Consider the following 72,089-nt stretch of genomic DNA (forward strand, 5'->3'; position numbering starts at 1 on the left):
ACTCCAAGCACCTGCTTGCTGAGCTGGTGCCTGGAGCCGGCTCTGCTCAAAAGTTGTCTCTTTCAACAACAGAAGTTGATCCAATAAAAGATATTATTTCACTCTCCTCTCATCACTCGATCTGTCATTCTTAATCATTTAGGACAGGGAATTCAGGCTAACTCAATCCAACTTGTTTTTGAACAGTTTCTTTCTTAACCAGAGAGATAAAATTGGATTTCAGGTCAAGGCTCAGACTGTACCATGTACTCTTTAAGGCAAAGACTGTCTTTTCCACTGTGTTTGGAAAGTCTCTAGCACGTTTTGGGTGCTACTGTCATAAACAGACAGTTAAGAGTTAATTCCTCTTTTACCTGTAAAGGGTAAGAAGTTCACATGACCTAGCTAACACCTGATCGGAGGAACCAATGGTGGGACAAGATGTTTTCAAAGAGGGAGGAGGGAAATCAGTCTTTATCTGTTCAAAAGAGTTTGTGCCGGAGTGAAGGATCCAGGAATCAGCCATCTAAGATTTCTTAAAAGTAGTAAGAGTTTAGAGAAGGAATGTATTAGATTATGTTTATTTTCTTTTGTGACTTTGTTTTGCATAAGAGGGAGAATCAAATTGGGTGTCTTTGTGTAACTTAAGGTTTTTGCTCAGAGGGACATCCTCTGTGTTTTGAATCTGTTGTCTGTGAGAGTAGCTTGCATGCTAATCTCACAGAGGTATTCCTTTCACCCTTTTCCTTTAATTAAAAGTCTTCTTTTAAAGAACCTGATTGATTTTTCCTTGTTTTAAAATCCAAGGGTTTTTTGGATCTGGGCTCACCAGGAATTGGTGGGAGGTGAATCAGTCTCGATCCTGCCAGGAAAAGGGGGATAAAGACTGGGGAAATAATTTGGGGGAAGGCACAGTTTCAAGTGGCTCTCGCCTAAGATTTGGAACATGCTTGGTGGTGGCAGCTTACTGTTAACCTAAGCTGGTAAATAAGCTTAGGGGTTATCTCATGCAGGTCCCCACATCTGTGCCCTAAAGTTCAGAGTGGGGGATGACACCTTGACAGCAACTAAAATAAATACATGAAAAACAGAAGAAGAAGAAGAAGAGTCTACTTTTGAGCATGATCAGCATTAAATTTATTGCATGCTGTTTATAGACTGCCGTGTGAATTGGAGGAATATCTTTCCACAGGTCATGAGTTTGGTGAATGGCTGAAGACTTGTTCCATAGTCTTTATTACGTGCTCTTATGTGGTCGGAGTACTACACCATAGATCATCCAGCTTCTGCCATGCATGCATCAGATTCACTACTTATTGGGGAAAGCAGATGCCTCCCTGACAACAGACATTTCATTATGTCCTGGAGGATACTGTTGCAACCTAGGAACGGAACATGTGAAGCTATTTCATAAGTGATAGATGTAGTATCTGAGGGAAAATAATAGTATTTTGCACTTGAATATTGCCACCCATCCCAAAAAATCCATATTACAAATATTAACTATTTTAGCCTCACCAATGGTGCAAGTAAGCCAGTACGGTCAGGTGCACTGTACCATTAAGACATTTATTGCTGGTATGCTGTACCTGAAAGACACATTTTCAAGAATGGATAATAAATACTCTTTTTTTAAAATTAGTTGTTGTCATGGACTAGTTTTGTGTAATGTGCCAAGTATCACAGATGTCCCAGTATGCGCTTTGTGCAGTGTTTTAGGGCAGCTGTGCGAGACTAGTCCCGCAGACTAGTTCCTCTTGTTATCTTCATAAAGATATCGGGAAGAGTAAGTTGGCCCATTTATCTAATTGTGGGAGTGTCCCTTGCTAAAATAAGTCCCTTGTACGTGTTGTGTATTGGGTTGTGCTGATATCAGTTAGGGTGAGTTGCTATGAGGATAGGTCGTAACTGACTGGGGGGTTGGGTCAGCGGTTACCATGTGAGATTAGAGTATTTAGGTGTGGGGCAGAGGCTTCAGCCACATTTTAAGTTTAGTTTTGGAGTTGGGACTGAGGGTGAGTGAGAGAGCAGACGGCAGAATATGTCGGTGCTGCAGCCCTTCCCCCCTACTGTGAGGCTATATAATTTGTGTGTCGTACAATAAAAACTTATTCTCTGCATTGGGTTTCCATGCTCCTGTGTCTTTGCCCCAGCCAGAAAACCCCTTTCTTTATCTTTCCTTTCACTTTTGCTTGAATTGTTTTTTTGAATATCCTTTTATTATTTCAAACATGTTCTGATGAAAACAAAAATGATGCAAAATAGTGCTCTTGAGAGGGAATGCCCTTTTAAATTTTGATGTCTTTTAAGCCATTCCTTTTTTCTCTTTATCTGATTTGCAATTTTTATTTTCTTTAGTTTATTTAGCAGTCTATGGCAAGCAACATTTTGATATGGCATGGTGATTATTTTGTTTTTCATGAACTGCCTTATAGGCTATACAAAGCATTGCCATAATCTTGGCTAAGTTATGGCAATAAATCTAACTTGTCTACTACCCTTGGAGGGGACGACGATATCATCCGTTAACAATAATTCTTGCTGCCAGTATAGTTTTTGAATTGCAAGAGTGCCTTTTCCTGATGTATTAAAAATGAAAATCTAATCGCAGCCTATATATAAGTATATTCTTTATAAGTTTATAGAAAACTCTGGTTGCTATGTTTACACAACTTTTTTACAGACATACAGTTTATCAAATCAAATCCATTATTTAGGTATGTCGTGTATGCCTTTAAAAGGAGCAAGTGAGACACAGCCTGCACTATCTGTGTCATCTGTGTGTGTGTGTGTGTAAGTTATACTTGATTTAGCATCTTAATTGTCATGGTAAAGCATCTACACTGCTGTTGCATGGAATGAAAATAAAAAATCTGGGCAATGAGTGAAGATGGTCAAATTGAGAAACCAAACTTAGCTAGCTAGTTAGGGGTTTTTTAAGTGGTCAATAAGGGTCGATCACAATGTCAATGCAACAAACATTAATAAAATGTTCAAACATAAAGCAGAGGATGGATGTGGAGAAAGTACAGCCTCTAAAAGAACAATGAATCAGTCATTGACACACACAAAGCCACAGAAAGGCCAAATCTATAGCCTGAGGGGGGTGAGAGGTCTGCTGAATTGAGCAATATTGTTAAAAGAAGGTTATTGTCATCATAATATTTGCTGGAGGGGGCGACTTTTTTCCAGGGATGCTATTCATTCTCTGCTCTAAAACATGATATACCTAGTACTGAGGTACCTAGCTGAATGCAATATTCCAGAGATAGTGTTGCCAGAGCTGTTAGAGATCAATAAAAATACTTTGTAGTAATATACTCTGTGGTTGTATTTCTTTATTCAGACTTTTACATACTGACCAAACTCACATTAGCTCTTTCTAGCATATATATAGATTAACTCCTTACTTAAAGTCAGCCTGGTTAACGTTGTTACGTTGCTGATCAATTAGGGAACATGCTCATTTAAAGTTGTGCAATGCTCCCTTATAATGTTGTTTGGCAGCCGCTTGTTTTGTCCACTGCTTGCAGAAAGAGCAGCCCTTGGAACTAGCTGGTGGGGGCTTTGAACTAGAGTGGACAGCAGCTCCCCTATCAGCTCCCCGCTCCCTTAAGTTCCCTGTGCAGCAGCTGCCCAGCAGGCTAGCAATTGCCAGCAGTCCCTCTCCCCATTGCCATGTGCTGCTCCTGCCCTCTGTCTTGGAGCTGCTCCCAGGAGCCCCTTGCTTGCTTTGCGGGGAGAGGGGCAGGGAAGAGGCGGGCTAATAACAGGGGGTCTCACTCTCCCCTGCTCCTGCCAACCACTTACCCCATCTTCCATAGAGTGGGCAGGGAAGGGGGTGAACATGACAGGGCTCGGGAGGGAGCTTGCAGGCAGCAGCTAATGTCTCAACTTCCTGATCTAAAAAGGCAATGTACTTAGAGGGGGGTCAGCGTGCTTAAAGGGGCAATGCACATCTATGATAACTGGGATTTGGGAGCATAAGGAATGCTCACTGTGATGCCACATTCTGAAGTTTCACCACTTAGCACAGCTCTTGGAGATTTCAGTGGGTAGTGGGGAAACTCACTACAGTCTCTGTATTGTCTTTCACAGCAACTCTATTCCCACACCAGGTCTAAAGCAACCCCTAGACCTGCTCATCAGACATCAGTTCTAAGAATCACTGAAGAGAAATAAGGACTCTCAATTGAGTCTAAACAGCTCTAGCACTTGAGAGAAAAGAATCAAATGGTGCCTCAGACTATTTCAGCATAGTTCACACCGCCATATAGAGATGCCTACCCTCCTCTCCTCTCATTTTCACTGAGATTTGGCATCCCTACCCCTTGCTTAGCAAGTGGGGTTTAGTTTAGGTTGACTCCCTCAATCAGAACAGACTACATACTGTTCTGCTGCCCTCTACTTAAACAGTAAGAATAAAAACATTCCATTACAAAGTGATTTATAGCCCCAAACCAGCTAAAACTGATCACTTTGGCAAAGCCCCTCCATCTGCTGAATACCTAGGCAGAGCAGGTATGTCTATGCACAGTCTGCTCCTGAAGTCTTTTCCCCCAGTTCATCACTAGATGTCAGGGGAGAGCTCGTTCAGACCCTGCTTACACAAGTTTGGGCCTACCAGCTTCTTAGAGCAAATAAATGCACCAGCTGCCTAACCTAGTGTTATAATTTCCCAAGCTCATTGTTCTTCACAACCTAAGCTTTGCTTGCAGTGTTGTTGTAGCCATGTTGATCCCAGGATATGAGAGAGACAAGATAGGTGAGGTAACATCTTTTATTGGAATAGCTTCGGTTTGTGGAAGGTATCACTCCATATCTGATCTTTCAATACTTCTTCCCAAAGGAAAATTGCATAACACCTTCAAAAGGTGAGGGTGAGGTTCATCTCTCTGCTGGACATCAAAAGCCCCAGACTTAACTGGAACACTGCTTTTACAACTCATTAGAACAATTTGTCACACACCACACTGCCATCTACCCTTAATTGCCACTTCAAACCCTTTATGCATAACAATCTAATCCCATATTGCCTACTTTATTTCAAGTGACTGCCTTCAACATGTGTTATCTCTATTGCATAACAATTTGTCCCAACTTGCTTGCAGATACTTTGCTTCCTTCCCCAGATCTGAAGGAGAGCTCTGTGTACCTCAAAAACTTGTATCTTGCACTGACAGAAGTTTATCTCATAAAAGATATTACTTCATTTTCTTTGTCAATCTCACCTTTGACATAGACAATGCCAAGTCAACATCTGTTGACACAAAGCCATAGCCTCTCTCTGAACTGACCGAGAAGATCATTGTTCAAACTATGGCAAATTCAGCATGTAGGCTATGTGCTAAATTGCCAATAGTGAAAAATCAACTCAGAGTCCATCAGGACAAAAAGTTCTTGCAGGATTACACCACTACAATGAAAGAAGAATGGAAACTTCTTTTCTTCTGCCATAGTAGCTACAAAAGTCACAATAGAAGCTGCTAATCAATCTGGACTGCATCATCCACACTATTTTGTTCCATTTTGGGATCACATGAGGAGACAATGAGGGATTTCATTGCTTGGATACTGCATCTTGGGTTCTAAGGGTTTGTCTACACTGGCAAGTTTCTGCGCCATAAGTTATATCACTTTTATTAAAATGCTGGAATTAAACCGCTGTTTAGTGTCCAAACTGTGCTTCTTATGACCCTGGAGCGCATCTACTTTACAGCTCTTGGAACAGCAAAGACAGCTGTGCATTGTGGTAGCTATCCACTGTGCAACTGACCACAAGGTGCAATGCCTCATGGGGCAGGCACAGCATCACATTGATGAGTTTGCCTCGATGGCAATGAAGGGAGGCGCCGCTCCCCTGGAGTCCTGAGATTTATGAGGCTGGACTTGTGCAATTTAAATGTGATGTCCAGTTCCCTGTGATTCCTCTTAAAACAGGGAATAAGACTTTTGAACTGTTAATGGATACCCGTGCTACTCATTCAGCTATTCCCGAGGGAGCGGCCCCAAAAGGAAACATTGAAAAATGTGTGATAGGAGTTACTGGAGAGACAGAACGCTGTTTTATGACCAGCAAATGCATGGCCACTCTAGGCCCTTTAAATATTCAGCATTCCTTTTTGCTTATGAATGGACCAGTAAACTTGCTTGGGCGAGATTTGCTGTGTAAATTGCATGCTCAAATTTTTTGTAATTCGGATGGCATCATTCTAAGGTTCCCATTGGAAAAGGCATATTTGTTAGCAGGGCTGGAATTTCAAAGATCTGGTAAAAACCTCCCTGTGCGAGTGCAAAATGAAGTTAACCCTATAGTGAGAGGAGGAAAACATGCAGTGGGACTAGTAAAGTCAGCTCCCTTTTCAAATCTAACTGTGAAAAGTGACAAGCCTCCGCCTGCCCAGAGACTATACCCTTTGAAACCTGAAGCTCTTCAGGGGCTAGGGTCTCTCATACAGGATTTAAAGGAGAAGGGAATTCTGGTGCCATGCGTCTCTCCTTGCAATACCCCTATTCAAGCCTCAGCCTGGGCCAGATGGAAAACCAGTGTATCGAATGGTTCAGGACTTAAGACTGATTAATTAATATGTGATCCCGGAACACCCTGTAGTACCAAACCCTAGCACTATACTGGCAATGGTGCTGACAGACGCAAAATGGTTTACTTGTCTGGATATGGCAAATGCTTTTTTCTCTGTACCAGTTGCCCCAGATAAACAGTACCTTTTTGCATTCATCTGGGGAATACCAGGTGCAGCTGGGCAAAGGGGAGGAAAACAGGAAATTCCACCCCCAGGGCAACTCACGTGGACTAGAATGCCCCAAGGGTATATGGAAGCACCAGGAGTGTTTGCTAGAATTTTAGCAGAAGATTTAAAAGATGTCCAGTTACCCCGTGGCTCTACTTTGGTAACTTATGTTGATGATATCTTAGTGGCATCAAAAACACAGGAAGATAATGAAATTGATTCCATCTATCTACTTAATCAGTTGGCAATGAAGGGATACAAAGTCAGCCCTACAAAACTGCAATGGACAAAACAAGAGGTGAAATATTTGGATTATACTTTAGGGCCTGGAGAGTAAAAGCAATTTTAGATATTCCTTTTCCCACAACAAAACGAGGAATGAGAGGCTTTATTGGAATGATTGGATTTTGTCGTTTATGGATAGTGGCTGTAGGGGAATTATTAAAGCCGTTACATGAGTTAACTAAAGAAGGGGCAGAGGAACCTTTACATCCAAATGCTGAGCAGTTGCGAGCCTTTAGAGCACTCAAGGAGTCCCTTGTTCAGGCCCCTGCACTAGAACTTCCTAATTATAACAAACCCTTTGATTTGTATGTACATGAATCTAAAGGAGTGGCATCTGGAGTGTTGACACAATTATTTGGAGGCTCTGCTTGACCTATTGCCTATTTGTCAGGACAATTAGACCCGGTAGCTCAAGGCCATCCAGGCTGTCTAAGAAATGTTGCAGCAGCTGCTCTCATTGTGGAAAAAAGCTCAAGAAATAGTATTAGGACACAGCCTTACAGTGCATATGCCTCATGCTGTGGCCAGCCTGTTAAATTCACAACAGCATAAGCATCTGAGTAACCAACGATTGTCAAAATATGAAATTGCTCTCCTAATGACTCATGGGGTAACCCTCAAACAATGTACCACATTAAACCCAGCTTCTTTGTTGCCCCAGGAGGGAAGTAGTGGATATGTGCATGATTGTTTGCAGGTTTTGGACTTAATTTCCATCCCTCGCCCTGACCTTACTGATGTTCCCCTCCAAGACCCTGAAATGGAGTTGTTTGTGGATGGATCTGCCTTTGTCTGTGAGGGAATTAGATACTCTGGATATGCAGTTATTGATAGCAAGACTGTATTAATAGAGAAAGCTCTTTCACCCGGGGTGAGTGCCCAAGCAGCAGAGTTGAAAGCCCTGACTGCAGCTGGCCTCTATGCTAAAGGGAAAAAGGTCAATATTTATACGGATTCAAAATATGCTTTTGGGGTGTGTCACGCCACAGGTGCAATTTGGAAGGAACAAAGGCAAATGGACTGCTACCCCTTTGGGCAACCTGAGGCTAAAACTCAAGAAGAAATATACTGGTGTCCATTCTCCAACGAATGGTAGCAAATAGTCGCCTGTGGATTTGGTGGACTCATTTGTGTATTGTTTGTTGTTTTTCTTTTGTGCTGTTGTATTAACTAGGGGATATGAACAAATGCCTTTATTCGCTTTGCTCATGAAATGAAAGCCCGTATGCCAGCACTGAATAACATTTCGTGTTGGGTATGCTCCTTAATGCCAGTAGATAGTCACCGAGGTCTTCCCATGATCCCCATATCTCTTAGCCCTATGAATATGACATGGACTCCTTCATGGAAGGACTCCTCAGGCTTGCAAAACCTAACCTGGGCAGATTCAGGAATCCAGATTAATAGATCCTTATAGTGTGGAAGTGGCCTGGTGAGTGGTGTTTCCTGGGTTCAGGAAATGTGCCTGTAGGAGTTAGCAATTGTAAAGCCTATTTTAATGGAACCCATTTTGGTGAAAGACGGGTACCTGATTGTACTTTAGTATAAGGTTTACCCCGACCTGGAAAGTCCTGGTATGTTTTCCCTGCTAACATTTGCAGCTTTTTAATCGGTTGGTATTGGATAAACCTCATGTGTTTACCAAAATACGTTGCATTATAGCACCAGATCTATTGCACACTAATTGCACCGCATTGCTGGAGTATTCAAAGATCATTTACATACTCTGCATAAAAAAACATTCTTTTAATTCTTCAGGTACTGAGTACTCTGTGTGTCAGTGTACTGATAATGCTACTAATAGTTTTCGTGGTCTCTCTGCCTGGACTGGATGGTATTACAAACCCCAATATACTGCATCTTTTATATCGAATCCCTCATTTGGAGTCTATTGGGTGTGTGGAGAAAAGGCTTATTTGAGCTTGCCTGACTCCTGGAAGGGGTCATGCTATTTGGTCTGGTTAGAACCCCCTGTCCTATATTGAGATCACCTTACTTCTGGACGTTTAAACAGATGTTTGAGGAATAAGTCTAAAACAGTAAGTTAAAAAGAAAAATACTGATGAAACAAGATTATTTAGCACATTTCTACATTAGCTAAATAGCTACAAGAATAAGGGTACATCTACACTACAGGATTATTCCGATTTTGCATAAACTGATTTTGTAAAACAGATTGTATAAAGTCGAGTGCACGCAGCCACACAAAGCACAATAATTCGGCAGTATGCATCCATGTACCGAGGCTAGCGTTGATTTCTGGAGCGTTGCACTGTGGGTAGCTATCCTGTAGCTATCCCATAGTTCCCGCAGTCTCTCCTGCCCATTGGAATTCTGGGTTGAGATCCCAATGCATGATGGTGCAAAAACAGTGTCGCGGGTGATTCTGGGTAAATGTCATCACTCATTCCTTCCTCCGTGAAAGCAACGGCAGACAATCATTTCGCGCCCTTTTTCCGTGGATTGCCCTGGCCTATTTTGCCTCTTGTCACTGTCACCGTATGTGTACTGGATGCTACTGATAGAGGCGGTACTGCAGTGCTACACAGCAGCATTCATTTGTCTTTGCAAGATAGCAGAGATGATTACCAGTCGTTCTATACCGTCTGCTGTGCCATTGTAAATTGGCGATGAGATGATGGTTATCAGTCGTTCTGTACCATCTGCTGCTGCCATGGGTGCTCCTGGCTGGCCTCACTGGGTTGGCCGGGGGCGCAAAGACAAAAATGGGAATGACTCCCTGGGTCATTCCCTCCTTTATGTTTTATCTAAAAATAGAGTCAGCCCTGTCTAGAATATGGGGCAAGTGTACTAGAGAGCCAGTGCATCAGAGAACCAGAGAGCACAGCCACTCCATGTCAGATCCCACAGAAATGAAGAGCTACATGCCATTCTAGGGGGTGCCCCTGCAACAACCCCACCCGTTGCTTCCCTTCTCCCCCAACCCTCCTGGGCTACCATGGCAGTGTCCCCCCATTTGTGTGATGAAGTAATAAAGAATGCAGGAATAAGAAACACTGAGTTTTTAGTGAGATAAAATGAGGGGGAGGCAGCCTCCAGCTACTATGATAGTCCAGGAAGGACATTAAAAGGTGAGGGGGAGAGGAGCCCAGCCTCCCGCTGCTATGATAGTCCAGGCAATACAGTATCTTTTCTTTAGACATGAAAGTGTGGGGCTGATGGAGCTCAGCCCCCAGTTGCTATGATGAGGACGGTTACCAGCCGTTCTGTACCATCTGCCAGGAATAACCGAGAGTCATTCCTATTTTTACCCAGGCACCCCTGGCCGACCTCACCTGAGGCCAGCCAGGAGCACTCACGGGATGATGACGAGGATGGCTATCAATCCTTTTGTACTGTACCGTCTGCCACCAGGGAGGGGAGGAGAAAGGATGCTGCTGTTCAGTGTCGCAGCACCGCGTCTACCAGCAGCATGCAGTAGACATAGGGTGACACTGAAAAAAATCAAGAAACGATTTTTTTCCCTTTTCTTTCACAGAGGGGGAGGGGAGGTAAATTGATGAGATATACCCTGAACCACCCTGGACAATGTGTTTGACCCTACAGGCATTGGGAGCTCAGCCAAGAATGCAAATACTTTTCAGAGACGGCAGGGACTGTGGGATAGCTGGAGTCCTCAGTCCCCCCTCCCTCCCTCCATGAGCATCCATTTGATTCTTTGGCTTTCCATTACACTTGTGTCATGGTATAATTCCCCACTCTGAACCTTACCGTCCAAAAGATGGGGTACCAGCATGAATTCCTCTAAGCTTAATTACCAGCTTAGAACCTGTAGCGCTGCCACCAACCAGGAATTCCAGTGCCTGGTACACTCTGGTCCCCCCAAAAACCTTGCCCTGGGACCCCCAAGACCCAGACCCTCTGGATCTTAACACAAGGAAAGTAAACCCTTTCCCTCACCATTGCCTGTCTCAGGCTTCCCCTCCCTGGGTTACCCTGGAAGATTACTGTGATTCAAACTCCTTGAATCTTAAAACAGAGAGGAAAATGCACCTTCCCCCTTCCTTTTCTCTTCCCCTCCCAGATTCTCCCTGAGAGAGACAGTAATCCTAACACAGAGAGAAATTAGCCTCTCTCTCCCCCTTCCCTCCTTTCTCCCCACCAATTCCCTGGTGAATCCAGACCACGTCCCCTGGGGTCTCACACCAGAATAAAAAAGAAACAATCAGGTTCTTAAACAAGAAAAACTTAATTAAAGAAAGAACAAAGGTAAAAATTATCTTTGTAAATTTAAGACGGAATAGGTACAGGGTCTTTCAGCTATAGACACTGGAAACACCCTCCCAGCCTAAGTATACAAGTACAAATTAAAGTCTTTTCAGCAAAATACCAATTTGAACTCCTTCTAGCCAAATATACATTTGAACTCCTCCCAGCCAAATACACATTTGCAAATAAAGAAAACAACCATAAGCCTAACTCGCTTTATCTACCTAGTACTCACTATTCTGACCTTATAAGAGCCTGTGTCGGAGAGATTGGAGAGAAACCTGGTTGCACATCTGATCCCTCTGAGCCCCCAGAGTGAACAACAACCAAAAACTAACAGCACACACAAAACTTCCCTCTCTCAAGATTTGAAAGTATCCTGTCCTCTGATTGGTCCTCTGGTCAGGTGACAGCCAGGCTCACTGTTCTTGTTAACCCTTTCCAGGCAAAAGAGATATGAAGCACTTTTGTTCTATTAACTCTTACTTATCTGTTTATGACAGCTTGTCACACAGCACTGTGCTGTGGACTCTGTATCATAGCCTGGAGATTTTTTTCAAATGCTTTAGCACTTCCTCTTCTGTAACGGAGCTCAGATAGAACAGATTTGTCTCCCCATACAGAGATCAGATCCAGTATCTCCCGTACGGCCCATGCTGGAGCTCTTTTTGGATTTGGGACTGCATCGCCACCCGTGCTGATCAGAGCTCCACACTGGGCAAACAGGAAATGCAATTCAAAAGTTTGCGGGGCTTTTTCTGTCTACCTGGCCAGTGCATTCAAGTTCAGATTGCTTTCGAGAGCGGTCACAATGGTGCACTGTGGGATACTGCCCGGAGGCCAATACTGTCGATTTGTGGCCACATTAACCCTATTTCAACACCGATTTCAGCGCTACTCCTCTAGTCGGGGAGGAGTACAGAAACCGGTTTAAAGAGCCCTTTATATTGATATTAAGGGCCTCATTGTGTGGACAGGTGCAGGGTTAAATCGGTTTAACGCTGCTAAATTCAGTTTAAATGAGTAGTGTAGACCAGGCCCCAGAGTAATGACACCAAAGTGATGAAAAAGAAGGAGGAGGAAATAACTGTATTGGGGGAAAGAGGGACGCACCTAGACTACATTGGCTATTATAAAATGGATTTTATATCATTTTGTTAGGTACTCTGATAACACAGTGATGAGAATGATAAAATAAAAATGATTAGAGAGAGAGAGGAGAATGAGATAGATAATATCTATCTAATCAAATGTAAAAGAACAAGATGGCCACAAATAATGTGGGAGATCTACGGGAGTGTATAATTCAATACTGGGAATATTGGGTTATATTAGGTGAATAAAACTACAAAATTAGGGACAATTCCTAATAAGTGTGAGATGCACAAAAGGTATCAAAAAGTGCCACATAGACTAAGCTAAATCAGATAGGCAGACTCAGGATTTGGTAGGAACTTTTTTCCTGACTTTTCCAGATGGATCAGCAACCCTTCCTCCCTGAGATAACGGGTGAAAATGGCTTCTGATAATCCAGGTTAATTCTCCTGATAGATTCAACCAATGAAGGACACAGGAGAAATACTATGTGACTCCAGAAAGTAACCTATCTCAAGAAACCCAGCAAAAAGTATACCATGAACATAAGCCTGTTAGAGATTGTAGTTATCCACGAACACAAATCAAACTGGAATGATCCACTGTTAGTTCACAGATTAGTTCAAATTTGAACTCAATGGAACAGTTTGAAAAACTGTAATCTACACCAAGACAGTTCAGTCAACACAACATCTACAGTTAGGAGGTTTTTTTGTGTGGGGGGGCTTGAGGAGCAGCTGCATGAAATCTGGGGTACAGAATGACTGAAGATTACTTGGAGAGCATGAAACTGTGGGGTAAGTTAGGACATAAAATAAAATGGAAAGGCTGGGAGGGAAATGGGGAAGGGGGGAGGAATAATCCAATAGGCATTGGTGGAATGTGTTAATTCTTTTTCTCTCAGTGCAAAAATTACTTATGCCAATCAACCTAAGAAATTCAGCCACTTGCGCAGACGCTCAGGGGCACTCTGTGAGCATGCTCAGAAGAGCCTGCCAGACAGAATCCAAAATCATCTCATTGCAGATTATGGTAATCAGGAAAAGCAGAACATGGACTCTATGCTGTGGAGGAGGTAGATCACACAACTCTTAATAAATTCTGTGGCTGCCAAAGAGGGTCTATTTTTAAAACCTTATCTTCTAAATTGTAGACATGCAGCTGTGGAGCCTATTTTTGCATAATAAGGACCTTAAAGATAGCAACCAGAGCAGAACTTACAATGGCTATTTTTAAAAAGTAACTCCCCCCTCCCCGATCTAATATGTGTTTAAAAAACGAACAAAAAAAGTTACTTGAAACCTTTGTAAGCTGATTTTCACAGCATATTTCATCAAACAGTTTGCATGAGCTAGAGCTGTCTGTCAAAGGGACTTTACTCATGTGAGAAAGCAATATTCATGATGAGTGAGGAATTTAGAATAGACCTAAGGTTGCAATGTATTTATCATGATGTAGATGTATATGAACCACAACTACTCTACATATTGCACAGAAATCTTTATTCGGCAACATACACAATATGAAAAAAATTTGGTCCGGTCTAATAGCCTGATCCAAAGCCCATTGAAGTTAGTGGGAATCTTTCTATTCAATAGGCATTGAATCAGGTCCTGTGCAACAGACTGTTTATTATCTTAATTCTCATCAAGGCATTTGGACCTCTTGATTCTTCCATATTACAGCTTTGTGAGCACAAGGGCTAGATCCTTTTCCATTTAGGGCCATTGTGCAAATGAAAAGCTTTATTAGAATGAAGCAATAAGAGAATCTACAGGAAAGAAAAATTGTAACTAATCAAATAATATAATAAAAGTCAATAGCCAAATCAAAGGCATAGACAAAATCAAATGTTGTTTCATGGTTAAAATAAGCAAAAATGAAATGTAGTTTTCTTTTGATACAGTAATAGTTCCGTTGTACCTTCTTACTGGAAAAGATAAGAACTTCTCAATATGACAAAGTGCTTTTAACTTTGTTCTGCCAGGATTTTTCAGCTGAATGAAAAGATAACTTCAGAGCACTTTAAAAGGCAGAGTGGTCAAGTGGAGCAAGCACTGGATTAAAAGTCCAGAGAGTGGGGTTATGTTCTTGGCTCTGTCACTGACCTGCTATGTGACCTTGGGCAAATCATTTTCCCTCTCTGCACCTCACTTCCCCTTCCTGGTCTTTGTCTGCCTTCTCATATTATGTTTGTAACAGCAGCTAGCACAATGAGCTCCAGGGCTTGGTTCGAGCCCTTAAGTGTTACTGTAATACCCATCGTCAGGAATATTCCCTGTAATTTATTTTCGTTTGTTGGTAAATGCTGTTGGCATGAGAAAATCGAGATGGCTTTATTGTTGCTGATTGTCAAATGTTATGGATTTTAAATGTTGTCAGGCTGCCCAGAGCATTCTGCGCATGCCCTCACAATTCATTTTCATTCATTATAAAATAAACAAATCTTGATTTTATTAGCTATACCCCTTTTAACTAATTTGAAGTTACGAATCTGCTCCTGCCTTCCAGGTAGGAACACTGTGTGAATATTATTTCTTGGAGGTTTTTATACATTAGTGTGGATTTTCCCTTTTCTGATCTGGAATTCTGAATGCACTTCTGGCAACTTTAATGTTATAAGGTCTGTATGGGTAGTTTAGACTGTCTAGACATTCTTGGCACTGAACTGAAGATTCATCACATGATTAAATAATTCTGTTCAAGACAATGTAAACTTAAATCTGGTTGGAGTCTAAGACCTTTGAGGTTGGCTGACCTGGAGAGGAGAATCTCCCCAGGAATTAGGTGAGGGTAGAAGATACGTATTCCTCTACCTTTTGGTTGGAGACTGATGTTGTTAATTTTGCATGAATATAGTTTAGACTATATTGTATTACCTTATAATATTGCTATTGTGCAAAGAATGTATTATGTAGTTTACAAGACCAAACTGCTGAGTGATTTCCTTTAATTCCCACAACTTTCATGGAGAGGTTGGAGGGGTCACCATTACTTGAAACTATAGCATAGTTCAAAGACACATTTTGACTGTTTCTCCTGAACAAGCTTATTAAAAGAAGAAAAGGGTCCTGCTCTTTTATTTTAAAGCAGCCATTTTTTCTGCCTTTCTGTATGTTACCCCATATATGGATTATGTGTTAGCCATAACAATAACAGAGAGAATCATCCCTCCTAGATTATCACCAAACAATATGAAAATGTGCATTGAGACTCAAAAACTTGGATTTCATTTACAATTAATAAAATGTAAACATGCAGACATCAGCATAATTCAGAGCATGTCACTTTTAAAACAATTAGCACTTTGCAGAAATCTTTAGTTCTCTAGAACCCATCTTGCATTAGTGACTTACAAACGCATCTGTAGATAAGAAGTAATTGGCTTGGTTTGCAGCAAGGGAGACTTAGTTTAGATATCAGAAAAAAATGTCTGGGTAGTTAAGCACTGGAATAGGTTACATAGGTACAAGGGTAGTTAAGCACTGGAAAAGGTTACCTAGAGAAGTTGTGGAATCCCCCTTACTGGTGGTTTTTAAGAACAGGTTAGACAAAAACCTGTCCAGGATGATGGAGATATACTTATTCCTTCCTCAGCACAGGAGGATGGACTAGATGACCTCTTGAGGTCCCTTCCAGCCCTACATTTCTATTATTTCTATGATTTCATGATTTCTCAGGTTTTGTAATCTATTCAGGGGGTTCTTAGACAATTATCTGATAATACTAAGGGAATTTTTCAGACAATGACATAGGCCCAAACTGTTCCTTCTGCAATCATGGGTAGGACTCTGCCAGGTAGTGCAGAAGCAGGAGGTATCACTATTTCTGCTTCCCCAAGACCCCATAGTAACTCTTTCATTTGGTTAGGAATCTTTGCTGTGGGGGGTCAGGTAGGTGCTCTTTGCTCACTGAATTGTGAAACAAACCGGCAGGGATTCCCTACCTAAATGCCAGATTCTATTAGCCTTGTAGTCTATTACCTTGTTCCACAAGTAGTCTCATTCAATGTTAGATACTCATCCTCTTCCACCTCCACACCCCATACAGAAATGGGTAACTTTTCACATCTGAGGTGAAAGCAAAACTCAAAAATCGTAATGCACTCAAGCCAGAGTTCCAGGGCCACTAACTAGTTTTAAGATGGAGCTTGATACGTTTATGAATGGGACCATATAACTGGGTTGCCTGTGATAGCAAGGGACTGAACTCAGAGGCCCCACAGTTCCTGGTAGATTCAATTTCCTGTTTCTCCTCAGTCCTGTGGAAGACCCAGCTCATGTCTCACCCCACAGGAACAAATTTGATAGAAACACCATGACTGGAACCTGACAGAGTTCCCAGCTCCTTACCCCTTTTTCCACAGGGAGGTTATGACCAGGGCCATATATTTTAAATAATATTCTCCTATTCCTCCCCTTCTCCCCATTCATTTTATACGTACCAATTTTCTGTTGAAATGAAAACAAGAAGAAGGATTAGATTAGGAAAGGAAGGATAGGTAATATCTGAAGAGTGGGTGTATGTGGTAGCTGAGTTACCTGGCTATCTGTATAATTATACTTGATACTGGGGATTTACAATACTTACTGGGAAGTTTATAAAGGCTACAGGTAATAAATCAATGACAAAATGTCAAAGTCCTTTCCAGTAGGTGCTGTTATAATTCACTTAGTGCCTTGCCTATTAGATCAGCTCAGATCACACAGATGGAATGTTTGTGTTATTTAATTAACCTCAGTATTTTATATTTGGAAAGCAGAATTTTTTCCTTGTTTAAATGGATTTATTTTTCATAGTACAGTGCGTAGACTCTTGTGTCACCAAAGCAAAAAAAAAAAAAAAAGGTCATTCTTAATCATTAAAAAAGTGTACGGGAAAACTGACTCAAAGAATAAAAAGCTACTACAAGATTTAGTTAGTTTTGCTCAGGAGTACAGAGCTGTGGGGATCATACTGAAGGCTAATCGAGATAAAGAGCAGCAGTGGTGCAGTAGGTAATTTGTATTCAGAATTTTAAGCTGGTTGAGTAATACAGGAGACAAAGAGCTCTGAATCTTTTTAAAAAAACCTCAAAAAACAAAGATAATTGTTCCCCTACAAGAAAAAAAATTGAGTGGGGGGAAGGAGAATGGAAGGAACAGTTTGGGCAAACTCTATTAAAACCAAAATCCATAAAAAATACAGCAGCATTATTTATTTCTGACTCTACTGAATTGGAGGAACTGTGCCATTCCTTATTGCAATATAATTAGACTCACACTTAGGCCTGGGTTTACACTACAAGTTTATGTTGAATTTAGCAGCGTTAAATCGAATTAACCATGCACCCGTCAACACAACGAAGCCATTTATTTCGACATAAAGGGCTCTTAAAATTGATTTCTGTACTCCTCCCCAACAGGGGGATTAGCACTGAAATTGATATCACCAGTTCGAATTAGGGTTAATGTGTACGCAATTTGATGGTATTGGCCTCCGGGAGCTATCCCACAGTGCACCATTGTGATTGCTCTGGATAGCACTTTCAACTCAGATGCACTGGCCAGATGAACAGGAAAAGCCCCGTGAACTTTTGAATCTCATTTCCATTTTGGCTGGTTGAGCTCATCAGCACAGGTAACCATGCAGTCCGAGAACTGAAAAAAAGCTCCAGCATGGATCGAATGGGAGGTACTGGATCTGATCTCTGTACAGGGAGACAATTCCGTGCTATCAGAACTATGTTCCAAAAGACGAAATGCCCATACATTTGAAAAAATCTCCAAGGGCATGATGGAGAGAGGCTACAACGGGGATTCACTACAGTGCCACATGAAAGTTAAGGAGCTCAGACAAGCTTACCAGAAAACCAAATAATCAAACGGATGCTCCAGGGCAGAGCCGCAGACATGTCGTTTCTATGCTGAGCTGCAGGCAATTCTAGGGGTGCTGCCACCACTACCCCACCCCTGACTGTGGATTCTGAGGAGGGGGTATTCTCAGCCACGCCTGAGGATTTTGCATACGGGGAAGATGAGGAGGAGGAAGAGCTTGAGAGAGCACACAGCACACTGTTCTCCCCAACAGCCAGGATCTTTTTCTCATCCTGACTGAAATACCCTCCCAACCCTCTCAAGGTGGTATCCCGGACCATGAAGCCGTAGAAGGGACCTCTGGTGAGCGTACCTTTGTATATATAATACATGGTTTAAAAGCAAGCTTTTTTTAATTGTTAATTTGCCCTGAGGATTTGGGATGCATTTGCGGCTAGTACAGCTACTGGAAAAGTCTGTTAATGTGTCTGGGGATGGAGTGGAAATCCTCCAGGGACATCTCCATGAAGCTCTCCTGGAGGTACTCTAAAAGCCTTTGCAGAATGTTTCTGGGCAGCGCAGCCTTATTCCATCCTCCATGGTAGCACACTTGACCAAGCCATGCTAGTAGCAAGTAATCTGGTATCATTGCATGACAAAGCCTGGCAGCTATGGTCCCGGTGTTTGCTGGCAGTCAAGCAACATCCATTCTTTATCTCGCTGTGTTATCCTCAGGAGAGTGATATCGTTCATGGTAATCTGGTTGAAATGCGGGAATTTAATTAAAGAGACATTCAGAGGTGGCCGTTCCTACTGGGCTGTTTGCCTGTGGCTGGAAAGAAATCCTCCCCAGTTAGCCAAGTGGTGGAGGTGGAGGCATTGGCACTGAGCTGTTCACGTTTGGCTAGCAGGGATATTCCCTGATACCAGCCACTCAGTGGGGGAAGGGTTAAAGCGATCATCCCAGAGAATTGGATGGGGGGGGGTTAGTTTGGTTTCTGCTGCTGCACGTTAACACGAAAACCACAGAACTCAACAGGCTTTGCTTGGTATGGGGAAGGAAGGAGCTGCTTTTATGAAGGTTGCAGAAGCCGAAAGACTATGGCTTACCATGGCCGCCTGCAAGCCGAATTCTGTTGCCCGGCCCTGCATCTGTGATCTCTAACACCAAAGCCGCAGACACTCAATATAATATGCAAAATGCGCCTTTGTACTGAAATCACATGTGCTATGTAACGTGAATAGTGTTGTTCACCATGAAAGAATATACCCATTGTTCTGTAAAATGTATCTTTTTAAATACTTCTCTCCCATTTTTCCCCTCCAGCAGCTGCAAATTTTTCACGCCTCAGATAAGGCAGCGAAAAAACCGCACGTTCTATGAAATGTTCTCTGAGATCATGCAGTCGACCCGCAATGAAAGAGCTCATCTGAATGTGTAGAAGGACACAGTGTCACAGTACAGGAAAGCGGCGAATAAACATGAGGACAAGAGAGATGAACGTGAGGACAGGAGGGATGATCGAGATGAGAGGTGGTGTTAGGAAGATCAGAGGATGCAAGATGCTACGCTGGGGCTACTGCAGAATCAAACAGACATGCTCTGGTGTCTGATGGAGCTTCAGGAACGGCAGTAGGATCATAGAGTGCCCCTGCAGTCCCTGTTTAACCGCCCTCCTCCCTCCCCAAGTTCCATAGCTGCCTCCTCATCCAGACTCAAAAGAATGCAGGGGGAGGCTCCATGCACCCTACCACTCCTCCCCAGTGGACAGCCCAAGGAACAGAAGGCTGTCATTCAACAAGTTTTGAAGTGGACTTTTCCTTTCCTCCTCCCACACCCCACTTGGGCTACCTTGTCTCCCTATTTTTTATAATTAATAAAGAATACATGGTTTTTAAATGATAGTGACTTTACTGCCGTTGCAAGCAAGCAAGCTGTGATCGAAGGGGGGAGGGTGGGTGGCTTACAGGGAATGAGTCAACCAAGGGGGCGGGTTTTCATCAAGGAGAAACAAATAGAACTGTCACACCATAGCCTGGCCAGTCATGAAACTGGTTTTCAAAGCTTCTCTGATGTACAGAGCTACAGGGCTGATGTGCTCTTCTAATTGCCCTGGTGTCTGACTGCGCGTAATCAGAGGCCAGGCGATTTGCCTCAACCTCCCACCCCATCATAAACGTCTCCCCCTTACTCTCACGGAGATTGTGGAGCACAGAGCAAGCAGCAATAGCAATGGGGATATTGGTTTTGCTGAGGTCTGAGCAAGTCAGTAAAGTGTGCCAGCGACCCTTTAAATGTCCAAATACACATTCTGCACTTGCTCAGCCTATAGTTCAACAGCTCCTGAATAATGTCCAGGCTGCCTGTGTATGGCTTCATGAACCATGGCATTAAGGGGTAGTCTGGGTCCCCCAGGATAACTATTGGCATTTCAACATCCCCAACTGTTATTTTCTGGTCTGGGAAGTAAATCCCTTGCTGCAGCCATTGAAACAAACTAGTGTTCCTGAAGACGCGAGTGTCATGAACCCTGTCCCTGCCTGCAGGTATATGGGATCTTGGGGAGCAATTACCACACAGGTGGGGTGCCAATCAATTTCTTTATTAAAGGAAAAAGGAAGTGGTGGGAATTTAACAATGAAATACGATGGTATGGGGTGTATAGGGTGTTTACAATAGACAATGATGGGGGGGTTTCTTTTTATTGAACAGTGTAGGGAGTTCTAACAGTGGGGTATAGTAAGTGGGGTTCAGCACAATGGGATACAGTACAGTCAATAAGCGTATCAAAAAGAAATGCAAAACAAAATGGTAGCTTCTATATAAAATGGTCAACAATCTTAGATAGAATGTATTAAGTGGTTAGTGGCCTTATACACAATGTAACACAATGATATCAATGCAAATACAAAGTATATCAGAAAAGTGGAAGCAACCAATGGGGTGTTATAATTACAAGTAAAATGTGAATCACAGTGCAATGATACAATATGGGTGATAAGTGAAATTATGCAATGTAACGGTATAAAAGAAAATTAATGAGTTAATTTGTGAGGCTAGGATAGCAGATAATCTGTCAAGGAACAGGAGGGGGGAGGGGAGTGAATGATTAGTGGCAACTGACGAGAGGAGAGTGCAGCTGGAAGCAGCGAGAGACTCTGAAGCCCTGCAGGGTAAGGACAATGGAGCAGCGTGATGGTGATCTTCGGTAGGGGAGGGGCAGCGGAAAAGTGTAAAGAAGGGCTAGAGAGAGGTTTAAGAAACAAGCAGACACCAAAAACAAAGGAAAAAAAGCGGCAAAGGGTTTGGGAAGTTTCACAGGGGGAGAAGCAGCAAGGGGTTTGGGAAGTTCGGAGGGAGTGCAGATGCGGGGGAAAAAACAGCAAAGGGTTATAACAGGGAGACACGAAGGATCACACGGAGGGGGAAATTGGAGCGGGGAAAAAACAGACACGGGAAAGTTCAGGGAGAGATCGGGACAGCGGGAAGACGAATTTAAGCAGCAAAAACCTTATCTATCTTAACCAACGACTAGGCAAAACAACAAATATCACAATTCTAAGCAAAACTATAACAAGCAACTATAGGGAGCAACAAAACAGTAAACTATAACAAGGCAGTTGAAACTTACAAGCTCTACAATCTTAACAAACTATGACTTATTAAACTAAAAAAACAAAACCTATCGTGCACCTTATGCTATGGGGAAGTCACAGAGGGCAGAGTGGTATGTGCCCAGGATCCAGCTCTCAAGGAAGCCAAGGGATGGTGGCTGCAGCAATGAATACAGCTGAAAGCAGGGAGCCCCGAGGCAAAGCCCACAGGAGCAGAGCTTAGCAGCGGCACAAACTTATTGTTAGCAGCAAAGAGCCACGGAGTTTAAGAGAGGTTTTAAGACACAGACCAAGGTTTAGCTTGAGTCTGTGTGCTGGGGAAACAGAGCTAGCAGCTAAAATAATAAAATAAAAGTAGGAAAGTTTCACAGAGGGATTCTTACTAGTCCCGAAGGCAGCAGCAAAGGCAGAAGCAGCAGCAACATCAGAAGAGGCAAGGAGGGCTCGGTACAGTCTCAATAATCAGGAGATCTCTCAGGTAGCAATTCGTTCTTCATGGGGGGGGGGGTTAAAAAACCGGAGGTATGCTCAAAAATAAAACGAGAGCGGAGAAAGGACCCCCCAAAACCCCTGGCTGATCAGACCAGGCAGCAATGCAGGAACCTTTCTGATGTTTGTTTCAAAAATGTCTGTTTTTAAAGGCAAACTCAGGCAGTTTCCCGCCAGTAATCCTAATAGGCTCCCTCTGTCACAGGGGAGGAGGCACAGGGAAAAACTGCAGGTGAGCACAGAAACATGTCTGGGCAAAGTCCTGTGCAATAGGTGACTCAAAAGCACATGAGGCCTATGACTCATGCCCAGGATCTTAAAAACACAATAGGTCTTGCAGCTCTGGACATTGCCTTCCCTACACCAAGCCCAGGTTCAACAAGGTGATAACAGGACTAACCCTTTGAACAGGGCAGTGGTCCCATTTAGCATGCAGCACAAGTGGCCATCCCTTTGAGAAGGGCAATGGCTCTTGTTAAACAACTTAAAGGGCCCTCCCTTTGAGAAGGACAGTGGCCCTGGTAAACAACTTAACAGCCAGGGAAGGGCGGCCACAGGAGAAGAACAAAAACAAAATGGAGTATGGGGACAGCTGTAAGAAACAAAATGGAATAGGGGGATAGCTGTAACAGACAAACCCTTCCCGGCCATCCCACGTTGATCATGATGAAACGTCCCCTGTGATCCACCAGTGCTTGCAGCACCATTGAAAATTACCCCTTGCGGTTTAAGTACTGGCTGCCCTGGGGGTCCGATGCCAAGATAGGGATATGGGTTCCATTTATTGCCCCATCACAGTTAGGGAATCCCACTGCAGCAAAGCCATCCACTATGACCTGCACATTTCCCAGGGTCACAACCTTTCGTAGCAGCAGCTCAGTGATTGCTTGGCTACTTGCATCACAGCAGCCCCCACAGTAGATTTGCCCACTCCAAATTGATTCCTGACTGACTGGTAGCTGTCTGGCGTTGCAAGCTTCCAGAGGGCTATTGCCACTCGCTTCTCAACTGTGAGGGCTACTCTCATCTTGGTATTCTGGTGCTTCAGGGCAGGAATAAGCAAGTCACTAAGTTCCATGAAAGTGCCCTTGCGCATGCGAAAGTTTCGCAGCCATTGGAAATCATCCCACACCTACAACCCTATGCAATCCCACTAGTCTGTGCTTGTTTCCTGGGCCCAGAATCGGCATTCCCTCGCCTGGTTTTTCAGGTTCTGGTTCTGCATAAACTTCACGATAATGTGTGAGGTGTTTACAATGTTCATGACTACTGCATTGAGATGAGAGGGCTCCATGCTTGCCGTGGTATGGCATCTGCACTGAAAAAAGGCGTGAAACAATTGTCTGCTGTTGCTGTGATGAAGGGGGAGCGACTGACGACATGACTTACAGAGAGTTATAATCAACAAAGTGGGTGGCTTTACATCAAGGAGAAACACAAACAACTGTCACACAGAATGGCCACCTCAAGGGCTGAACTCAAAACCCTGGGTTTAGCAGGCCGTTCATTTCACGGACGGAGGGAGAGGGGAGCAAATGAATACAAAACAAACCAGGTCAATTTCTTGTTTTGATCCATCTATCTTTTACATCTTAGGCTGGCAGCAGGTGGTGCAGTATGACTGCTAACCATCATCATCTCCTGGGTGCTCGGCAGAAGATGCTGCATTACAACTGCTAGCAATCATCATCTCCTGGCTGCTCGCCAGAAGACGGGAATGACCTGACTGAGTCATTCCCATGTCTGCCCAGGTGCCCTGACCAACCTCACTGAGGTCGGCTAAAAGAGCACCCAGGAGTATGATGATGATGACTACCAGGCATACTGCACTGTCTGCTGCCAAAAGGCAATGAGCTGCTGCTGTGTAGCAATGCAGTCCCACGTCTGCCAGCACCCCGGAGATGTATGGCGACAGTCAGCTGAGTGGGCTCCATGCTTGCCATGGTATGGTGTCTGCACAGGTAACCCAGGAAAAAAGGCTTGAAATGATTGTCTTCCGTTGCTTTCACGGAGGGAGGGAGAGGGGGGCCTGATGACATGTACCCAGAACCACCCATGACAATGTTTTTTGCCCCATCAAGCATTGGGATCTCAACCCAGAATTCCAGTGGGTGGGAGAGACTGCGGGAACTATGGGATAGCTACCCATAGTGCAATGCTCTGAAAGTCGACGCTAGCCTCAGTACTATAGACATACACAGCCGAATTAATATTCTTAATGTGGACGCATGCACTCGACTTTATACAATCTGTTGCCAAAAATCAAATTCTGTAAAATCAGAGTAATTTCGTAGTGTAGACATACCTTTAGGTCTGACTCCAAATCTTGAAAACTAAATCAGATTTCTTTGTAATAAGAGAAGATGATGAGGCCAGAAGTGAGCATAAAGCTGCTACTACAACAATGGCAGACGTAGCAAGATTTCATAGATTTTAGGGCCAGAGGAAACAATTATGATCATCTAGTCCACCTTCCTACATAGCATAGTAAAGAAATATTTTTCCCAGGATGATAGCATTCTGCCTTACTGCAGGACTTTACTTGGCAGGAAGGAAAGACTAATTTGAATCATGGGGTCAGATCCAGTCTGGGGGTTTTGGCAACTGACGGGTAAGCTTCAGGGAACATAGTGCAAGACAGTTATCGTTTGCTTGTAGCTTGTCAAATAATGAGGCATCAGTGTTTGGAGGCAAATCTAACAATATTGTAACCAATGTAATAATAGAATTTACTTAGTGACATTGATATATGATACTGAAAGGGACTCCAATACTACCTGTCAACAGTAGCACACAAGGACAATGACTCATATCCAGAGGGAAAACATGCAAACAATTTAACATGTCTCTGTGGGGAGGGGCGGGGGGCAGAAATAATGGACATTGCCAATTGCCCTTCGGTCTTCTCAGCTATTGTTTTTGTGGCTGAAGTTACACAGTGACTTTAGATTGCTGCTGTTAAAACATAAATAAAATAGGGTATAGCTTGTGAATACAGCACAAGTGACATCTGAACATCTAACTGTATTAAAGTTATGTACAAGAGCCTGAAAAGGACCCAAATTTCCCACTGTCTCTGCCTTTTAATTTTGGTTTCAGTTGCCTAAATTGTCTTCATGATCACCATCAGTACATATGGGTATACAGGAGCTACAGGAGTGTAGCTCTCATGCAGAAGGGCCATGTTTTAAAAGGTTCCATCAGTTGTTAATATGTACTCCTATGCCCTTCCCCCATCCATTTATACTTTCCGTTTCATAGAAATAATGGGCTTGATCCAGTATCTTTCAAGTCAGTGAGAGTCTTTCGATTGACTTCAACAGGTCCCAGATCAGACCAATAGAAAGCAATAGAGCAAGATTAGATTGAGCCAGTTTGCCTTCCTGGACACTATGGCTAATCTCCCAGCACAGGTTTGGTTCAGCTTGCCTTCCTCTTGCCAGTGCATTTCAGAACACTCATAAGTATTATTTTTATTGACCTAGTCATGCTGTAGGTCCTCTCTCTAAAACACTTCTGGTTTAATTGTCTGGGCCAAACCCCTGAGGTTCCTCTTCTATCTCTGTTCTGGTCTTACTCAGGTAAAGTTCAATTTCTTGGGCTTCATTGGGAACTTAGTATAGACCTTTGGATTTGGTCCTAGAGCAGGAGTGAAACGATGGTTGTGCATTGCAGTCCTGTGAGAATGTGGGGAGTTTCTCACTGGGGAATTCCTTTCTTTTCAGAGAATGTGGTTTAGCTTCAGGCCCAGATTTTCAAACACCTCCAAACAATATTTTCTTTCTGTGTTTCTCCTCTGATGTAGAGACTAGAAATTATAATACCCAGATTCCCTGGGGCTCAGTGATTAACAGGCAGGAAAATGTCATGACCAATCAGTAGAACTGATAGGGAAGAGGATAGACTCGGAGGCTTTAGTCCCTTCCACAAAGATTGCACTGGCATCAAGTAACTGAAAAACAGAGAGACAACCATAGCACAGTTTAATTTTGTCCTTTTCATGTCTAGTTTATTAGGGATTTTTATTTATTAATTGATTTTTCTAGTAATTTGCTTCTTTCTTGTGAGCTTTTGTGGTACAGAGATTGCAAAATATGTTTTTTCTTTACAGAATATGAAAATTTACCCAAAACAACACATAAGAAAATTAAAATTAATGCATGAAACAAAAACAAGAAAAACAAACAACATTCCCTGTGTGCTACCCTCCCCCCTCCTTAACCTCCTCCTCCTGCCAATTTTTCAATGGGCAAAGAAAAAACTTCTCAGGTAATATTTCCCTCAATTTTACTCCACTAGCAACACACACAGACACACACACACACAACATTTAGGTTTGTTTGCCTTCAGTGTTGATTATCTGGACCTATTGGAGTTTTTAAGTCATCATTAGCATAGTTAAACCTTAATTTTATAAAAAAACAAAAAATAACACTGAGAAATACATAAACTCACTAGACCTGATTCTGATCTCCCACCAGTATAAATTTCAAGTAACTCATTTCTTCATTGTTAGAGAGTTACTCCAGATTTATATTATCGTGGTGGACCTTTCAGAGCTGTGGTCACTGTGGTGTGTTTACTTGATCTAAAACATCTGGATAAAGAGTAGAAACATCTGTAGAAACAGTGTCATCTAGAGTTGGCTAAAGACTGAATCTAAGAATGAAATGGGGCTGGATGTAACTTGCTAACAAGGACTACAACAATTATTTTGTTACTTTATTTCCTTGTTCACATCTAACAAAAACCATTTGAACTAAATTAAAAAGTATGAATGGCTGGCTGGAATTTGGGAGGTATAACATAACCATCTGGCATGCTACAGAGGCAAAGCAGACCCAACTGAGTCCATTCTCTGCCCGAATGTGGGATCGCTGTCAGCCAGGGGCATTCCCTGAGGGCTCCTTACACCTTCCCTGTGGCCCTTTTGTGTAACACCGACAGACCCTGGTCACTGGTGGGCAGGATCTAATTGGGGATCTCTGCAGCTTAGTGCATGAGCCAAAAGACAACTGGCTGTTAGCTAGGGCTGTAGAGCAGACTCATTAACTCTCTCTCTCTTTCTAAGTGGTCTCAGTGCTACTAGATGGGATAGAACACCACACCCAGGAGGTGTGTGGGTTACATACTTCCCCTAGCTGATAAAGCCAGTCCCGAGCTTCAGAGACTTCCCAGTTGAAATCCTGGATAAGCCCCCACTTGTGACACCAACAGACCCCGGTTGTCGGTGGGCAGGATCGAATCTGGGATCTCTGGAGTTTAGTGCATGAGCCTCTACCACATGAGCTAAAAGCCAACTGGTTGTTAACTCAGGCTGTAGAGTAAACTCATTAATCTCTCTCTCTGGCGGTCTTGATGCCACCAGATGGGACACAACACCACACCCAGACGGTGTGTGGGTTACATTTGCACCAACTCAGTTCATATCTTCATATCATTTGATTTCTTTCTCTGTTTATTTTTAAGGTAAAGTGCATATATTAAAGATGCCAGACTCATAGCACTGGAAACTGACCTCTTTCTCCATTTACGCACAGAAGAAGTACTGTAGAGGTAGCAGGGCTGTGCATTTTCTAACAAAACTGCACTAGCAGGCCTCAATCCTATTCTGGAGAGGCCCACCTTCTCATGGGTTGAAAGGCCAGTTTAATTTCAAGGGGAGGTGAAGAATGCAAGAAGAATCCTTTATCCTGAGCATCTCACACAAGGGCCTATCAAAAATCAAAATCCATACAGTTGAGGGCAAGCAGGGACATAGGCCTGGAAGGAACCTCAAGTTCAGTTCCCCTACTATCACAGGCACCCCATTATATAATCCAGTTAATAAATATATCAAGCTCCATCTTAAAACTAGTTAGGTTGTTTGCTTCCAGCACTCTTATTGAAATGCTGCTCCAGAACCTACCTCCTCTGATGATTAGAAGCCTTCTAATTTCCAGACTAAATTTACTCCTGCCAGATTTATACTCATTTATTTTTGGGTCAACATTGCCTTTAGCTTGAATGGCTCTTCTCCCTTTGGTGTTTCCCCCCTCCTGGTGTATTTATACAAAACAATATCTCTTCTCAGCCTTCATTTTGCTTGGCTATACAAGCCAGACTCATTTAGGGTATGTCTACATGGCAGCTAGGAGGGTGCACAGACATAGCTGAGCTAGTTCTGCTCATCGAGTGTGCTAAAAAGAGCAGTGTGGCCATGGTGACATGGGCAGCAGCTTGCTTGCTGCTCAAATACATACTCAGAAGGGTGTACTTGGGCCACTTGCCAAAGCTGCCACCACCACACTGCTATTTTTAGCACTCTCGCTCAAGCAGAGCTAGCCTGTGTCTGCTGCCCACTCTGGGAATCCCTCTCCCTGCTGCTGTATAGATATACCCTTAGGATCTCCATGCCGCTGATTATCCCAGTAGCCTTCTCTGTACCTATTCCAGTTTGAATTCATCTTTCCTGATGAAAGATGTTCCCTCCAGGTGTTTCTGGAGTTACACACGGATCCAACCTGAGAGGGTGGGGCCAGTAGCTCCACAAATTCCTCCTAGGGATGGTGCAGCTCTATGTTGCTCACAGTGTGGACCGTTGCCTTTAATGGCACAGTTAGAGCTATAGAAAGGGCATGAAACTTATCGTGTGATTTAACAAGAAATCATTGATTTAACATTGCTCTGATACTATAGATCTTCCTACATTGGGGAAGTAAAGGGAAGGTTCCAAAAGCTGCTATGATCCCTAGTAAATTGAATTGAAAAAAAAATCATTGGATGTACGAGAGAGGTGAAATTGTACTGTGTGTTTTATTAATGTGATCGTTTTAAGAAGAAGATTTCTGGCTTTATTTTAAGCATTTGAATAGAAATGATCTTAGAACAGAATGATATTAAAGGCAGCCAGACCTAGCCTATGTGTAGGCAGAGTATCCTGACCAAACATATTTCAAAGCGTTTCTTTAAAAAGAAAAAAAAAAAGCTTTCAAGTTTTAATGACAATTTAAGAGGATCTGAGGATTGGATTGCAGCCATTCTGCTGCAGCTGACCTCATTGGAACTGTTTATGTGAATAAGGTGAGCAGGATTAGGCCACATAATAGAAGGGCCTCTGGCCCTATTTTTATTGCCAAATATATTTAAATTGATGTTGCACGTGAACTCTGCCTTGCTTCTGATACAAAGTATAATAGATGCTATCCAAATCCATAGAACCTTTTCTTTGTCATATTTGTATTTGTACTGCACCCTGTTTGCTGCATACCTATACTCCACAAGGAATGGAAATAGATTTTATGACACAACACTGGTTGTAACCTGACTGTCAGTCTTCTGAGATTGCTAGATGGCTTGCACACTTTGCTACACTCAGTATTCCCCAAGACTAGAGGGCAGCCTTGCAAAATACACCCAACTAGCAAAGTCAGAGGGCACTGGAGAGCATGTGCTTCAGGGCTGAGGAACCCAGAACACAGTGAACAGGAATACTGACCAGCCTTGGACAAGCCAGCTAGCACTGGGAAGTCTCAGTGAAAACTGGGGTGCATAACCTATCTTCAGCTTACGAGGTGCTTTGTGTAACCACTTTGCTAAATGGGGTTGCTCTGAAGAGTATTAAAGACTCATCAGAGTGGCATGCCTCAGTTTTATTACATAATGGAACTAAAGAACCTTTAGGGATTTTCATTATCCAAAGTCTATGACACTCAGCTGTTCTGAGATCAGACTGTGCTGCTCATGCGAGTACAATTAAAGTAGTTTGTTTTTTCTGGCAGTCTTCTTATACATTACAGGGTTGGTTATATAAATAGAATTGGGTGGGCATCTACAGCCGTACATTTCTGCAGTAGTGTTGCTACGTTCTAGAAACCTTAAAGGATAATTATACAAGCAATTATAAGAAAGCGCCTTTTCTAATCACACAGTTGAGATGTGATATGGGCAGCCTCTGGGATCTCAGTGAAATATTAGGTTGCCCATCCAATTCTATTTATATAACCAACCCTGTAATGTATAAAGGAGTTCAACTATTGTCTAATCTTGTAATTGTATTATTTAATTGCATTCAACATTTGGAAATAGCTTGTATTAGAAGTTACTAAACAATATAAAGCTTCATTCTACTTTGAGAGGATTTTTTCTTATTTGCCTCTAAGAACAGTTAGAATAAAAAATTGGGGAGCAATGACTCACAAGAGTAGCCTGATTGACTTCAATGGAACTACTCTCAGGAGTAACTACTCACCATTGTGACTAAGGGATTCATGCTCTCTCTCTCATATAGAAACACACATACAAAAATCATATATTTATATAAAAATGTGTGTATGCTTATATGTGTTTATAAACACAAGCAATGCACACACATTTTTTATTTACATGATTTTGTGTGGTGGATTTTAATATGGTTAGCAGTAGTTTGTGCTTAAAATTTGTCTGACTGCAAAGATCCTCTGATAAGTTGAGTCTGCTAAAGACTACATTGATTTCCACACTCTATTTCTGTAGTCTCTTCGAATTACTTTTAGATGGATAGTGGCAATATTATGAGCTAATTGTGTGATGGATTCAGTGGCCTAGAGTCTGAATCATGAAATTCTGCTAGGAGACACTGTTCTGAGGTCTTCAGATTTTTCACATGGGTGATCTAACACTACTGTTGAAATGAAATTGCTGCATGTTCATTTGTAAAGTGCTACGAAGATGGAGAGTGCCGCAAATGTTAATTATTTTTAATATGTTTGTACTTTTCATATAGCTCAAACTGTTGTAGTTGAAGTTCCTAAGAATAAAACTAGGAGAATCCCTCCAAGCTCTGGTATCATGCCCTTTAAGTCTTTTAATGATGCTTTCTCTCTTAAATTGTCTCTGTGTGAATGAACACATAATTGCATTGTTAAGTATGGAGATTACTGAAATATATTTCAATTTCTGCTATCTGACGTTTTTATGACTGTTAGGCATTTCTCATGCAGCAAGCTCTGTGTAGAGTGTGTACATGTGCCTTGCAAATAGGAAGTGAAAAAATCAGAAATCCATTATTACCTTTGCTATGAACAGAAAGCAGAATACTGAATTTTTCTGACAATGTGTGGACTTTTCATTTTTTCTGTAAACAAGTTAATTATAGTGAGACGGTCCAGAACTCCCTGTAACTGTGACATCAAATAAAATATTCTGAATGAACTTAATTTTCTTCTGCTTAGAACTAAATGTTCCTACTTTCCTAAAAAGCTAACTCTAGAGCTGGTCAGGAAATTTGATGAAGCTATTTTTGATGGAAAATGTTGATTAATTGAAACTAAAGCTTTCTGTGGGATAGAGTCAGTTTTGGCAAATTTTTCATTTCAATTTTTTTTTGGAAGTTATGGAACATTTTGATTTGACCTGATCTGAATTGTTTTAGCTTTTCAGTTTGCAAATATTTGCAAGAGTTTGATTTCTTTTCTTGATTTGGAATGAGAAAAATTTTCAAAATCTTAAGTTGTTGCAGGATGAGAAAAATGTTTCCCATCCAGGTCTAACTCCCAATTTCCAATTATCAGGCTTTTTTATTTTTAATACAAAGTCCATTCCAACTACCTACAAAATGCCCACTGTGAAATGACCAGTACCTGATATTTACAAAGCGGTTAACAGAGGGAACAGGGTTTAGAGAAGAGGAAGTATGTTGCTATGCTAGCCAGTCCTATTTTGTTTTAGTGAAAGTTTATTATTATTTTTTGGACCTGACTTTGATGTACAGTGTTGTAAATTAGGAGTAGCTCCACTAAGTCACTGAAATTTTTGCCTTAGATGCTATATTGGGGTCAGATTCTGCCATCCTGACTAGTGTTTGGTATTACTTTACTCCACAGATAGGTCTAGTGAAGAAAATGGGACTACCTCTGGTTAAGGTAATATGCAATTTGAGTTAAAAGTGGCAAAACTTGAGCAATGTTTTCAAAGGGGACTAGTGGTTTTGGGTACCAAACATGAGACAACTTCAGAAGGGCCTGATTTTGAGAAAGTATTGAGCTCTGAGCCTCTGGAAATCATGCCCCATTAAGGAGTTCTAAATTGGAGATCTAAAAATGAAGGCACCCCAAATCACTAGTCACTTTTTAAAATCTTGGCCATAAGTAGTACACCCATGGTTGGACAGTTCTTTAAGAAGAGTTTGTTAGATGACCAAAAAGCCACCATTCCACAATCATGAAATAGGACAACTTTGGCTAAAATCCCATTCTGTTTCAGCGGCAAAGTGAAAGCTGCAATACGAAATACAAAAGCAACATATAATAAATGGGAAAAGAAGGGAATAGATAGTAATATATATAAATTAGAAGTTATGAAGTGCAGAAAATTGATAAAGGAAGCTAAAAACATCAGGGAAAAATCCATGCCTGGCAGAGCTTAGGACATTAAATATGAGCTTTTTAAGTATATTAGAAACAAAAAAAGCAACAGCATTGGACCATTACCAGACAGAAATGGTAAAATCAGTAATAATGATGAAGAAAAGGCAGAGACGTTCAATAAATATTTCTGCGTTGTATTTGGAAAGAAGAACAATGATGGATGATGTACTTGTATCACATGAGGATCATTAAGTATTTTCCAGTCCATTAGTAGCTGAGGGGGATGTTACTCAACAAATAATCAGTATCAACATTTTTAAATCAGGATACTAGTATGGCTTGTGCCTAAGGGTTTTAAACTAGTTGCTGAAGAGGTCTCTGTCTTGCTGATGTTAATTTTTAATAAGTATTGGAATACTAGGGAAATTTCTGAAGACTGGAGAAGTGCTAATATTGTGCCAATATTCAAAGAGGGTAAACAGGATGACAGAGGTCAATTAGTCTGCTATCAATCCTGGGGAAAATAATGAAAAGACTCACACAGGATTCAGCTTATAAAGAATTAAAAAGTAGGAATATAATTAATATATGTCAACATGGTTATATGGAAAATAGATCTTGTCAGACAAACCTCATTTCATTTTTTATGAGATTGCAACTTTGGTTGATAAACATGACAGCATACATTTAATATACTTATAATTTTGTGAAGCAACTGACTTAGTACTCCATGACATTCTGATAAAAATTTAGCATTATATAATATCAATAAAGCACATATTAAATGGATTAAGCACTGGTTAATTGGGAGATCTTAAAAAATAGTTGTCAATAGAGAATAATCATTGAACAGGGATATCCCTGCTGGGGTTTTGCCGAAATCTATATTAGGCCAGACACAATTAAATATGTTCATCAATGATCTGGAAGTAAATATAAAATCACTGCTGATAAAATTTGCAGATGTCAAAAAGATTGGCAGAATGGTAAATGATGAGGAGAAGGCAACCATACAGAGCAATCCGGATTGCTTGGTAAACTGAGCCCATTCAAACAAAATGTGTTTTAATACTGCCAAATGCAAAGTCAGAGATCTAGGAACAAGAAATGTGGGTCAAACCTACAGAATGGAGGGTTCTATCCTAGTAAGCAGTGAATCTGAAAAAGATTAAAGTGTCATAGTAGACAAACATCTCAATATGATCTCCCAATGTGATGCTGTGGCAAAAAGGCTAATGTGACCTTTGGATGTATAAACAAGAGATTTGTGAATAGGCATAGGGAACTAATTTTACCTCTGTATACAGCATCTGTGATACCTATAGTGGAACACTGTGTCCAGTTCTGGTGTTCTCATTTTTAATAGAGATGCAGAAGAGAGCCATAAAAAGGATTAAAAGACTGGAGAAAACTCCTTAAAATGAGAGATTTAAAGTGCTCCATACATTTAGTTTATCAAAAAGATTGAGAGGTGACTTGATTACAAGGTATAAGTTCCTTCATGGGGAAAAACTACTGGGCACTAAAGGGCTCTTTAATGTAGTGAAGAAAGAGATATCAAGAAACAATAACTGAAAGCTGAAAACAGACAAATGCAAATGAGAAATTTGGCACACATTTTTAACCAAGGGTGATTAGTCATTGGAACCAACCAGCAAAGGAAGTGGTGGATTCTTCATTTCTTGATGTCTTCAGATGAAGACTGGATGCCATTCTGAAAGATATGCTTTAGCCAAAGGCAATTTATACTTTAGTCAAATGCAAGTCATTGGGCTCAAAACAGGTCTAATGGGGTGAAATTTAGCTGCCTATGATATACAGGAGGTCAGATTAGATGACACAATGGTCTCTTCTCGCCTTAAACTTTATGAAACTATGAAGGTTCATCAGCTGCATAATCTATTGAATCTATGGATCAGTGATGCCATACAGAACCTGCTCAATATGAACTAAGATCACCCTCCTTGTTGTTGGGACTAACATTTTCAGAAGTGGACTTTAGTGTTGGGACCCAACTTCAGCCATTTAGTTCCTGCTAATGGTGCTAAATATCTACAATTCCAGTTTTGTTCATGACAGTTGTGAGTACTTAGGACACTTGAAAATTTGGTTTTATGACCATGCCTATGGAGGTGAAATAGAAGAGGTTACTGCTGTGATAAATGAAAGACCTCCTTACATTTTTCTAGAGAAGTATAATCCTTTATAAAACTGATATCCATTCTAAAATCATTCTGAACATGCAATAATCCACTTGATATGACAAGGAATGCCTTAGGTCACAATGAAACACCATTTTATTACACTTGGACACTGCAGAATAAGGAAAAACCATAATTAAAAAGCCAATAAAAAGTGAGGACAAGATGATTATATTTTATTTAAAACTTGAATGCAGAAGCAATTGCTCTGAGAATTCAATGATTCTTAACTTTACAAGCAGAGACATTGTATATATCTGATGTTCAGAGGCTGAATAATGAATGGATATACAGAAAGTTTTTGGACTCTACAAATGCGACAGCTAAATGAAATATTCAGATAAAAATACATCTTGGTTCTTTAATTCAATGTCTGCTGATAAAGACAGACTTTCAACAGGCTAAGTCCCTTATTAGATTGTATTGCATGATTTTGCATGCATTTTTTTAAAAAGTTTGCAGTATAGGGGCAAATCCTGTCTTTCTGAAAGTAAGAAAGGGGGGGTATTGTAATCCTCTAATACCCTGTAATCCTGTCATATAATTTTACATAGGATATTCTAAACATTTAAGAATGCATAAAGCTATTGTGGTAAAAGGAGATGAAAGATTATTGAGACTTGTATCGGTGGTAGATCAGGAGAGGAACTGAAAGATAAGAGGAGACTGTATGATTAAAGAAAGGACAAGAAAATTGAATGGGATGTGCAGCATAAATGGGAACTTAGTGACATGGGCTAAATCAGAGACCAGAGATTATTTTGGCAACACTCTTTTGGTTGGACTGGAATGGAGCATGGCTGGTGTCAAGAAGTTATCAAGTTCATTGTTAGACTAGCCAATAGAGGTTTTAAGCACATATTTTTGTAAGATTTGCAAAGCACATTGACATATATATTAATAGAGGAAAGTAACGTATCATCTAAGGAACCAGATTCACAAACTCTGTTTTAAGTATAATACATTACCCTACCAAAGGGCTCAGTGTTTGATGCAATTTTTTATCCTGGATAGATTTTATGTTATAAAAAGTATTCAAGCGTGAAACTAGTTTTATAGCATTTGGTAACTGTTGTTAACATTGGCCATCTTATCCTGAATCCCTGATTGTGACTGATATGTTTATAGACTTCTTTTCTTCTGACAGACAATTAATGTGATTTTCCAATAGTCCATTTACACATCCATCAAAAACCTTATCATTACCGTATGCCAAAAAGCAAGACAGTAAATTGCAGAAAAGAGTAATTATAAAACAACCTGGGGAATTAAATGTAGAGAGACTGTGATAAAGTATGATTTTACTGAATCACCAGCCAAAAGGAGACCTTTTTTTTTTACTATAAGACTCCAGAGATCACAGCAGAAATAACTCATCAGAACACTATACAATGTGTATTGCTTGAAAAAGAAAACTTTTATTATATCTAGCCCATCTCCCACAGGTTACTATTCTGTTTTCAACTTAGTATTTGATATTGGTTTGATTCTGTCCATTATTCAGAATAGGCCAGATCCTGAGCTGGTATAAACACATTCAGTTCCACCAGCTAAGGTTATGTCCCAGCATATAAATTCACGGAAGGCTACATGTCTCTGACACTCTTCCTAGATGTCTAGCCATCAGCTCATACTCATCATGGCTAAAACAGAGCTCTTAGTCTTCACCCACCCCTAAACTCTTCCCATTACTTCCATTCTGTGGACAACACCACCATCCTCTCTGTCATTCAAGCCTATACCCTGGGCATGATTTTCAGCTAGGACCTCTCTCTAGGTCCTCAGATCCAGGCTATGGCTAAATCTTGCCAATTTTTCCTGCATAACATCTTTAAAAAAAAATCTCTAGCCATGCATAGCTAAAACTCTCATCATCTTGCATTTCAATGAGTGCAACATCCTTATCTCTGGTCTCGACAAACACAATCTTGCCCTGACTCGTGTCCATTCAGAATGCTGCTGCAAAGGTCATATTCTTCAAGTGATTGCTCATATCCATTCCAGTTAGGTGTGTGCGCCGCGCGTGCACATTCGTCGGAAAACTTTTACCCTAGCAACTCAGTGGGCCGGCAGGTCGCCCCCTAGAGTGGTGCCGTCATGGTGCTCGATATATACCCCTGCCGGCCCACCCACTCCTCAGTTCCTTCTTACCGCCCGTGTTGGTCATTGGAACAGTGGAGAGTGGCTTAGCTGACCTCCACTTCCCTAGCTACTCATAGTTCTCGTATATAGTTATGCAGTTATAATCCTTTTATATATATATTTGTATAGTTATATGTTTTTCTTTGCTAGCACAGTTAGTTTAGTAATAGTTAGCAGGGTTCAGGTAGTAGCCCCTTTCCTGCACCCGGTGCCGGAGCCCATGCACGGCTCACCGGGGTTTTAAAATGGGCTCGGCCTGCCAGAAGCCGATGCCGAAGGGAGATCCACACGACTCCTGTTTGAAGTGCCTGAGGGAATCACACTTGACAGCTAAGTGCCCCATTTGCAAGGCTTTTAAGCCGAGAACAAAAAGGAGCGGGACTTTCACTTACCCGTCCACCTTTGGCACCGAGCGATGATCAAGCGGCTGGCAGAAGCGCCTCCTCGGCACCGGACCCCGCCGGTACTACCAAGGCCTTTCGGCACCGGCCGTCGTCGGCACCGAAGTCGACTCGGCACTGTTCCCTTCCTCTGAGGTCAAGAAAGCCTACAATTCCTGCTGGTGCCTGACGGCTCCCCGGCACGTGCCGTGGTTGAGCCCCCTGCTCCTGCTGCTTCCGTGCCACCTGCATCGCAGCCAGAGAGCTCATCTAAGTCGGATTGCCCGGCACCGACACCTGCAGAGGCACCGATGACATCGGCAACGTCGATTCCAGTCCCCCAAGGCCATTGAATCCAGTGCCTGACAGCTCCCCGGCACGCGCCGTGGTAGAGCTTACTGCTCCCGCTGCTTCTGTGCCAACTGCACCACAGCCAGAGAGCTCGTCTAAGTCGGATCGCCCGGCACCGACACCTGCTGAGGCACCGACGACGTCGGCACCATCGATCCCGGTCCCACAAGGGCCGTCGAATCCGGTGCCTGACAGCTCCCCAGTATGCACTGTGGTTGAGCCTGCTGTTCCCTCCACGCTGGAGACATTACCAACGGCGAGGGATCTCATTGCCATGACAGAGTCGATGCTGCCTGACCCCGGCACCGCCGGTGCGGATAATACAGTCTCTTCATATGACCGTCCTCTGTCAGCACAGCAGAGCGGCACCGTTCATGATCACGGTCCCGCAGACGCTCCAGGTCCCGTCGGCACACCCGACACCACTTGCAGTCCCGGTGCTGTTTTCCTCATCGGTACTGCTGCTATCGGCACCGTTCCGACTCTCGGCACCGCAACGGGTACCGTGACTCCTGTAGCCTCTCCCCGAGCCTCGAGATCTCGGTCGACCTCCCATCACCGTTCTGGTGGCAGGTCTGGATCTCGTTCCAGGTACCGGTACGCCTCCCGGTGCCGGTCCCCGGTGCCAAGTTGGGCAAGGTCCTATAGAGTCAGAGACTCTGCCCTTGCCTTTTTTTAGTACCTCCATGGCCATCCAGACACGCATCTGTGTCATCCCACATGCGCAGATCTTATGCTCAGGACCACGATTCTGATACTCCCCCCGAAAACCTGAGGTGGAGGACGTCCCAGAGGTAGAGGACCCGGTATGGTGCCCTCTAAGGTGTACGACTACTTGTCTGTCTGCTCTCCTCTCTGCTCACTAGTCTTTCAGTCTGTTAAGGAGAGGTATTGGTATGGCCAGCGGGCACCAGCCCCGAAACCGAAGGAGGCTTGGCGAATGAACCTACTTGGCCGCCAGGTGTACTCTGCAGAGGCCCTGCAGCTCTGGGTAGCAAAGCAACAAGCCTTGCTTAGCTGCTATAATTATAGCACCTGGGTGAAGGTAGTTTAGTTTATGGAGCTTCTCCCTCAAAACTCCCGCCAAGAGTTCGCTGCCATCTTGGAGGACGGGGGAAAAAGGTACCCAGAACGTCCCTCCAGGCCTCGTTGGACGCAGCAGACTCAGCAGCCAGGACTCTGGCCTTTGGTGTCGCCATGAGGTGCATCTCATGGGTTCAGGTTTCAAACCTCCGGCTGGAGCTGCAGTATGCCATTCAGGACTTACCCTTTGTTGGTAAAGGCCTCTTCGCAGCAAAGACAGCCCCAGGCTGCGAAGCCTGATGGACAATAGGGTCCTAATGCGTTCTCTCAGCATGCATATGCCAGCGACCAAACGCAGGCCTTTCTGTCCCCAGCCGCCATACTCTGTGCCTAGCCAGAGACAGGACTTTGGCAAACGGCGAGGCCAAGGTGGTCGCAGACAAACGTCAGGACCCCTAAAGAGCCAAAGTCAAGGTCCCTCGCAATTACCACTGGGACCAAAGACGAACCTTCCAAGGTGCGCCTGAGGGCGGTGTACCAGTCACAGGCCGGGATCCCAATCCCGCTTTCTCCTGGCGTGGCCCCAGTTAATTTCAGATCGCTGGGTCCTGCGCACGGTGGAGCATGGGTACCACCTCTAATTTGTTCCAACCCTGTCCCCCTTCAGGGACCCCTCTCATGAGCAATTCCTCGTACAAGAGGTGCAGATGCCGACGGACGAAAGGGGCAAGGGGGTTTACTCCCGTTATGCCCTAGTCCCCCACTCGAACGGAGGTCTCAGACCTTCCTAGTCCTGCGCGGACTCAACCAGTTTAGGATAAGGTTGAAGTTCCGCATGGTATCCCTGGGAACCATTATCCCATCCTTGCCTCCTGGGGACTGCTATGCCGCCCTCGATATGAAGGACGCGTACTTTCACAACGCCATCTTCCCTCCGCACAGGAGATACCTCCGCTTTCTAGCCAACTGTCAGTACTTCTGGTTTACGGTCCTACTGTTTGGCCTTTCTGCAGCCCCACAGGTATTGACCAAGTATATGGCCATAGTCGCCGCCTACCTTCGCTGATGTCGGATATGTGTTTTTCCATATCTAGACGATTCGCTCATCCGAGGAGACTCCGAGACACAAACCACTCAGCATGTGGGCATCGTAACGGTCTTATTCACAGGTCTAGGCCTGATGATTACTATAGAGCAATCCACTCTGGTTCCCACACAGAGGTTGGACTTCCTAGGGGCTATCCTGGTCTCCGACCTAGCCGGAGCCTGCTTATCACAGCCGCGGTTTTAGGCGATGGCAACAATCATCCGAGGTCTGCATACTTTCCCAACGACCTCGGCTCGCACTTGTCTCAGTCTCCTGGGTCCATGGCTGCCCACAAGTTTGTAACCAAACACGCCAAGCTCCGCCTCCGTCCTCTCCAAGTCTGGCTCACCTCAGCGTACCGCCCGGACAGGGAGCCAATGGTCATGGTAATCACCGTTCCCTCGAGCACCTTAGGCTCCCTAGAGTGGTGGCTAACTCCCTCCCTGGTGTGGGCAGGGATGCGGTTCCATCCGCCCCAGCCCTCACTGCCCCTGATGACGGACGCATCATCTCTCTGCTCGAGTGCTCATGGTCACCTCCGAGCTTAAGGCCTTTGGTCTTCTCGGGAGCTGGCATTCCACATCAATGCCCCCAAAATGAGAGTAGTCCGCCTGGCATGCCAGGGGTTCCAGCGGCAGCTGCGAGGCCGTGGTATCTCGGTGTTTACAGCCAACACAATGGCCAGGTGCTTCATAAATAACCAGGGAGGGACATGGTCCTCCCCCCTTTTGTCAGGAGGCCATCCATTTCTGGGACTTTTGCATGGCCCACTCGATGGAGCTGGTGACGTCCTTTCTCCCAGGCGTTCGGAACGCCTTGGCGCTTTGACTCAGCAGGTCTTTCCTGTCTTACGAGTGGTCACTCTGCCCCATGTGAGGCGTTCTGCTTTCCAGAAGTGGAGATTTTTCCTCACATAGACCTGTTCGCTCACCGTGAGAGCAGAAAATGCCAGATGTTCTGCCCCTTCCAAGGTCTCTCCTCGGGATCGATCTTGGACGCATTCCTGATGCCATGGAAAGGCCAACTCCTTTATGCCTTCCCACTGTTCCCACTGGTTCATTAGGTCCTACTCAAACTCCGCAGGGGCAGAGCGCGCATCATCATGCTCACTCCAGCGTGGTCCAGGCAGCACTGATATACCACGTTGCTCGGCCTGTCAATAACCAACCCAATTACCCTGCCACCCCACCCAGACCACGACAGGCTTCGTCACCCAGACCTGCAGCCTCTTCGCCTCACGGTGTGGCTGCTGCGTAACTGAGCCGGGGTGGCAGGAAGCCTTCCACCTGGTCAACGTACCTGGCCAGTGGAAGCATTTCTTCTACAGGTGCAATACGCTCGATCTTGCTCCTACTGAGGTCTCGATCCCCTCTATTTGGCCTGCCTCTGGCCTCCAGCGGCAGGACCTGGCGGTATCATCGCTGAGGGTACACTTGGCAGCCATCTCTACCTTCCAGCCAGGCTAAGGTGGACGTTCCGTGTTCTCACACTCTATGGGTTTGAGGTCCCTCAAGGGCTTGGAGCGCTTGCACCCTTAGGTGCGCCGCCCAGCCCCAACCTGGGACCTCAACCTAGTTTTAACCAGACTTATGTCTCCTCCATTCGAGCCGTTCTCAACTGGCCCTCTGCTATACCTGTCTTGGACGACAACTTTCCTCATAGCTGTTACATCGGCCAGACGAGTCTCCGAGCTCAGAGCTCTTACGGTGGTTCCGCCGTACACTAGGTTTCACAAAAACAAGGTGCAGTTATGACCACACCTGGCTTTCCTCCCTAAGGTGGTTTCGGCCTTTCATGTTACCCACAGCTCAACGCAATGGGTGCAACAGTTGCACTCCCTGGACATCTGTAGAGTGCTCGCATTTATATTGCGCTGACAGAACCATTTCGTAAGGTGCCCCAGCTCTGTCACGGTAGCAGACCAAAGGGAAGGCTTGCTTGTTTTCCTCTCAGAGGATCTCATCTTGGGTGATGGCGTACATCCGCACTTATTATGATTTGGCTCCTATTTCCCCAAACCACATCACCGTGCATTCTACCAGGGCTCAGGCTTCATCTGCCGCCTTGTTGGCTCGTGTTCCTACCCATGAGATCTGTCGCGCAGCTCCATTGGTCCTCGGTCCATTCCTTTGCTTCGCAGTATGCCCTGGTTCAACAGTCAAGAGATGCTGTAGCCTCTGGCTCAGCAGTTTTCATTCTGCCACATTTCACTCCGACCCCACCGCCTACGTAAGGCTTGGGATTCACCTAACTGGAATGGATATGAGCAATCACTCGAAGAAGAAAAGACGGTTACTCACCTTTGTAACTGTTGTTCTTCGAGATGTGTTGCTCATATCCATTCCACACCTGCCCTCCTTCCCCACTGTCGGAGTAGCCGGCAAGAAGGAACTGAGGAGTGGGTGGGCCGGCAGGGGTATATATCGAGCACCATCACGGCGCCACTCTAGGGGGCGACCTGCCGGCCCACTGAGTTGCTAGGGTAAAAGTTTTCTGACGAATGTGCACGCGCGGCGCACACACCTAACTGGAATGGATATGAGCAACACATCTCGAAGAACAACAGTTACAAAGGTGAGTAACCGTCTTTTCCTAGCCCATCACTTTGATTATGCTGCATCCATCCAATGACTCCCTCTTCTCTATCACACCAAGAATAAGCTGCTTGGCTTCACTTTCAAGACCCTTTACTGCCTATCCCTGCCGTACCTATCATCTCTCATTCACTATCAAGATGTTAACTCCCACTTCTGATTGGCACATGATGCCAATCTCCATTGCTTACTTGTCAATTTTTCAAGCAAGCACCTTTATGCCTTTTCCCAACCTACCCCTCCTCTCACACTTTGAGGAGCTTCCCATAAACATCTGCAAAACTATATCATTATTCACCTTCCAAACACTCCTGTGCCATTATGCTGACAAAAAATTGACAATGATTAGGCTGCTGGTGTGCAGAGACTAGCATATGATCAATGCTGTCCTCACTGTTTCCTTGTATTCCCTGTCTGTCTGTCTCTTGTTTTATATTAGACAGTAAGTGCTTTGGGGGCAGGGACTGTCTTTTTGTTGTTTGTAGAACACCGAGTGCAAGGGGGTCCTGGTCCATGGGTTGGGATCCTAGGTGCTATAATAATACAAATAAATGAATAATAATAATAATAATACATGGAGCCTTGTGGCTGAGCCCTATGTACACAGCAGTAGGTAGCCTGGAGAAGTCATCAGAAGGAACTGTTCTCAGAGAGGTACAACTATTTCTTCCATGCTCCACAGGGAGAATACTTTGTTATAGCCATTTTCAAGGCACAGCATGCTCCCAGCAGTGTGCCCAGCCAGCTATAATTGCTAGAACATGTAGGGAAGAGTCATGGTTTTTTATGGGGTCAGCAGCCTCTGCTGTCCTTCCTATCCTGGATCCAGTCAGAGGAGGGCTAATGTGACTGTGGTGGGAATGGAGGGACAGAGTTTATTCCACCTTACTTGTATGCTTGGAAGCATTAGACCTAGCCACAATCAATCCCAAAGTGCTTTTTCCAGAACATGTTTAGTTCTCGTTACTATGTAATGCAATAAAGACAATTACCTTGAAGCCTCCTTTAGTGGTTTACTCTTGGGGGAGAAGATGTAGTCTCTGGTTTTTCATGCCTCCAAAAGTGATTTATATACGAAGACACCATTGTGTTACCTCCCATAGAAATTCCAGGCTATCCTTTCCTGTTGTGAGGAAGTGACTTTACAAAATCGGAATCTGAGTGACGTTAGCAGAATCTTCTAGCATATTTCCACACAAACAATGTCACTTCATGTCTTACTGAGTAAATTAATGATACAAAGGAACTTACAATTAAAGCCGAGACAATAATTGTTTTTTTTTCACTTTGGGGGGCCTTTGCAATAAACCAAAAGTAAAATATTAAAGAAGATCATTATGCAAATTTCTAGCTATCATTGCCTCTATTTAAAAGTATATCCAGTCCTTCATGGAATAGGAATCCTGATCCTAACTCCTCCTCCAGAATATTAAAGCTGCTTACTTGACAGGAAATAATCCAAACAATCTGTTTCTCAGGTCACACAGCCATGGCAATTCCACAATTTAGTTAGGAATAAGTGTTTTGAAACAGACAAGTGTTGCACCATGTACTAAATGTTGCAAGACAGATTCACCGTGATCTTCAGATCCACACTGAGGGGTTGGCATTAAAAAAATTAAATGACAATTTTCCCCATATTTCACCTGCACCTGCAGGGCATGAGAAACATGAAATTAACAGCTAACCCCTCACACTGCATCTACTTAGCACAGGCAAACAGCAGCACTTCCCCACTATTAAGGTCAAATGGCATCTTCAGTGATTTAGATGCAAATGTGTAACTGGCCTTTGCTCAAAATAAGGCTAGTGACAAAGTAATGAGACACTGAATCTGGACCATACATTCTGCATTAGCTGCTCTGCTTAACAGTAAAACTAGACAACAATTGCAAAATAGTCAACAAAATTCTTCCACCCCACCCTATGTAAATGTCTGCCTAGGTAGGATTAGCGTTTAGACTTATAACACTTTAAAATCCAGGATAAAGGTGGATGATTGAAGGTTATTTTGAAGTGAAAGATAATGCCTCTGGATTCTGAACTTTGGAAGAATAGAGACAAAAAAAGTCCGATTCTGACTGGAGATTGATAAATAAAGCAGAAGGAAAGCTATATCTACTTCAGTGCAACAGGTATAGTTTTTAAAAACATGATGAGATTTCTTCTTACTGAGTTTTTGTTAACAATAACAAAGTAGTTGCAATTATATTTCGTAAGAATTCATCTCTATCAAACTATATTTACAAAAATTTTCTTGAAAGGGATTCAAGCTTTTAACAAAAATATCATTTCTATTTTATTTAAATGACTGTCATTTACCTTCCTGAAAGTATGATGATGACATGACATCACTATGTACAGATTTGTATTTGTTGTTACATACTTAGCATCTAGTCCTGCTGTCATTGCTCAGACAAAATGCCCATTCAAGCCAATAAGGAGCATTGATCAAGCTGCTTACCAATTTATAATACCTCAAATAAAGAAATATAAACCCAAAACCCCAAATACCACCAACAAATGAGAAATCAATGGAAAAAACTGAGTCAATGTGATGTTATGGTTGAGAAAGCTAATGATCAAATGTAACAGAAATTTAAAATATAAATGTAAAACTCAGTCCTGTTTTACTTATACTAGAACCTCAGAGTTATGAACACCAGAGTTATGAACTGGCTGGTTAACTACCCACCATATTTGGAACAGGAAGTACACGATCAGGCAGCAAGAGACACACCAAAAAAAAAAATCATCACACAACTACAGTACAGTACTGTGTTATACATAAATTCCTAACAGAATGAAGGGAAATTTTTTTTAAATAAAGATTTGATAAGGTAAGGAAACTGTTTCTGTGCTTGTTTCATTTAAATTAAGATGGTTAAAAACAGCATTTTTCTTCTGCATAGTAAAGTTTCAAAGCTATATTAAGTCAATGTTCAGGTGTAAACTTTTAAAGGAACAACCATAAAGTTTTGTTTAGAGTTATGAACAACCTCCATTCCTGAAGTGTTTGCAACTCTGAGGTTCTCCTGTACATAAGAGCTAGGTATTATGATTATAGAGCCTTTCTTCTATATTGCTCAGCACCTTTTATACTCATTTAAACCTGTGCAAAGTGAGTTTCAGATGCTACCATGCTGCTTTGGTAGCGTTTTACATCCTACTTTCTGGCGATGTGACCACATAAATTGCAAAGCTGTGGAAAATCAAGCTTATATTTAAGTATGCAGGATTATAGAATAACATACATATATATTAAAATACTGCAGCTTCACTAGGAGACAACTTAAGGTTGAAAATGTAGCTTAGACTTCCCTAATTTTTGTTTCTTTAAAAAATTTCAACAGTAATATTGTGTAAACACAAGAGGCACATTTTTATAGAAAACTATATTTGATATTTCATTTAGAACTTCTCTATCAGAGCTTGTGTGCTGCAACATTGCTCCATATTTGAACAAGTGTATTTTGAAATTCATAATCTACTAGTACCTAGCACATGGAGTGACATTGCAATAAGTTTTGTATGACATGCCTGGAATATTAAGCAGTGGCAGAATAGTTAACAGATAGTGAACTAACTACAGACACACACTGTCAGAATCACTGGGGGCCATCTGAGGTAGGAGCAGATGCAGACTGGAACAGGGCTGGCTAATGTGGAAACAGGCATGAGCTAAAGACATAGATGACTGGCGCCTCCCTCTACATGGGGCCACAATCTGAAGAGGACGACAAGTGACCACCCCATGTCTGCCCAGCCCAGTGATCCCCAATCCCACCCCACCCTGTGCCCAGCCCAGGGCAACCATGCTTTCCCCGCCCCATGTTACCTGCGGGGTGGAGGGGCTCTCCTTCTCTCCCAGTGCTTTCCCCCCTCTCCTCCCCAGCACATTCAGCTGCTCTCCCTGGCAGCCGGGTAGGGAATGGGATGGAGCTTCTTCTGCCTGAGAGATCCTGGCTGGGAGGCAGCAGTAGTCCACTCCCCCCGCCCATGTTTCTGGCTCGCTCAGCTCCTGTTACCGACAGCCAAGCCCATAGGTGCTGGAACTAAGAGTGCTGGAGGCTGCTGCAGCACCACCTGGATTGAAGTGGTTTCCAAGATATACAGGGTCTACAGTTAGGTTCCAATGGCTCTCAGCATCCTCACAAATTGTTCCAGCACCGCTGATCCCAGGCAGGCTGTTGCTGCATGCCAGCCAGGTTTTCTCAGGCAAAGCGGCTCTGTCCCGCTCCCTGCCCGGCTGCCAGGGAGAGTGGCCGAACGTGCCAGGAGAGAGGCGCAGGAAGAGAAGGACAGAGCTCCTCTCCTTTTCCACGCCCAGCAGGCCAATCTTGGGGGGCACTTGACCCTGCATACCACCCCATGCATCGCCTCTGGCTAGAGCACGAGTAGAGGCAGTCTGCCAGAATACTAGGCAATGGAAACATTTTCAGCCATGTAGCAACTCTGAGCAGCCTAGAAAGATTGCTTCCCTTAGAAGCCTATATGTCTGCCTTGGACTCACCTGGGTGGGTCCTTACCTATGGATGGCTGAACACTGGTTGAATGGCATGGGGCCTATCACAAGACCTGCAGGTAATTGCCTCTTATGATTGACTCAGCGGTGACTCATCAGGCTTAAACAGGCTCAGACTTAGAGATAACAGACTGAGAGGCAACTCAGAGATGACTCATCACATACACGTTTATGTGATGAAATTGTAGAACAGAAACAAATGAAAAAAGTCAAGAAGGAAAGAGCTTATTGTTTCTGCTGTATTGCAATTTCCTTCGTTAAGCACTTAATTATTTAGTGGCACCCAGCAAAGCAGAAGAGAAGTTTTATTTTAAAATACATTGGAAAATAGTCAACAGAGTTTGAGAGACATTCATATGTTGCTTTAGTTGCAAGACATTTTCACCTTTATGGGAAGCTGTATGTTTGGGATTTTCACATCTGTCTCTCCTGGATTCTCAAAAAAATGAGGATTAAAGAAAGTTAAATGCAGTGAATATTGCTTCCTTTCCCACACACTAAAATTTGTGTTATTTAAATAAATGTATGTGTTTTAATCCTATCTCAATTACCAACAATACCTATGTAACCCTTCTGCCCCTCTGAGTTGGCAGCAACAAGGGCCGGGTTCAGTATCCAGGGGTTCCGTTTCAGTAACACAATGCATAACCAGCTCGAGCCCCCACCCAGTGACCTGGGACACTCACATACCACACTCCCCTGGACGCCTCTAGGAGGCAATACTTCCCCTCTCACAAGCACGGAGTCTGAGTGTAACAAAATCTTTTTAATAAAGGGAGGAATCAATGCGGCATCTCATTGGAGAAACACCACAAACCGGGTTATAACACAAACCATAAACAAAAACCCACCTCCAAGTACGTTTGGCACTGTCCTTTTTCCCCTTAGGGTTTTAAGTCCAATCACCCCAAAGTCCAACAACCCAAAAGTCTCTGGTCAATGCCACCCCAGAGTTCGAGAGTTTATCTGTAGAGGTCCCTCCCCCCAGCCTGGATAGAAAGGGGCACCTTACGTGGTCCGGGGCCAACTGCCCTGCCTCTCCGTGGGTTCTGCTTCTGCCTTCTCCACGAACTGCTCCGCTTTACCAGCTGCTTCACTCTGCTCCTCCAGTCGTCCTCAGGAACTGTTCCGCTCCACCAGCTGCTCTGCTCCATGAGCTGCTCTGCTCCAGCTGCTCTGCTCCATGAGCTGCTCTGCAAACTGCTCGGCTCTGCTCTGCTCGCTCTGTGGGCCGCTCCACCCGTCCCACAGCTACTCCGCTCTGCCAGCCGCTCTGCTGCCACCAGCTGTCCCATGATCCGCTCCAGCCGCAACTGCTCCACTCCACCAGCTGCTCTGTTCCACAGTATATCTTCAGGCTCCCCGACGAGTTAGCACAGTACTCAGTGCTCTCAGCTCAGTTATTTCAGCTCTTTAGTGATTTCAACTCTTAGTGATCTCAGCTCTTAGTGGGGGAGCCCCACTGCTAGTGCACCATTAGCCCAAAGTGAATTCAGCTCAGTAACCTGTATTTAGATTCTTGAGGGAATAAAAATCAACTCTGACATTCCACAGTGGAGAGAGGAGGGGGTGGAACTGGTGCTTCTGGCTCCACAAGGAGACTGCGCCACCAGGCACACATACCTGTCCCCAACCTCTCTCAATTCACTGGGTTTGGAACCCATGTCCCTTGTCTAGCAAGTACCCCCCAACTGAGGGTGAGTCATTTGTCACCAAGCAGTCCCACAGCTCAGCAGTCTGGGATAGGGTAGGCGTGCCTATGCAAATACACTCTCTGAAATTCTTTCCACCAGATGTCAGGGTAGAGCTTATCCTGACTCTGCTTACACCTATTTAACTTTGGACAGATTTTAACTGTAGGTTGAGCCAGGTAGTTATACATCTAAATAGGGTCAACCGTGTCCATAAATAATTGGAAATGAGGCTAGACTGGGGATGGAGTGAAAATCAGGCCCTTTTAATTATAGTTCACATCCAAAGTGTGATGCAGATGCCAAGTGTTTGATAATACTTGAATACTACAGTGATGAGCACAGTTTTAAGAACAAATACAATAGACTAGAAGGAAAAAGTCTTTTCCGGAATTCATATGCAAGGCATTAAAACAGTTAACATTTTATAGACAGTAATAGTAGTTTACTTAAGCTATTGCATAGACGCCACGTCTATATACACTGCATGTACTTGTTCTGCTTTGTTTGCCACCAGTCTTCTGTCTCCTCTCTTAGAGGTTCCTTCACACATGTATCTAAGATCAAATATCAGAGGGTAGCCGTGTTAGTCTGGATCTGTAAAAGCAGCAAAGAATCCTGTGGCACCTTATAGACTAACAGACGTTTTGGAGCATGAGCTTTCGTGGGTGAATACCCACTTCCTCAGATGCATGTCAACTGAGACATGCATCTGAGGAAGTGGGTATTCACCCACGAAAGCTCATGCTCCAAAACGTCTGTTAGTCTATAAGGTGCCACAGGATTCTTTGCTGCTTTTAAGATCAAATAGTTGAGGAATGAGTTCTGTGTAAGATTAGAACTTAATAGAATTTCATGCCTCACTCCTTGGAAATGCTTCAATAGTAACCTGAACATTAAGAAGTTTGGCTTTAAACACTCCTTTAGATTAGTAGGACAGAGATGACAAAATGGAGGAAAGATGTGAGTAGGTAGAATTGGAGGGACAGAAGATGGAGGAGGACATGGAGAGACGAGAGGATCCAGGTATCCTTTCTCATCCAGTTCTTCCCCTCATCCTCCCACACTTCTCTTTCTTTCCTTATAGTCCTGTGTCCCATCTCATTCTTCTATTCTCTCCCTGACCCTTCCTTCCCCCTTCATTGTCTACTCTCACTGTGATGTGTATAGACAGTTCCTGGGTAGGTGGTTCCATTTCTTTAAATGAATGGATGATTCTTGTTACTGAAATCTCAAGGAGGAGATTGAAGAGGAACACTGCATGTCAAGCTTTAAATCATTGTCAGTGACTCATATATCTGTCATTTAGCACAAAACTTTTTCTTACTCGGGCCTGACTCCATTTTTTCTATTCTGAAAGTGCATATAGCTGGACAATACCACCTTTGCCTCCACTAGTGCCAACATGGTTACCTCAAACTCTCTTACATAGATAATGATCTCTAAAAATGATACCTAGCATGCAGTTAAAGAAAGGAAGGCAGGTGAGAGTTCATATTGCTCCATTTTTCATTGTTGTGGTGGTCTGGCTTTATTTGTATTTGATATCTGCTGTCACACGTGACAACTTTTCGTTAAATTGAACTAACACCTGCTGAATACATCATTATAATCATTCCAAACTGTCAGCTTCACTTGCATTTATTTTGAGTTGCAATAATTGGTGTCTGAAATCCTGAATCTGTGACGTCTCATGGTTTGTTGAATGCTGTGGGCCCGATCCGGTGAGGTGTTGCCCACCCTCAACTCCTATTGCAGCCCATGGAGTTGAAGGTGCTCAGCCCTACACAGAATTGGGGCCTAGATCATATCAGTAGAGAAGTTTTCTCATGTCACTACTGTACGTTTATTCTGAACTACAGTCAGAAACCAAACAATTGATATTTTGCTCTTGGAAATACGAAATGTGGAATCTTTTTTATGGCAAAAAAGAAAAGCCAGTTGGGCTGATGAAAATCAAAGTAGCATGTCACAATGGAGAGGGACGGAGCAAAGTCATCACATAAAACCTATAAGTAAACATTCTTAAAACTTCTTAAAACACTTTATTCTCAAGTTCCCAATGGAATATTTTCTCCAATATCAGGTGAGTAAATTTGTTACAGACCCTTTGCAATATGCAGTGGAAGTGTTCTCACATAATCAGCGTTTTCACATATATCAGATGCATATCTCCTGAGTGACCATGAAAAAAGAAGTCTTCTCACAGAGACTAACTTCATTCTTTAACAGGATTACTGGCCTAGTAGATGGAGGGAAGCAGGAGATGTGATATATCTTGATTTTAGTAAGGCTTTTGACACAGTCCCACATGACACCATTCTCACAAGTGAACTAGGGAAATGTGTTCTAGATAAATTACTATAAGGTGGGAGCACAGCTGGTTGAAAGACTGTACTATAAGAGTAGTTATCAATGGTCTGCTGTCACACTAGTGGGGTCCCACAGGGGTCAGTCCTAGGTCTGGTACTATTCAGTATTTTTTTAATGATTTGATAATGGAGTGGCAATAAAATACTGATATGTTGATAAAATTTGCACAGGACACCAAGCTGGAGAAGGCTTACAAGAACTTTGGAGGAGAGGATTAGAATTTAAAATGACATGGTCAAATTAGAGAATTTGTCTGAAATCAATACTATATAACTTAATAAAGGCAAATGCAAAGTACTACCCTTAGGAGTTAAAAATCAAATACACAAGTGAAAAATGGAGAATAACTGGCTTGGTGATAGTACTGTTGAAAAGGATCTGGGGGTTATAGCAGATCACAAATTGAGTGTGAGTCAACAATTTGATGCAGTTGTGAGAAAGACTAATATTCTGGGGTGTATTAACAGGCGTGTCATATGTAAGATACAGGAGGTAATTGTCCCACCCTACTCAGCACTGATGAGGCCTTAGCTGGAGTTCTGTGTCCCATGCTGGACCCCCCACTTTCAGAAAGATGTGGACAAATTGGAGAGAGTCCGGAGGAAAGCAACAAAACTGATAAAGGGTTTAGAAAACCTGACTTTTGAGCAAAAATAAAAAACCAGGCATGTTCAGTCTTGAGAAAAGATGACTGAGGGGAGATCTGATGACAGTCCTCAGATATATTAAGGATTGTTATATAGAGGACACTGATCAATTTTTCTTCATGTCCACTGAAGAAAGGATAAGAAGTAGTGGTTTCATCTCTAGCAAGGGAGACTTGGGTTAGATATTAGGAAAAACGTCTTTGCTATAAGTGTACTTAAGATCTGGAATAAGCTTCCAAGGGAGTTATGAAATCCCCATCATTGGAGACTTTTAAGAACAGCTTGGACAAACATCCTGCCTCATTATGGGGAGCTGGATTTTAAGACCTCCCGAGGTCTCCTCCTGCCATACATTTCTATAATTCTGTGCTCATTTTTCCCATCAGTGGCCATTGTAGGCTCACTGGTCAGAATGGGAACTGATTCACATTGGAAGTGATGCAGAGCCATATCTCTCCATAGAGATTCATCACAATGTTTCCTGAAACTTATTGATGATGAGGGTCAGCCTGCTCGCTGTCCCTCTTCTGAGAAAGGCTCCTGGTATCTCAGCCCTTCTACAGGACTCAGGTATAATCTAATCCTGTAAAACTGAGAATAAGAAAAATACTATCAGATTTTAATAGCTTGAAGCATCACTTTAAGTCTTACAATGGAGCATTTTTAAATGGAATAGTTGAATCTCTGTACAGTAACTTTTGGAAGCACAGCTTTCTAGTGTGTAAAAACTGGGGCTTAATGCTCATGCTTTATTAGTGCTAGGTTCTCTCATTTAATGAAATTTATAATAGGCAATAATTCATTGGCTCTTGTTTGTGTTATTTTGAAGTTATACTGTTAGAAGTGCCCCTCTATGGAGGAAGACTTCCATGGTACCTTTGACCTTCATTCAGACTAGCAGTGCCTACTCTATGTTTATTACATCACTAATATTCTCAAACCATGAAACATGCCCTTGTCAAAACTACAGGTGTCAGTTGCACAACTGTCTAATCTAATCAGATCTATGGCTAGTCAACTATACTCATCAGAATTGTGCACATGAATTCTTGTGACCAGGTTTGCCTCTGCAGCACCCCATCATGGCACATTGGGGTAACACACCCAGTCACAGGGTCTCCACTAATTGGCCATTGTTTCTCACACAGTTCAATGTTCCAGTGCTTTGGCCGTCTGGCCAAGGCACCATTCAATCCCACCACTTCCAAGGTGTTAAAGTCCCAAAGGTCAGGAAAAACTACAAGTGAAAACAGGGGCATCCAACAAACCTTCAGCAGGACCCTGCCCTTCTATTCAGGGCCTGTCTTCAAATAACCAGTATGTTGGTCAGTCTCCCTGGGTCTGGTCATCCTTTCCATTGGGAAGCTCATCCAACTAGCAAGCTAGCTCAGTCTCTGGGATGCAGTCATATTTTTCTCACATCAGGAGAAACGGAGCTCTGCTTTCCTGCCTACTCAACTCTAAACAGAGCTAGGTCTCCACTTTCCATACCTGACTTCTGCTGCAGGTGTAGCAGGGAGATTTAATCGGGGGTCACAGACTCTCATTAACCTCCTCCTTGCCAATGTGGGACCTGATTATCCCATCACAATTCCAATGTGTATGAACCAGTGGTGTTTGGATGCATAGGGGTTGTGTTTCTGCTTTCTCAAAAAGAATAGGAGTACTTGTGGCACCTTAGAGACTAACAAATTTTTTTCAGCATAAGCTTTCGTGGGCTACAGCTCACTTCTTTGGATGCATAGAATGGAACACACAGACAGAAGATATTTATACATACAGAGAACATGAAAAGGCAGAAGTATGCATACCAACTGGAAGAGTCCAATCAAATCAGACCTGAAGGTGGCAATTTTGCAACAAAAAAACTTCAAAAAGAGATTCCAAAGAGAGACTGCTGAACTCTAATTAATATGCAAATTAGATTCAATTAACTTAGGTTTAAACAGAGACTGGGAATGGCTGAGTCATTACACTAATTGAATCTATTTCCCCATGTTAAGTTCTCCTCACACCTTCTTTGGGTCTCATAGACTCATAGACTCATAGACTCTAGGACTGGAAGGGACCTCGAGAGGTCATCGAGTCCAGTCCCCTGCCCTCATGGCAGGACCAAATACTGTCTAGACCATCCCCAATAGACATTTATCTAACCTACTCTTAAATATCTCCAGCGATGGAGATTCCACAACTTCCCTAGGCAATCTATTCCAGTGTTTGACTACCCTGACAGTTAGGAACTTTTTCCTAATGTCCAGCCTAAATCTCCCTTGCTGCAGTTTAAGCCCATTGCTTCTTGTTCTATCATTGGAGGCTAAGGTGAACAAGTTTTCTCCCTCCTCCTGATGACACCCTTTTAGATACCTGAAAACTGCTATCATGTCCCCTCTCAGTCTTCTCTTTTCCAAACTAAACAAACCCAATTCCTTCAGCCTTCCTTCATAGGTCATGTTCTCAAGACCTTTAATCATTCTTGTTGCTCTTCTCTGGACCCTCTCCAATTTCTCCACATCTTTCTTGAAATGCGGTGCCCAGAACTGGACACAATACTCCAGTTGAGGCCTAACCAGTGCAGAGTAAAGCGGAAGAATGACTTCTCGTGTCTTGTTTACAACACACCTGTTAATGCATCCCAGAATCATGTTTGCTTTTTTTGCAACAGTATCACACTGTTCACTCATATTGAGCTTGTGGTCCACTATGACCCCTAGATCTCTTTCTGCCATACTCCTTCCTAGACAGTCTCTTCCCATTCTGTATGTGTGAAACTGATTGTTCCTTCCTAAGTGGAGCACTTTGCATTTATCTTTATTGAACTTCATCCTGTTTACCTCAGACCATTTCTCCAATTTGTCCAGATCGTTTTGAATTTTGACCCTGTCCTCCAGAGCAGTTGCAATCCCTCCCAGTTTGGTATCGTCCGCAAACTTAATAAGCGTACTTTCTACGCCAACATCTAAATCGTTGATGAAGATATTGAACAGAACCGGTCCCAAAACAGACCCCTGCGGAACCCCACTTGTTATACCTTTCCAGCAGGATTGGGAGCCATTAACAACTACTCTCTGAGTACGGTTATCCAGCCAGTTATGCACCCACCTTATAGTAGCCCCATCTAAATTGTACTTTCCTAGCTTATCTATAAGAATATCATGCGAAACTGTATCAAATGCCTTACTAAAGTCTAGGTATATCACATCCACCGCTTCTCCCTTATCCACAAGGCTCGTTATCCTATCAAAGAACGCTATCAGATTAGTTTGACACGATTTGTTCTTTACAAATCCATGCTGGCTATTCCCTATCACCTTACCACCTTCCAAGTGTTTGCAGATGATTTCTTTGATTACCTGCTCCATTATCTTCCCTGGCACAGAAGTTAAACTAACTGGTCTGTAGTTTCCCGGGTTGTTTTTATTTCCTTTTTTATAGATGGGCACTATATTTGCCCCCTTCCAGTCTTCTGGAATCTCCCCCGTCTCCCATGATTTCCCAAAGATAATAGCTAGAGGCTCAGATACCTCTTCCATTAACTCCTTGAGTATTCTAGGATGCATTCCATCAGGCCCTGGTGACTTGCAGGCATCTAACTTTTCTAAGTGATTTTTTACTTGCTCTTTCCTTATTTTCTCTTCTAAACCTACCCTCTTCCTGTAAGCATTCACTATACTAGACATTCCTTCAGACTTCTCAGTGAAGACCGAAACAAAGAAGTCATTAAGCATCTCTGCCATTTCCAAGTATCCCGTTACTGTTACCCCCTCCTCATTGAGCAGTGGGCCTACCCTGTCCTTAGTCTTCCTCTTGCTTCTAATGTATTGATAAAAAGTCTTCTTGTTTCCCTTTATTCCCATAGCTAGTTTGAGTTCATTTTGTGCCTTTGCTTTTCTAATCTTGCCTCTGCATTCCTGTGTTATTTGCCTATATTCATCCTTCGTGATCTGACCTAGTTTCCATTTTTTATATGACGCCTTTTTATTTTGTAGGTCACGCAAGATCTCAAGGGTAAGCCAAGGTGGTCTTTTGCCACATTTTCTATCTTTCCTAACCATCAGAATAACTTGCTTTTGCGCCCTTAATAGCGTCCCTTTGAAAAACTGCCAACTTTTCTCAGTTGTTTTTCCCCTCAGTCTTAATTCCCATGGGACCTTGCCTATCAGCTCTCTGAGCTTACCAAAATCCGCCTTCCTGAAATCCATTGTCTCTATTCTGCTGTACTCCCTTCTACCTTTCCTTAGAATTGCAAATTCTATGATTTCATGATCACTTTCACCCAAGCTTCCTTCTACTTTTAAATTCTCAACAAGTTCCTCCCTATTGGTTAAAATCAAGTCTAGAACAGCTTCCCCCCTAGTAGCTTTTTCAACTTTCTGAAATAAAAAGTTGTCTGCAATGCAGTCCAGGAACTTATTGGATAGTCTGTGCCCCGCGGTGTTATTTTCCCAACATATATCTGGATAGTTGAAGTCCCCCATCACCACCAAATCTTGGGCTTTGGATGATTTTGTTAGTTGTTTGAAAAAAGCCTCATCCACCTCTTCCGCCTGATTAGGTGGCCTGTAGTAGATTCCCAGCACGACATCACCTGTGTTTTTTACCCCTTTTAGCCTAACCCAGAGACTCTCCACCCTTCCGTCTCCTATGTCCATCTCCACCTCAGTCCAATTATCATCTCAATTATCACTCCAAAGGTTTTTTTTTCTCCTGCTGACGATAGCTCATCTGAATTGATTAGACTCTTCCAGTTGGTATGGCTACTTCCACCTTTTCATGTTCTCTGTATGTATAAATATCTCCTGTCTGTGTGTTCCATTGTATGAATCCAAAGAAATGAGCTGTAGCCCATGAAAGCTTATGCTGAAATAAATTTGTTAGTCTCTAAGGTGCCACAAGTACTCCTGTTCTTTTTGCAGATACAGGCTAACACAGCTGCTACTTCAAAACCTTTCTGCTTTCTGTTTTTCTAAGATTGGTGGCTGCCAGGTATCAAATTTTGAATTAGTAGCAGGATCAGTGCAGCAAGAAAGATGTGATATATTTCACAGAAGAAGTACCTGGTCCCATAGTACCTAAGAATGATAAAGTTGAAGAGCACATATAGAAGAGGTGATCTCCATGTTAGCCTGAGGTTATTTAGCAAAATCAAAATTCAGGGCTACTTATACAGACTTTTCAGAGAACACCCTGTTCCTCCAGAAGTATCTTTACCGCACATTTCTTTTCCTCCAGCCTCCTATCTGATTGTCCTGGAAAGCTGTTGTATTGCATTATTCCTGAAGTCTAAACCCACCCCACTCCTCAGTTAAAGTTCACAATTGTGCTATATGAGAAGGCTACTGAAATTTAACTTGAAAACATATATGAAAAATACATATATATTGTAGTCTTTTTCACAGCAGATCTGTGAGGTATAATGTTACCAATATATAACTGTGGCTGGGCCAGACAGTTCTGCCATAACAGCTGATGGTCACTGTGTTAGTGGTCTAGATCAGGGGTGGCTAAACCACAGCTCAGAAGCTGCATGCAGCTTTTTTCCAGTTAAAGTGCAGCTTGCAGATCCCCCCAGTACCCGCTTCATTTTCTGCCTCCCAGACTGTGGGAGAAAGCTCAGGGCTTCTGCCCTGAGGTGGGATGGTAGGGTTATGGGCTTCTTCTGCCCAGTGGGCAGGGGGATCTCAGACTTCAGCCCTGCCAGGCACACCTGCAGGGGCTCGAGGTTTGAAGCCCTGAGACCACACTCCCCACAGGGCAGAAGCCCCTAGCCCCACCACCCTGCTGTGGGGTTGAAGCCCTGAGCCCTGGCAGGTGCACTCTAGCTCTCGAACTTCTGAAGATTGTCATATGCGGCTTGGAGGATCAATAAATTTGGCAACCCCTGGTCTAGAACAAAGGAGTACTGGTGAGAAACTGAAATTTGATTGCCTGGGCCCAGTCATAATCTTGGTCAGGATTCTGGAGGTAAATATATGTTAGTATTCATTTGTTTTATACATATTTCATTTTACAGTAATTCAGAATAGCAAAAAATGGAATATAACACTTTTATTTAAAAAGTTTGTTTTTTCTTTTAGAGATCTTACTGAGACAGAATATGAAATATACATTTCTCTTTTATAAAAATGATCTTTTGGTTCTGGTTTCACCCTCTTCCCTTTCACCAGGACACCTCTTTCTCAATATTGATGATTAACCACCCACACAAAAAGGAGATGTAATCAAGTAAAGCTCAGTTATCATAATATTCCACAATGTTGTCAGGAAAGTACTGCAAAATGCTGGGTTTTATAGCTTTTATTAAAAAAAAATTTATTCCAATAACATTTAGAAAGCCACTAAATTGATCAGTTGCTAAGTACATTCTTTCATAAACATTATCAATATAAAAACCAGATATGTTCCACTTTTAAGTAAAATAACAATTGGAATTTTCAAATGTAAACAACAAAAATAGCCTGGGAATTAAGCGTGTCTATATACACAATTAGTTTGCAACAAACAAGGGTGTAACTATACCCTGCACAAGCCTGCTATGCACTAACTGTTCATGTGGACCCTGCTGACATCCATTCATTAGAGCACTTTGATCTAGTCCTAATTCAAAGAGGACTAAATCAAAGAGCATTAGTGAATTGTTATGTCATATCCAAGTGGAAAGTTAGTCTGCAGAAGGCTAGTGCAGGATAGAAAAATTAAATATTTGTGTAGACAAGTTCTTTGACACAGGAAACAATGTCATCTGCTTCAGTGATGGGCTAGATATTCATGAATATTTACATAAATAAAAGTACAAGATAAATGGGACTTAGGCACCTAACCTGCTCAGGTGCTTTTGAAAATCCTACTAGGCACCTCTTTACAACTAAAAACCTTAGAAAAATCTGGTCCTTGGGCACTTGTGAAAGTTTTAATCTAAGGCTTGTCTATGGAGGATGCTAGAGTGCAGTAAGCTAGACCGTGGATTTAAAGGGCAATAGCAACTCTGCACTAACTCCCTGTGTAGACACTGTTACTGTCCACTAACAGGGCCTTCAGGCATTTAGTTCAATGCACTTCTAAAGTGCATTAAGGTAATGCTCACCAAGGCACTTTTACGGCTTGTTTACATGGTGCATTAGTGTGCACCAGACAGGTATAAAATCTAGTGCACACTAGCATGCCAGGCACAGACTAGCCCATGTGAAATGTGGAACCTGCTGATGTGCACTAAAAGTTCCCTAGTATGCATGAATATAGTCCTGTTTCAAATAGTGCTACATTAACGCACACTAGGGAACTTTTAGTGTGCACCAGAAATGTACACATGAGCCAGTTAGTGCACGACATGCTCCTGGGCTTTAGAATTTACACTACTCTGGTGCAGACTAAAGGACCATATAGACAAGCCCTTAGTGACCAATCATGCAACACAAATAACTGACACTGAACAGTCAACCCAGAGCCTGAGAATTGTTTGTTGAAAGTAGTGTGCAAATATTTCTGAATAAGGAATAGATTGGCACTGGTTCTCTAAGGATTCCTTTAACAGAAGAAGGGGCAAGTTTATAATAAATATCAATCAGAAGGTACAATTTGACCCTGCTATAGTTTAGAAGTTCACTTGATTTCAGATAAATATCCCAATGTGAAAATGATTATTTGTTCCTTATTCCACTGTCTAAATTGCAAACATTGAGTGGAAATCTCTTAAAAAGAGATGTTGAACATTTTATAGTATTTCCTTCTTCTACCAGGGTTTAGTTCATGTTTGGAGCATACTTGTGGTGTTGGTGCTTATTTTTTTTCACTGAATTGCTTCACTCATTCCTGATCTGCACTTATCTCTCAGCGTCCCAGAGCCAGAGGTACAACATGCAACACTGAAATGTGGCACCTCATTTCCCTCATTCTTTGTTATCCTCCTCTTACCTTTGCCCACTCCTTCCTTCTCTCTGACCCTTCCTTCTCTGCCAGTTCTCTATCTTTCCCATTTGTGCTGCCCCCATCCCTAGATTTTAATCTCTTGTCCCTACAAACTTCCTTCCTTTTGTTTCTTCTCCTTTTCACCATCTTCTATCCCCTTCACTCTCTTTGCTTTCTTTGTTTTCCTTTCCTTTCCTCGTGCTGTTCTAGAATCTTCCATGCTGCCAGATTCCTTCTGATCCTTTTAACTGGCTTTCTGTTCCTTCTTTGGCTTGCTTCTGCTTCATTGAAGTCTATGAGTGTTTTTTGCTATTGATTTCTAGAGGCGTAGGAAAGGACTTTGTGTCTGTGATGAGTGGGCAGTGCAGGAAGTACGTCCTCTTTCCTTGATGGTTTCTTAAGAGATTGCAAACGAAAAAATCCTGTGTGGTGAGAGAGGAGCTAAAATCAGGGGATCATTTGTACAAAACACAGAAAAAATGCTTTTCATTATCATACTGTCTATGTTTATCAGAGGAAACACACAAGACCCAGCAGCATGGGGGCTGTGTTGGGTAGCATTCTCACGCCATGGGATTTTTTAGCAATATGGATATCAGGATAGAGGCCTCTTAAAATAGGATGTCCTGCTGAATATGTGTTAGAAGAATTAGTCTCCAGACAACTCTCCACTGAGCAGTTTGGTGTGACTGCAGAAGTAAGGTAGTGGTTGGGACTAGTTGCCAAATGGCCTCCAGTTATGCAATTAAACAGGTGATTTACTGGAATTCCATTATGTGATTCAGGCTGTTCTCATCCACAGTATGAACTTTTGGATGTTCTGGCAGTCACTGCTTTAATTTCCTGTTCAATTTCACGTCCAAATTTAAAATGTTCTGAATTTCTGAAGCAAAACTGAAGTGCCAAAATGTGACACAATCAATTCAGATTGGACCAAATTCTACAGTCCCATTTTGACTTGTTCAAAAACTGCAGAATGTGGACCATTGTTGCTTACCATGGGTCTGCCATTTTAATCTGTCCAAAATAAATCAGTAACTTCTATCACTGGTAGGGGGCTGGAGCACATGGCTTATGAGGAGAGGCTGAGGGAACTGGGATTATTTAGTCTGCAGAAGAGAAGGGTGAGGGGGGATTTGATAGCTGCTTTCAACTACCTGAAAGGGAGTTCCAAAGGATGGCTCTAGACTGTTCTCAGTGCTACCAGATGACAGCACAAGGAGCAATGGTCTCAAGTTGCAGTTGGGGAGGTCTAGGTTGGATATTAGGAAACACTATTTCACCAGGAGAGTGCCAAAGCACTGGAATGGGTTACCTAGGGAGGTGGTGGAATCTCCTTCCTTAGAGGTTTTTAAGGTCAGGCTTGACACAGCCCTGGCTGGGATGATTTAGTTGGGGATTGGTCCTGCTTTGAGCAGGGGGTTGGACTAGATGACCTTCTGAGGTCCCTTGCAACGCTGATATTCTATGATTCTTCTATGATTCTATGATCATTACTGTTCTTTCGACTGTAGTTTTTAGTTTTCTGTAACATGGGATGGGGCAGACGTTTCATTTTCTATAATAATCTGCCACTGAGATTAGACTATTGTAGGACTACAGTAAATTGGTCGGTAACAGCTGTGAAGTACAGAGCCTTCCAAATAAACAATGCATATAAAAGAAAAGTCAGGCATTTTAGTTTGACAGAGAAAAGGTTCTGCTTTGCCTTACACATCTCAGTATTTGGTTTATATTAAACACAATCCGATCCTGGTCATCTTCAGCCAGTTACATTTAAATAGCCACAACAGGAAACAGTCAAGACTCATTGAAAATCAGAGTCCTTGATGAGCTATGAGAAAGTCTATGTTTCATTTCCAAATTAAAGAAGGTTAATATATTTATTTCCTTTGCCTTCCTTTCTCCCAGGCTGTTAAAAACAAATTGGGAAGGAAGAGGTCAAAAAGCTAAATGAAAACAGTGAAAATACCATCGAATTATTTCTTTCCACTGTGAAACTTATCCACAAGATCATACACAGAAAATCAAATGCCAGAATATTTCCTTGATCTAACTATCCAGACAGAAAGAACTCTGTTTCCATCTTGCTGAGGAAAATAGAAAGATTTCAAACCTGAACTGTAAGTCTGATTGGCTACTTCTGTTATTGGATGGCATGGAAGACAGACTCAGGAAAGTTGGAAATACATTTCCAAAACCAGCAAAAGCTCCAAAAACACATGAAAAGAGCCAAATACAGCAAAGGTGTCTGACAGGCAGTGTCTGTAAAAAAAGAAAAAAAAGAAAAAGATCAAGCTGTGCCATGACAGAGTCACTAGAAAGTAATGTAATGGCTCTGTCAGAGTTATAGGACTAGCTGAACCTCTGTCCCTTCCTAGTGTTTCTGAATTCACACTCCTCAGATGCCAAGCCCTGTTCCTTCACCTCTCCAGAAGTGGAATTCTGCAATTCTTTTATTCATAGCCCAGGATCTGGACTACAGTACCCAGTATAGTACCATGAAAATCAACAATGCTCACCCTGCAGGTCCAACTGAGTTCAGACACTTACGGTTCTTCCGTTTGGGAGCTGGAGAGCAATTGTGTATGATGACAAAACAGCCTTCTTAAAATGAGAATGTAGTTTATTTAGCAATAGGAAAAAAATTGAGAAAAGGGGACTAAAACAACTGTCTACATGTATTGTATTTTACCTAGCTCCTGCTATCCCATGGCCTTGTTTATCCAGGCACTCCTAGTGGTCTCCAGTGTCTGAGTCTTGTTTCCTCTATTTGCTCTTCCTGCACCCTCACAGATTCATAGATTCTAAGGCCGGAAAGAAGCGCTATGACCCTCAAGTCTGACCTCAACCAGCTGCTTAGTTTGAGGATGATAGGGGGATGACTGGAAGTGTTGGACCCCCCCATTTGTCCATAAACCTTTGTACAGGACAGACTCAGACTTTGTTCCCTGATCAGTCAAAACCTTGTGGAGAAAACCCACATGCTGAATATTTCCAGCAGAACATCTACCACCTTGTCTGTTTTAAAGAGGACAGAGCCACAGCTTCTGGATGGCAGGTAGTACAATGTACTACCACCAGAATACCTCTTCCCTGACATGTGACTTTATTAAGGGCTTGTCTACAAATGGAGTTGTTTCTGATTAACTGTTTGTGATTAACTCAGTTTGTGGACCCTCTCATACTGGAATAAGACTGTTCACACATGGAGTTAATCAGGAACAGACAATCAGTAACAACTCCATGTGTAGACAAATCTTAAGGGTCCCCACAATGCCCATGAAGAGAGGAGAAACTCTAAAAACACATGGAAAGAGCCTGACACAAAAACGGTCTCAGATTTTGTGTCCTTTTAAAAAAAAATCAGACTGTGCCATCACTGAGTCAGTAGGAAGTCACTTAATGGCTGGAGAGTTTATATCATAACAAAGTGAAAAAATTGAAATTATTTGTAAATACTGGTGTCCCTACAGTTGCCAACCCTTCAGGTTTGGCCTGGAGTCTCCTGGAATCGACACTGATCTCCCAGTGACTATTGAAAATAATCCAGGAGATTTTAATAGGATATTTTAAGAAAATGACATTATGTCATGTTGGGGAATAAAATCCCCAAGAATAGCTTCAGTCAGAGTTGGCAAACCTTGGTGTCCCCCAGGGGTCTATACTGGACCAGTCCTATTCAACATATTCATAAATGATCTGGAAAAAGGGATAAACAGGGAGGTGGCAAAATTTGCAGATGATACAAAACTACTCAAGATAGTTAAATCCCAAGCAGACTGCGTAGCGCTACAAAGGTATCTCACAGAACAGGGTGACTGGGCCACAAAATGGCAGATGAAATTCAGTGCTGATAAATGCAAAGTAATGCACATTGAAAACATAAACCCAAATATACATATAAAATGATGGGGTCTAAATTAGCTATTACCACTCAAGAAGGAGATCTTGTAGTTACTTTGGATAGTTCTCTGAAAACATCCACTCAATGTGCAGCAGCAGTCAAAAAAGCAAACAGTATTGAGAATCTTTAAGAAAGGGATAGATAATAACACAGAAAATATCATATTGCCTCCATATAAATCCATGGTATGCCCACATCTTGTATACTGCAGATGTGGTCGCCCCATGTCAAAAAGAATATATTGGAATTGGAAACATTTCAGAAAAGGGCAACAAAATCTATTAGGGTTATGGAAAGGCTTCCATATGAGGAGAGATTAATAACAGTAGGACTTTTCAGCTTGGAAAAGAGACTACAAAGAGTGGATATGACAGAGATCTATAAAATCATGACTGGTGTGAAGAAAGTAAATAAGGAAGCTTTATTTACTCCTTCTCATAACACATGAATTAGGGGTCACCAAATGAAATTAATAGGCAGCAGGTTTAAAACAAACAAAAGGAAGTCTTTTTCCACACAACTCATAGTCAACCTGTGGAACTTCTTGCCAGAGGATGTTGTGAAGGCCAAGACCTATAACAAAAGGAGTCAAAAAAGAACTAGGTAAGTTCATGAAGGATAGGTCCATCAATGTCTATTAGTCAGGATGGGCAGGGTTGGTGTCCCAGCCTCTGTTTACCAGAAGCTGGGAATGGGTGACAGGGGATGGATCACTTGATAATTACCTGTTCTATTCATTCCTGCTTGGGCATCTAGCATTGGCCACTGTCAGAAGACAGGATATTGGGCTAGATGGACCTTTGGTCTGAGCCAGTATGGCCATTCTTACGTAATAATGGAATTCCTTGGGAAAATACTCCCAGAAATACAACAAGGAGTCCGGTGGCACCTTAAAGACTAACAGATTTATTTGGGCATAAGCTTTCATGGGTAAAAAACCTCACTTCTTCAGATGCATGGAGTGAAAATTACACATGCAGGCATTATATAATGACACATGAAGAGAAGGGAGTTACTTGTGCCCAAAGAAATCTGTTAGTCTTCAAAGTGCCCCCAGACTCCTTGTTGTTTTTGTGGATATAGTCTAACACAGCTACCCCCTGATATATGGCTCCCAGAAATGTATCCTTGAATGTGGAAGAACCTCATAGGGAATACTCAGGAAGAGACCGCAGGGAATACCAGCACTGTGAACACAGACCATCTTATTTGGACTGAAAGAAACTTCACATTAAAAGACACATATCCAGAGCTCAGGACACCCTTGACTGTATTATTGAAACAAACACCATCTAAAGAGACAAAGCAAAAATTGTCCAAAGCAGCAGCACTCTCCTACCTCCATCAAACACCACACTTCATCTAATCACCCAATCCGAAACCACAACCCAGCATTTTCCCAACCTCAACTGCCTCAGCCCTCTACACAAACTAAGAACAATGTAGACCTTCTTCAAAGACTAAAAATAGATTCACAGATTCATAGACTCTAGGACTGGAAGGGACCTCGAGAGGTCATTGAGTCCATTCCCCTGCCCTCATGACAGGACCAAATACTGTCTAGACCATCCCTGATAGATGTTTATATAACCTACTCTTAAATATCTCCAGAGATGGAGATTCCACAACCTTCCTAGGCAATTTATTCCTTGTGCTTGCTTGTTAAGAAAAAACACCTGGAAGAGTATCAGAGGGGTAGCCCTGTTAGGCTGGATCGGTAAAAAGCGACAAAAGAGTCCTGTGGCATCTTATAGACCAACAGACGTATTGGAGCATAAGCTTTTGTGGGTGAACACCCACTTCGCCAACCTGGAAGAGTATATGGAACAGTGCCACCTGGTGACATCTAACATAATACTATGAAGTGTTGTAGTAGCCATGTCCATCTTGGAACATTACAGAGACATGGTGGGTGAGGGAATATCTTTTATTGGACCAATTTCTGTTGGTGAAAGAGACAAGCTTTTGAACTACACAGAGCTCTTCCTCAGGTCTGAGAAAGGTACTTAGAATATCATAGCTAAATATAAGATTGAATAGATAATTTAGCATAAAGTATAAGTTAGCACATATTCTAAGGGACCATTCAAGGAAAATCACCAATTTTAAAATCATCAAGCATAATTGAAATCAGCAAGTGGAAATATTGTACTTAACTGATAAATTTTAATCTGGTTTTGTATTTGTACTTTGTAGTTATTTTCCTAAAAAAAGGTTGATTTGTAGTGGTTGGGAACCATTAAAACATGTTGATTTGCAACTAAATATAGCTATTACATTACCTTTGGTGCACTTTTTATGATTATTATTTTGCTAACCAGGAGGATATGCTATATTTATATACATTTATTTAAGTAATTATATAGCTTAACATAAATTTATTTGGATTCTTAATTTTTACATTTTTAATTATATTAGAAAATGGTAAGTGATGCATTTCTTATTTATTAGCTGATGCTTAATTTTTTACTTGTTTTTGTCAGTTTGTCTGGAAATTCAAATTAAAATGTAAAAGGACAAAAACAGCATTCAATTTTATTATTAATTAAATAAAACTCTTAAATATGCTGGATACATAAGAAAAAATTATTGGAAAATTTATGAAAACATGTTGTGCATTTAAAATTTAATTGATTCGTTAAACTAAGAAAGTATTATCTGTAGTGACTTGAACTGATTGTTTTTGTTTACCATGTCCGTCAAGATTTTAGAACAAGTAGATCTCATCTTCTCACACCTAGTTTTTACTACAGATTGGAACAGGGAAACAAGCTTTCCTGACTTTTCAACTCCCAATTGGTTTCTTAACTTTGAATCAACTAGTCATTGAAAAAGCTGAATAAACTGAAATGAAGAAAATATTCTCTGTGCACCTGTAGAAGAGGCTACTATTGTCAAAAACTGGTTTAGCACTTCTACAAACTCTGCTTCAAGGTGCTTAGACAGTGACTTCCACAAATTCAGTTGTGTGCCTTTCTTTAAAACTTGGCAAACATGTATAGCTTAGTTGTTTTTTAAATTTAAATTATTTTAAAGATTATAATAAGTTTAGGTCATAACATAGATTGTCATAATTTCTACTTTAATTTTAAATAGATTTATTTTAAAAAATTAACCCATATTTAACTTTTTGAAAATCTGATTTAAATAAACACCAATGTTTAAAGTTTATTTATTTTAGATAATAGATTTTTATCCTCCCTGGCTCACACCAACACCTCCTCACCTCCAGAAAAAGAGCTTTCATAAGTAATCACATTTCTTCTACACACAGTTATCAATAACAACATTAAGTCAACCAATCTCCAAGATTTGCTGGTGAAATTACTGGTGGATAGGACACAGTTCACTTCATCCATTTTTCTAAACAGCTGTCAGATTCAGAAATTCTGGTCACACATATAAAAAAGACTGCAAAAAAATAAGCTTTACATGATATAAAACCCCACAATTTTCTATATTGTGGCAAATATCTTTATAGTTTATTCTAGGAAATACCCATATGAATACTGACAGGTAGCGAGACAGACAGAAATAACCAGTTAGTTTTCAAAAACAATAAAGAATGACACCTTGGCAAAATATTAATGTTAGCTGATAGGAAGTACACCACCATGTTAGGCTCACAAAAGAAAACCCTACTGTGAAGATATGGCTACACATATTGCAAGAAACATGAGACATGGTAAAAATAACTCCCCAGATGAGACAACGCTGAGATTGATTCAGTTGCTACCCACAACACATACAAAATTAACCAAAGAGTAGATATCTTTGGTCCTGAACTGAAACATCCACACACAAAAATTTCAGTTTATAAAAAGGACACTCTGTATCCTAAGGGCCTGATTCTTATTTTCCATAAAGCCCCTTTACTCCTCTCTGGCAGTATAAAGGACCACAAGGTGCATTTGCTCCCACTTTAACAGGGCCAGCCCACAACATTTTGGCTCCTGAGGTGAAGAGGTCAAATGATGCCCCCATGCCTCCTTGCTTGGGCCAAAACTTTGAAAGGTCTCAATTCTGCCTTCTTCCTGTTCTACTCCTCTCATGGTACTGCTCTGCTACCTACCACAATAAAGGAGAACTAACAACATAAAATGCCTTGTTCAAAAATTTTAGGTAACATTTAACTTTCAAACACCTGAACAGCAAAAGTAACTTTTCTTGTCTGCATAGTAAACACTGGCATTTTTATCTGTTTGAATAATCAAAGTGGCGCATTCTGTGCCTTCTTGGTTGCAAAGATTTGAACTGCTTCCTGAAGGTCCACAGTCCAAGCCAGCTCATGCTCTATTGAGATGGTTGCAAGGCTGACCAGCCTCTCCTGTGTCATTGTTGAGTGTTGATGTGTTTTTATTAACTTCAGCTTGGAGAAGCTGTGTTCTCCATTGACAACTGTTACAGGAAGTGTTAAAATTTTGCACAGAGCAACAAAAGCATTTGGAAAGAGGGTGGTCATCTCATTTGTGCACATATATTCCAGAACAGCCTTAGGAGTTGATCCTGCTGAAATGTATCTTGAAAGGGCTTTCAGTTCATCACCTAAATCACTCACATCAATATCATGCATGTCATTATGTGTCAATGCTGTCTCTAGTGCCCTGCATTGCTGGTGTAGGTCTTCAGGTATAGTGAGGAGTTTCGGAATATCATAAAACATCTCAAATATACTGCTCTGTTCCTTCCATTCCTCAACTGACTGCATTGCACAATCTAGCACCTGGTTAAAAAATTCAACTTTGAATTGTTGTTTGGGGTCTCTTATGAGATTATCCTGTGCCTCGTAATCAAAATGTCATCTTCTTCTGTGACTCTTATATTCTTGAATGGGTGGGAAAAGAGCTTCAGTGTGAAGTTCCTCTGACAACTTCTGTGCACTCTTCAGAACATTTTGAAATCCCTCATCTGACCAGCAAGACTGTAGGTATGACTTTGCTTTGTCCAGTTGTTTCATTGCTCCAAATATACCAAGGTCAACACCTTGAAGTCTCTTGCTTACAATGTTTATTTCAAACAATATGTCATGCCACAACGCTAAGCCACATAGAAATTTGAAGTTATGTATGTTTCTGGTGCTTCCATTTCCCTCTGCCATTGTTCTCCCACGAACAGTTCCTGTCATAGCATTATCCTCCATAATGGCAACTATGGCATCATCTATCTTCTCAATTTGGTGTTTGACAGGCCTTATTGTCTCCTCTCGACTTTCCCATTGCGTGGCACTCAGCGGTTTCAGTATCAGAGAGGATGTTCCAAGATGTTGCTTCAAAATTTCCAACGATGAAGTTGATGCAGAGAAAAATACATAGATGCTTTGAATTACATTAAAAAATTCAGCAGCTTCACTAGAAGCTGATGCTGCATCACTGACCACCAAGTTCAATGAATGAGAACTGCATAGGACAAAAAAAACTCTAGGGTTTAACTCTCAGATCCATGTCTGCACTCCTCTGTTCTTGCCTCTCATGTTGGCACCATTATCATAGCCCTGACCTCTCATGTCAGCTATTGCAATTCCCGTATCTTCCAGCTTTTTAACAAGCACATTTGTCATACCAGCTCCTGTATGATCATCAATGTTAATTCTAGAAAATGCTCTCTGACAGTCACCATTACAGGGACATTTTCACTAGGTTCTGTTGTTGTTACAAAACACACCATTAAAGTCGCTTGTTCTGTATGGCTGATGTCAGGTGTGCAGTCCAGAATAACAAAGTAATATCTTGCTGACTTCAGATCTGCCACAATCTTCTGTTTGACTTTTGTTGCCAGTAACTATATGATCTCATTTTGAATTGTTTTTCCAAGGTAGTGGTGTGTGTACATTTCTTGGGTGGTGACTCTTCTTAGATGCTTCTGGAGGACAGCATCAAACTCAGCCATCAGCTCCACAATTTTAAGGATGTTTCCATTGTTTGGCACATACAGCTGATCTGAAGTGCCATGCAGTGCTAGGTTTTGGGTAGCAAGCATTCTCACAATGGTAATGAGTCTTTTCAGAACATTTTGCCAGTGAAGACACTCTGATGCAATCTTCTCTTGATGCTGATCATCTATGGTGGCCTTTAACTTTAGTGTAATCTCAAGCTCTTTCCACCTATGAAATGTTCTCTGGTGATTTGCTGCCTTCTCATGGCATGCCAGATTTCTAGCCAGATTTTTCCAGTCCTTTGTTCCTGTAGAACCCATCATGGCTGGAACATTAGACTGGAAGAGTTTGCAACAAAAACAGTATACAGCATTTTGGGTTTTGGGGTACATAAGCCATGGCCTCTCCACTTTGTCACCATTGGGGATTTCATGCCAGTAATGTGTTGGATGGAAACTTCTATTTTCATTGTCTTTGGGGAACATGAAGTTTTTCACTTGCTGTGACCTATGCAGTACAAGGAAGTCCCTCAGTCTACTGCTCAAGTGGATCCACAGTCCTGGATCATCTAGACTTAAGGAACTAAACTCAGCAGCGTCTGTTTCTTGCGACTCTACCACACTCCTCTGATCTACACTTTTCTTCAGGAATGCGCATGGTTACATCCATTTGAGATGGCGATATGGATGCTGCAGTAACTGCCAGGTCACCTGCACTCTGACTATCTGGAAGATCGGGCATCTTCTCACCACTCACATCCTCACTAGGGCCGGAAGACTCACTGTGAACATTTGTGTCTACGTATCTCAAGAGAGCTCCTTCTAGCTTAGATAGAAAAGCTTCCTTTGCTTGCTTTCTTTTTCTGAATGCTGCCCCAGAGGGGCGTTTTCTTCTTTCACTTATGACTGCTGTTCTGTGCCAGCCATAGTGGCTCTCAACACTCAGTTGAAGGGGACAAATAAGCAGGCCAGTAGCAGGGCCTGAGTAATGGAAGATATAAGCGTCTTAAGGGCCTAACTGGTTCCTACTACTTCAGTTGACTGCCTGTTCTCCTCAAGGGGGTTCAGGGAAGCAGCAGGAAACAGAAAGCTCCCTGAGAAGCTGGTGTTAATCAACCCAGGCTAATGAGGGTGCCAGAGAGTTACATAAGAGGCTCCTCTTCCTCTCTCTCCCTGCAACTCCTGCTGCTTTCTGTTATTCCCTCTCACCTTTTCTCCTGCCTGCCTCTTATGTCTCTTGTGCCCTCCTTCCCCCAGCATAGCACTCCACCATCTCTGTGCATCTAGAGCAGAGAGAATACATATGCACCAGCAGTAGACAAAATTTTCTACTGTCTGGGTCCTAGTGGTGCCCCCCTACAGTCTGGCACCTGAGGTGGCCACCTCTGTTCGCCTCATGGTAAGGCCAGCCCTGACTTTAAGGCCCTTTACACTGCCAGAGTAATGTAAAGTGCCTGTAGTGTAAATAAGAATCAGGCCCTACACCACTTCTGAACCTACTCATGTAATAATCTTTGTTCCTGAACTAAAACACCCACACAAAATATTTTCAATGTAGAGAAAGCTTACTCTGTTCACTAACCATTCAGGTACCTACTCATGTCATCCTTATTTGGGTAAGTCCTGACTGCCTGCTGTTTGTGTACCGAGTAATAATGCTGTGTTACTTCTCGTTTAGTATATTCCCATCCATGTACTTGACTGAATATTTAAATATGTAGCTACGTGTAGCTATGATATATCTGAGGCATCCAAACATTTCTTTAAAAAACTATTTAATCCATAGTTACAAATCTGGTTTGATGTTTATTTTGTTATAATGTTCTGACTCTTAGCTACTTGTTTACAAAGTAAATTGCTACCTTATGTTTGTTTGAGAAATCAGAAGATTTTGATATTCATTGTTATTCAGGAACTGATTGTACCATGGTGAAGGTAATACTGCCAGCTTGTTAATTAAACAAAATATTGGGATTTGCACTTAAAATGCAATTCAATAGTTGATTATTTTTGCCCTCCACCAAGCAATGGATGGATTAAAGAGACTTGATGGATTCGGCAGCAGTGAAATCAACCAAACATTTGATCAAACCAAACTTTTGATTAATTGTTCTATGTTTGATAAGCTGATATGCAAAGTCACTGTAATGAAACTGAAATAATAGAGCATCTATATGGTAGACATTTGTTTCTCTGCTCTATAATCCTGAATATTGATCTCAGATATTTTTATTTTACTGCAGGAATGTGCTAATCCACAAAGTTAGACAATCAAATTCTGATACATTACATTGGGCCTATTATTGCAAAACTCCCATTGACCTTGATGGAAGCCAGATTGGGTCCACTGTGAGCTCATATTCATTAACTAGTTTTCCACTCATTAGATTCTTCCAGTCATTAAATTCCAAGTACTTTTTATACTGTCAGAGATTTCCATATATTGATGTACCAGATAGAAGGCCAAAGAATTATGATTCTCCATCAGATATTTTCACGTTTTAAAAAAATTCTTGTATAGCAAAACTGTTGGCTGGAGTATACACACAATGAATGGCTCCCATGCTGCTAGTAAAATGGCTTTTCCTTAAAGCCTCATTATTTAACTGGCAGTATGGGAACTATTTATTCTTTTCTATGCTTCCACCAATGGAATGTTACTGCTTATGAAAGTCTTCTTTTATTTATTTTAGTTCCCTGCTTACCTGATATATATATCTATATATCTATCTATATATATATAAAATTCTTAATCATACACAAAGGTTGAGACTAATCAATATTTAATGCTATTCTTAAAACCAGTTAATTAAGAGGCTCCTTTCATTACAGA

This window comes from Gopherus evgoodei, chromosome 3 (assembly GCF_007399415.2).
Source record: "Gopherus evgoodei ecotype Sinaloan lineage chromosome 3, rGopEvg1_v1.p, whole genome shotgun sequence".
NCBI lineage: Eukaryota > Metazoa > Chordata > Testudines > Testudinidae > Gopherus > Gopherus evgoodei.